Consider the following 70,975-nt stretch of genomic DNA (forward strand, 5'->3'; position numbering starts at 1 on the left):
CACCCGTGACATCACCACGTTCCACGCCCTGACGTCACACCGTCCCCAGAGCCGGGACGACCCCTCGCTCCCCTTCTCCTGACAGGAAGAAGACTGAAGGGCACAGAAAGCCAAGAAAAATACCCTGTGGTGCCACAGCACAAAACTGGGAGAGCTGGGAAATAACAGTAATAACCCATTATTTATGGCTGTGGATTTCTATACTCCAAAAACTGGCTCAATTAAAAAGGAGAAAAAAGGATCCGTTTCCAGATTTCTCCAGCCAAAATCGTAACAGGAAGACTACTAAGTAAGGCCAGAATTTTGTTAATGAAGTGGGAAATCTAATACCAAGAAAGACTCTTTATCCTTTTATTGGGAAAAAAAGCACAAGAACCAGCGTAGCAGTGACATCTCCTGGAAGCCAATACATCACAGTAGACAAAAATTCCAGCTTTTTAGCTCTATCTTTCTCATTAACAATCAGTTTGTCTCATTCACTTGAACACTGAGACTGTAAGAAATACCACCACTATTTAACTTGCCCCTCATGGCAGAAAAAAACCCAAACGCAAACAGCACACACACCCCCCCAGCCAGCTCTCCCAAACGTCTGGAGGAAAGTCTTTGCTCCCTGGCCAGCTGCTGAAGGGAAAAAACCCCATGGATTATGAAAGAGTAAGGAAGCAATGTTGATTGTTCTGAAAGTCTGAACTCATTAACCTTTCAACTTAAAGTAGATTTATGAATAGTTTCATGAAAGAATAAGAAAGGAAAAATCAGTCTTTAACAGTGTTTGCCACAGGCATTCCTGTTTTAAGAGCAGAGAATCATGGAACCTTCATATTTAACTCTTGCTTACGAGTTCTTCAGAACTGCTAGCCCATGTAGAAGTGCCCTAATGGTGCTGTCACCTGTGTCATTGAAAACTAAAATACAGAAGCGTGCAAGCAACTTTTTCCCCTCTATTACAGGAGATCTACAACCAGCCTCTCTCCCCAGAACCCATCCTATTTTGGAGGGAGCAGAATTCCAAGTGTGGTACTCTAGTTTGCTTCTGAAAACACTTAGCCACAGCTGAAAAGGAAGATCCACCACATTAGCATTCAGGATAACGGTTTCTTTTGAAGAAAAGCCAAAGGGCCAGAGGAAAATAATTTTATTATATCCACATTTAAAAGAGTAGGGGTGAACTTGCATGCAAAATTAGGTTGATTTGGGTGGGCTTTCTTTTTCTAGAACAAATTCTCATCTTTGTTCAGTACAGATGCTTTCAAAGTCATTCTATGAACTTTCTCACTGCCAGGGACCAAGCCAGGTATGTGCCAGTTTAATGAACCAGATAAACAATTGTGTCACCAATGTCCTTTGTCAGGCCATTCTCAGTAATGCGAACATGCTTCTCGCCCAGGTCGATGTGGAAGATGGCTTGCTCCAGAATAGGCGTTTTCTCCGCTTCTTCTTTGCCAAGGACGGGAACACGGCGTGGCCCAAGCACAGGATCATCAAACCTCATCAGCTTCACTTTAGAGAGATCTGCAGTAGAGAGACTGGCTGGTCAGGCTATGGGACCTACACACAAGCTATAGCATCAACTGAACTAATCAAAACAACACTTAATACTTGGTACTTTAAAATATCTACTCCAAGGAAATACATTCTCTCAGGAATACCATTCATGTTAAGATTTACACCCACTATAAAGATGTCATTCAGTGGTTACACAGCAAGCTACCAGCAGAAATGGGGATAAACGACACAGAAATACCAACTCTCGATACTACACTAAGCACTAAATTTGCCTTATCTGGTTTTGGGACACCTGTGAGTAACCAAACAGTTATGGTATCATTTTCTGAGGAAATGAATTTCAGAGACTAGGAGAAAGGGGAAGGCGAGACTTGTTTTAAATAGAATTCCCTGTTAAAATGCACACCAGTATAGACTGCTAAGCAGCCCAAGAAAAGTCTTTAGGAAGCCTGGGATCTTTGAGCCAAGCCTTTCTCCAAGTACAACCTTCCAGTCCTTGCGCACCAACAGCACAGTGACACCTTCTGGAAAAGGCCAAGTGAGGAGGAGTCACTGCTTCATCTCACTTGTTTTCAATTACTTCAAAATATCCACCTCGCAGAAGCGTAGCAGATGTGTGTGTGTATCTGCTATGCATACAGCGCATTTCCCTAAACTGTATTTTGCTACATTCTTCATCATACATCCCTCTCTGTGTGCTCCATCATCAGTGTGCAGTTGTCTTTGTTCTACAGATAAACATCGATATAAACACAAGCTGTTGAAAGATACAGAAAGAAGAAACAGCTTTGCTGTCATAAGCTTTTCGATGAGGTCCATTTTTCCTTTTATACCCAGCTCACAGTGCTTCCGATTTCTTTGATTCTTAATTACTGCATTCAAAAACACAGCTGCCGCTTCTTTAAGAAAGCTATTTTCTTTCATTACACTGGCCAGAAACTTAATGCTTGTTACAACAACGTCCAACATGAAATTTTATCATGCTATTCTGTGTTTTCCTAAAATATCTTTCCAAGCAGGTGGAGAAGTAAAGAATACTAAAATTATCAACAAGTAGGCTACAAAATTTGCTTATTTCCAAGAAAAACTGAGGAAAAGCACCCACTCTGAAATACTACTACGTACAAAGACCACCTTTAGGCTGTCAAGTGCATATCACCTTTAGAATTTACATGGCAGACTAATAGCCCTGCATAAAGTTACTAGGCAGAAAACTGTTCAGAAAGCAAAGCAAGAGGAAGCAAAGTAATTATGGGCAGCAATCCCAGGATTGTTGCCAAACAAAAGGAACCTCCACAGAGTTGGACTTTTTCCTATGATGGAATTCAGGTTCCTAAGCCACAGCACACCGGTCACTGCAGCGCACTCAACATGCTCTAAGGAAATATGCTGTAGCAAAAGCAGGTCCCCAGGCTCTGTCTGGAGACCTTTATCGGAGCCATGGCTGCACCACCGAGGCACCAGCTTCTGTCGGTGATGCTGTCAGACGCAGGGGCAAGGTCTGGCTCCCCGGCTGCTCTCGCGCGGGTCCCCGCTGCTGGAGCCAGCTAACACCAGGGCATGCAACAGGCAGCGCTACCACAGCTGAAATGCCACGTCAGGTTCAGGGGTGATGAAATGCTTTTGTCTTAATGCTTTCTGGATGGAATCTGCTATTGCCATGGACTGGGAGCTCTCAAAGAAACTCTTCCAGTACTTATTGTCTCTCTCACCACTGCAGGGTTCAACATTTAACAGACGAAATAAAGCATTAGTGCATAAAGAATACAAGAGTAGAGAAGGAATAAATAGCTCAGAGGATTCAACAGGAATATTAAACTAGTTCCTACAGAGGTTGCAAGTTTGAGTTTGGCATAAACAATGGTAATCCCAGTTTTAAGTGTTTTTCCACTTTTCCGCAAGTGTTTTCCATAGTATTTCCACTATGAACCAGGACAGAAATTATTAGGAGCCAACACAGCAACTGTTAAATTAATTCACCTTAGGCTAAATAGAAAAATAAATTTGATAATTTTTTTTTCAGCCCTGGGGTCCAAAACAGAAGGGACAGAAGCTGCCTATAACCGGTTTGGGACTAACTCTTTTTCTTGGAAATTCAAAGCACAAGGGGAAATAAAATCCATATTAATCTCTGGCTGAAACTATGTTTCGGTGTATCAGTGGCAGAACAAATGAGTAATGAGGAAAACCCATAAAAAAGCCTGCCTATTTGCAGGTTATCTCTTTCCTTGTTCACTTAAACGTAAAACTTCTCACTCCTTTCTAAGTATCCATGACAGCAGCACAAACTTCAGCAGCTTTGTTTCCACTTCTCTCCTGGAAACATTAATCTAATCAGCATGTGACAGCTGTAGGTCTGTGCCAGTATTTTACCTTTGATTCCTCTGTCCATCTTCATTAAGCGTCTGATCACTGTCTCTCTGTTGTCTCCTTGCCGGATTTCAATTTTTGTCGAGAAGTGGCCATTTGACGGTTGAGGGTTCACCAAAAATACAGACACACTGGGCTGTAAGAAAGTTAATACAAACATTAAAGGAGAACCTCTATTTGTGATCCAAGCCTCAGAGGAAACATGAAACTAAAACAAATAAACATCATCTATCAACAAATATTCTGGATGGATAAACGTCATTTGGAAACACTTACTGCCAGTGGCTGAATGCAAGCACTCCTCTTGCACAACTCTCCAACACATAAGCCACAGTATACACAAGTTTATAGGACATATTTAGTGAAATCAATCAAATTTTAACTTTTGAAAAGTATTAGAGCTAGAAATATTCATACATGATACCACTGTTGATGAGTTTCACTAATCTTACACATTACTCACTAATTCCTCCAAGAGCGCATGACAAAACTGTAAGAATACTTTTGAAAGGTTTTAGTTTTATGCAACTGAACGCCATTTATTAGCCCGACATAAACTAATGGAAAAACATAGAAAGTATTAAAAAACACTTTAGGATTCAGCAAACAAGTAATACGAAGTTTCACATGGAAATTTATAATACCTTAAAACAAGTATCATATGCAACACAACAACTGCTATATAACAGTGGTGAAGTGAGATCCAGCCATACTTGTGCAAGACCTTCTCAATTCTCTATTTGCGGCCTGTGTTTTAACTAGAATACAGAGTAGTATTGTACTACGGAGTGGTAGTTGAGGCGTACGCTGAGAGAAACAAATACAGAATATGCTTGTGCTGAAGTCACGTGTTTTTAACAGTCTTCAGGTCAAATCATTAAACTGTGCTGGCTCGAAGAGCCTTAAAGCTAAGGTGCAATCACAGTCACATTTAGGGCTCTGTACAGAGGGGAAAAAAAATAAAAATATAATTGCTTCAGGAGATGTTTCTTGTTTTGAACGGCTGATGGATCAAAGGCAAAAAAAATCCAATGTTCATGTCTGATTCAAGTTTTTAAATGACATATTTGCTTTTATTGTTGGTTTGGTTTTTTTAATTAAGTTTTCAGACCTCCAGTATCAGAATTTCTAATTTTACCTCAGTTCTGAATGTGGAAAATGGTTTTCCAGGACAGCAGTCTTCTTTTATTTTATCTTCTGCTTCAGACGCGAACTTCACTTCAATGTGATCCAGCTGTTAAAAAAAAAAAAAAAAGGGGAGGGGGACGGACAAAAAACCCAGGAGTTTAATTGCTTTGGAGGGAACACCAGGAGTTCCCAGGCTTATCAAACAATTGTTCACATAGTAAAGTGGAAAGTAAACATGCCTTGGCATAAGGCAACATTAGCACACCCAATATCACAACATATTGTTTGGGAAGGACCTCTGAAGGTCACCTTCTCCCTGCCCGAAGTCGGACTACTGCCCACACTGGACCAAGTCCGCCTCTGAGGATGGAGATGCCATGGCCTCCCCGGGCAGCCTGCTCCAATATTACCCGCCACCCGCGCAAACACCTCTCCTCATGTCCTGCCTCAGCCTCACAAGCTGCACCTCCAGCAGTAACTCCCAGTTACTGCCCCTTGTTTGACTCTCAGCCCACTGCCAAGAGAGAGGTTGACTTTATCGTCTTTGCGACCCTAAGCAGCAGCAGATTTCTCCGAGACCTTCCCTTGGCGATCCTCACCAAGCCCACCTCCTTCACCCTCAGCTGGAGGCCATGCACTCGAGGCTCCCCCAGCCATCTCGATGCTCCTCTGGTCAACAGCCCCAACCCCTCGAAGCCTCGTTAAACCGGGGCTGTGGAGAGGGGGAGGATGAGAGGGGCGCACAGCACTGACACACTCTGAATCGGGCTCAGCAGAGCTGAGGGGAGATGGATGACCTCCCTTGACTTGCCAAATCATGTCCTATACGGGTGACTCCTAATGCAGGTCAGCACGCAGCATGGCTCATCTGCGGTGACAGCACACTCACGTTAGTTTATATTAATCTTGACAAGGCCACAGTAACCCCAAAGTCCTTTGAGGCAGAGCTGATGGCCGGCCAGCTCCAGCTTGTAGAGAAATGTGGGGCAATTCTGCCCTGCTGCAGAACTTGACCATTCCTGTTAAGCTGCAGGAAATTTCATAGCCCAGATCTCAAGTTTCTCTAGATTCTCCCACATAAAAGATCCACTGTCATACTGTAGAGGTTACAAAATGAAGTTTTGCAATATATATGTATTTTCAGTTTATAGGGGTTTTGGTTTGGTTTGGTTGGGGGTGGTTGGGTCGGGTTTTTTTGTTTTGTGTTTGGGGGTTTTTTTGTTACATAAACCTGCCTGAGCTGTTCCCTCATTAACATATTGTCTATTGAACCAAATTCTGGTTAGCATAAGCAGCAGCATAACTGCTACTAGACTGGCATCCATTTTACTATATACCATAGTTTTTAAAAGCCCTGCCCAGACCTGCCCCTTGAAGAGGGCAGGGTAATCTGCTACGGTGAATATCGTCAGAGTCCAAGGACACAAGGCTAAGGACTCTGATCACTCTTACTGTCAATGCCTTGAAACATCTCCTCATTTCTTTAGCTGAAAAAATATAAGATACTGGTTGGCTCAGCGAAAAATGTCTCTTCAAAAGCGTCACTGGACTTCACTATCACAGAAACAACCAGTACTGCAGCAAAACCGACCTCTGTTTTGGGGGAACGTGTCTGTATACCACACACCTACCAGTGCCTCATGTCTGTATTTAACAGATTTATACACCTATATTTGACAAATTTAAACAGCAAGATCAAAATACAGAAAGCTGATAAAAAAAATCTATTACGTGAGCAACATACACCCAGCAGTTCATGTAAGCAGGCTTAGAGCCTTAGGAAAGGCTGGACCTCCAGCTATCCCAATAAGCACCAAGCAATGACTATGTCGAGTATACACAGACCTCCAAGGAATTTGTCAAATAGACAATATTCTCCATGAGCACTGCACGTTCATCAAATTCTAGTTCCAGATCAAGAACACGTGATCCATTCTTCTCCAGATTTTCCTGGCAAAGGAAAAAAAGAAAAAAAAAGGGTTAAACCCCTCTAAACACTGCAACTAAAATGATGCTTCAAAATGGCAAACTATCTACATTAGTCATGAAAAGAATAAGCTTTTAAATATGACAGCTCTCTGCTGGCACAACATGCTAACGTAGCAGCAATAATTTTCTTGTAACAGGGTTTCTTCTACAGGGAATTAGTGACACTGATGAGAGGAGTAAGAGCAATTAGAACACATTTTTAATATAGAATTGAAAAGGTGTTTGACATTCACAGTTATTTATAATCCCTACTTAATGCGCAGGTTGAGAATTCACAAAATAAGTCAGCACTTCAGTGGTATTTCACAGCAGGAAATTCAGTCTTATGACCTAGTTTAAAATAAAGGACGAGCAGAGAACAACTGGACATGTTCACAGCAGTTGTAAAACAAGTTCTCTGCAGGGAAATAACAACTACCTTTATATGTCAACATAAAAGTAACTTAATTAGTCCAGAAAGCCAACAGCAACAGTCACAAGAGACAAAGTATTACAAGCAATATAAAAACCATGTGAATTTTTTTTTTTTTTTTTTTACTAAAACAGAACTTCCACTTTGGAATTTAATCTGTCCCTTTCTCGCTTTCATATGCTGAGCCAGCTGTCTGCTTTGAAGCCCTGCTTTGTCAGACTCAGCACGGTTGTGGTTTCCTGCTTTCCTTGTCAGTTTAATGGGAAGGATTCCCTGCATTAACTCTGAATTGCTTCCCTTTGGAAATCACAAAAGTTTCTTCTACATTTAAGCTCTCCTTTGACGAACAGGAAGCACAAGCAGAAATGCTCCTTGTACAGTGGAATTGCCGAATAATTGGTTTCGGAGAAAAACATACTGATCTAGGAAGCCTGAACTCCGATGTTTCTATGTCTTTATGTGAAATTGCCAACTGCTCTTCAAAAGCGAAAGGATGGATGACTGGGTACGCCTCAGCACACTGACCCACCCCCTGCGTGGACCAGAAGCACTAACTGTTGCCAGACCGAGGACATCAAACACTAGGGCTGTTTCAGCCCTAACACACTCGCAGGACTGAAAGCTCGTCTGACCTTTTCCGACTCCGTCGGCTGATCTAACACATCACTACGGCTCTTTACACACCTCACTTATGCAGGAAGCGCCATAGCTGCTTTCTGCTCCCTGTTCCTCTGAAGGCTTCTGAGCTACCATGAAAAGGAACAATTAGAATAACCCTAGAGAGGCGGCAAAAGAGCACCTCCATTTATAAACATGAGTAGAAGTCAAAATACTTTTAAACCCTACTCCGCCCCCCCTTTTTTTTTATTTAAGATTTTGCTTATTCTTTGCTTCTTGAACATTCCTAGTTGATGTATTGAATTTTTATCTGCAACCACAAGCAAAAAAAAGTTTCTTAGAAAAAAATGCAAGCCAAGATTTTCACAGGCTTGCATGACTAAGAAAATAACAATGAAATATCGGAATATTAGTGACAAGAACATAAGAACGATGCAGAAAATTCTTAATTTCATTTAGGGCTAAGAAGAGTCCCTTTTTTCTTCCCTTAAATGTAGGATAATCAACTATCTCTAGCCTTGTTCTTAACTTTCTAAGCATTTTTATGTCTCCAAAGCAACACCTTATTCTCATGAAAAACTAGAAAAGTCAAATGCTATGCATAGAGAAATCCACTTGTATTTGAAGCACAGATTGTACAACCTGTGAAATACACAAATGACCAAGCCTCAATGAGACCATGAGTTCACTGGGCTAATTCACATAGAGACATTTTTATTGTATCTTTCTTCCAGAGGTGTCAAAGTTTATAAATAAAAACATTAAGATCAAGGAGCAAGATACAGACTCAAGTCAAAAGTTAGTAGGAGATCCAGGAACGAAACAAAGGAAACAATACCTGTGGCACAAAGTTACAGATTGTCATTGCCTTTGTCTGACATGTTTCAGTCGCAAAAGCTTTTTTTGTACAAGAACTGTCCCTCTGACACTTACCTTAACCATGGCAACAAAAGGCATAACCTTCTTCATATACTTCTTCAGCTCCGGCAGGGCGTTAAGCTCACTGGCAATTACTTTATTGTCTGGCAGGTGACCTCCACTGACCTAAACATTGGTGAACATCCATTAAAAAGTATAGGCATCAGTAAAAAACCTTGCCCTTTAATATCATATACCCTTCATGCTTTTCCATAAATACCAGCAAGGTTTGTCATCATCATCGATTCCACATATAGGAATGTGGAATATTCCATTTTCCCATCCCTGTGAAACATTTTAAAAGTCATATTTTAAGTCTTTGACAAAAAAAAAAACAACAGATAACTACCGCCATTCAGGCAACTCAGTATTATTCTGCTTTTTCTTTATTCTTTCCAGTGACTGTATACTAATATACTTAAATTTTCTACCAGAATGCATTTAAAAATCTACTTTTAAGCCTTATCACAAGCACATTTTTAAGCACTAGTTTCCTGAACTTCTGGTGTTTTACACCCAAAATTCAGATATTTGCAACAATCCTATTTAGTGCATCACACCAAACAGCAGATTTTAACACCAATGCAGAAAAAAGCCAATAGAATGCCCAAAGTTTAACACCCCAAAACCAAATTTCACATGAGGAAGGCTGGTTTATCTCAATGCCATAAGTCATGACTCTCTAATCTATCAGCTACAACATTGGTTTGTTCAAGCCAAGAAGGATGGTGCCTCAGGAGGCCAAAAGCCACTCTCCTCAGTTGCCCCATGTCCAAAGCACAGATTCTTCTGCTTTCAGAAAAGCTTATTTCTTCTACTTATGACTGACATATTCCATTCAACTTATTTCTTGTAACATCATTGAATAGTTTACACCTATTCGAGGACCAAAATAACGTTTCTGAGCCCACTTGCATAGTAAGGCAGAATTAATCTGTCAGTCAACAATGTTTCCTCAGAAATATACTTGCAAAGTGTATTTTAAAAGCTATCCACTTAAAAATGAAAAAAATAACAGGACATGGGTCGCTTTTTACTCAGATTGTCAACAAACAATGAAATCATACTGTCAAATCAATGACATTCCTTGGGACATTTTCATTAAGCACCAAAATTTACTGGACAGTTATAAAAGGATAAAGAAAAGTAAAACTATCTTGCTTTATATTTAAATAATTTGGTAACAAATTACTGCTTATAAGCTTTCTACAGACAGAAAAGAAGAGCCCACAAGAAAGCAGTTAAGCAGCCCAAAGAAACAGGACAGGATGACCACCTGGTAGTGCTTGCGCAGAAGCGATAAGGTGGTGTGCTGCCACGGCGGGTAGTTCTTTGCCACGTAGATGGTACAGTGAGAAGGCTTCTGGGCAGGTTCTTTACTAGTTTTCTAAGGAAGCGAAGAACAAGAGTTAGGAAGGAGTCCTAAGGCAATAGGGAATTATCAAGTACACACACTTAGAAAGATGACCCAGTACACTCCACCTTTCCTTTCACGGGTGCCATGTAGTTCTTGAGGCGGAGGCGGAGGTCATGAGCTGCTTCCATCAGGTACTGAGAGGAGCGAATTAACACCTCATCCACAGGACCCGCTGTCGGCCAAGAGGCACTCATGATGGAACCGGGCTTGGAAGAAAGGGAGAAGTGACATGCACTGAGAGGAAAACACATCACTATGTGGTGGTTTTTCTAGCCATTGTAGCTTGACTGGAAACTGGAGTTAAGACAGTCTGAACCCCAATGAGCACCCACTTACAGCCAGGTTGTAAAGGAATAACTATACAGCCAACAAGTATTTATTTGCAATGTGTTAAGGACTATGCATACAATTACACCTGTCATATAGCTACATAACTTCATCTACAAGCACAAGGCAATAAAAAAAAAAAACCCCAACAACTAAGTTTCATGCATAAGTGTAGAAATATTGCATTATTTGGGTTAATTTTAGATGACCTCTTTGTGAGTCCACAACCAAAGTGACTTGTATTAAAGTTTCATGTATCATCACATTAAGAGGCTCGCTCCGTATGTTTACTGTCCTACGGACAATCAGCTATTATGGCTCTTCATATTGTAAGACATACGTTTCTTCTACTTGCATATGAAAGACATCCATAAGCCTGATATGAGCCTTACTAAAAATCAGTAAAAGCTTAGATCCAAATCAAATGACAAGACTGAGACTTTAGTACCTTTCCCAGCAGTGACCAGATGTGCTCACATAAGTGGGGACAGATAGGAGCCAACAGCAGAGTCTGAACTTCAATAAACTGAAACACCAACTCTCTGTGCATTCCTTCTATCGCCAGCTCACGGTATTTGTCCTTTGCTGCCTGAAAGACAGCCAATGCTACCACCATTAACACACTCCAACTGCCAGGGAGAAACAATTAGAAGAACACACACACAATTCCTTGCTCTAATATGGCTTTAGAATTTAAGCAGCTTAGAAGTCAATAATGGATTATTACAAGAACTGTACTTTTCTGAAGCACCTGAGTGTGAATCTGGCTGTTGGCCATTTGATTTTTGCAATAATATGGTACTTTTAAAAAAGTGTTTATTGTCACAGACATAAAAGACAAAAATATCCACAACTGTGTATCAGGTACTATCATCGCAAATAGCTTGCATAAAGATACTAGCAAGTACTAAGAAAAAGACAATGAATATGATCTATCATTACACACATAATTCAGCCTACTCAATCATATTCCTGAATATCATAAAGGAGCCACATGAAGGAGTCTCTGTAATTCATTAAGTGAAGTGGCACGGTTCAGCAGACACTCTGGAGACACGGTTTATGGAACATAAGAAAAAGCACTCTGCTTCCAAACAATTTTGTTGATGTATTATCTGAATTTCCTATGAATAGTTCCTTATTACAAAGGGGCTAAAGAAAGGAAACACTCTGTTTAACAGTGTCTTTTTTTAAGCAGCTTTTTGCTCATATTAGACATCAGGACTATTTGCAGCATCACAGCTGTCTTCCTCTAGACCTTTGTAAAAATGACCCAAGCAGACCTGTATAATTTCAGATTTATTCCATTAAAGTACTCTTCTTTCTTGGCACAATTCTGAATCCAATTCAGCTGTATAATCAAGGATCAGAGACATCAGGATCAAAAGAAATCCACACAGTAACAAATACCTAAGAAGATTCCTCCTACCTGAAATTCAAAGAAGCCAGTTTTCAGAGCTTCCTTAAACATCATCTTCTCATAATTTTGGTCTGTCTTCATTATGCCTGCATTCATCTCACTAGGGAGGGAAGGGAAGTGGGAACATCAATATTGGAGTCTGCCCCGCACAATGACAGCACTGTGTAAAACACCATCATCAATGTCATCAGTGCGGCACAATCACATAACCTGTTCTGTAAAGTGTTTGTTTTACGGAATTAATTAATTCGCAGAAAAAAAATAACTACAGAGATGCTCCTTGCAAGAAAAAAAAAAAATGGACCATCTGTCTATTAGCCTTTGTACAGTACCTGGCAAAGACTCTGTCGTTGAAGGTGTTGGCAGGACCGCTTCTTAGACTGTCTCTGTTTGCAATCATCTCCTTTACCCACTCCACCCATGTGTAGAGACGAAGAATACCAGCATCTGCCATGGCTTCCACAAAGTTGGCATCTTCAACAGTGTCTCCAGCATCAGCCAAGGCTAAACGCATGCCTGCAAGAAACTGGACCAGCTAACATGGCCAGCATGCAATGTGCTGGTAGACAGAGATGCAGGAGGCATGGGACTCAAAGTGAATTTCAACTAGCTTTTCATTAGGAGTTACTAAAATGCAAAGTGAATTTACAAACTGCCTGGCCAGCTAGAGAGAGATGTCCCAAAGGATGCCCTTTACCCAGGAGAGGTGCACTACCCTCCTTGGGAAGCAAAGCAGACTAACACCAAGAACCAGGAGACCAGTACAATCACTGTCCAAAACACAAGAGTGTGCAAGAAGGAACCAGGGCATGCACGTACACACACAGTGGGCAGCCACAGTGCATGCCTTATGTTCTGATCTCTTCAGCGAACACAGAAGAATGAAACACGGACCCTCTAGGAGCTCTCAACACCAGGAGCAGTTCCTGGCTGAAACAGATGTTGTGCTAACATACATCCCAATTTTCTAAACAGAGTTCAGCTTTTCAAACAAGAGCAGGTGGTAAGTACTAGATTTAGTGCAATTCATTACTCCAATAAAACCACTGCTCCTTTGAGAGCAAAGCACTAATTTTAGTCATTTTGGCATAACTGAAAACCTCATGCAGGCCATAACACACTTACCATCTGCAGAAAACTTGTCAACAGCTTGAGTTAGGGTAAGAAAGTTGCCTGTGGATTTAGACATCTGAAAGAAATAGAGGAGTGTCTGTTTTCTCTCACATCCGTTTTGTCGTTGGATAAGCAAGACAGACGCAACAAGGGTTTGGGGCAAACCATTGTGAAAGTATTTTCTTATGAATTGTAGCAAAAGCAATTTGGTAAATCTGAACTGAATCACAGTAAAAGCAAACTAAACTTTGCAAGCGCTCAGCTAGCTCCTGAATATCGAGCTTGTCTTGAGACTTGCATGAGTTGTTATGACTAAGGTCACCACAGCTGCAGGGAAACGGTCACTGCCTTCTGCATCGTGTGGGTTCCGCACTAGACTTTGTCAGGCTTCGAAAAATGGGACAGCTGATACCAAAATTTAATTCCAGAAGTTACCTGAATTAAACTTAAGTACTACAAAATTGGAGTTTTCAGCTCATCCTGCATTGATTTTTCAAGGAGGACTCCGGTGGAGGTTTTTTTGCTTCATATTGAACAGTCTCCAAGGCCTAATTCCCAGGTTCAGGCACTTTTAAATCCAATTACATTCAATTTCAGAACTTGCATATATTAGCAAGTTGTTGGCACTAACCTCTTCTCCCTCACTGGACCTACTCCAATGCTTAACAAAGCTAAAATTTAGTAAAAAAAAATAATCATTCTACATTCTATATTACCCTAAAACTTCACAGAAATGCACTGAAATCTTTACTAAACTGGTGAAGCTATACAAGAGCTAACTTAAGAAAAGTGTAAGACAGAATTGGAGGAAAGGCAGGTCTTTACCTCTGATGAATGAAAAACTGGAGGGCACCAATGAAGAAACTAGAATTTTCACTATTTCCTCCTCTTAAATTCCAAGAAGGATTTTTCCAGTCTGGCTGGCAAGTGCCTGTTTTGACAACCACAAAAGCCATCTCATACACAAAACCTCACTGTACCTTTTCAGAATTAAGGAGGAGATGTCCATTCGCTCTCACAGCTACTGGCCATTTTTCTCTGTTTCAAGACAAGATACAAAGTATTTGACAAAGGAAGTACATTTTTCTCTTTTAAAAGAGAGAACAAACATTTTATGTTCCAGTTTGGGATGAACACCTTAAGTGGAATCTTCAAAAAAACACCTAAAGGGTGTCTTAAAAAAAAAATTAAGGAGCGTCTGAAGATGGAAAGAACTACAATATAAGGTCTAGGAATTATCACGGATGAAATGCAAAGCAGGGAGCGTTGCATCTACAATTATATTTCATTTACCCCACCTTCTATTCAGCTACATTTAAATTAAAGACCAGTGACTGGCACTGCCCAACAGCACTTGATAGAGCAAAGTCCCACCTATCTCTTCCAATGCAGGAAGCAGATATGAAATTCCCCACCACCATCTTTACTATATGTGTATAAATCTGTATATAGGAAAAGCCATTTTCTCAACTCTGACATGAAAGTTCAAGGGAATGCAAACACAGTATTGTAATGCACAGAACCATATCTGTCTAAAAGCACCACTGACCAGCAAAGATTCTCAACCTGTGCTGTGCAGTCCATGGGAATACGGACACACTGCTTTAGTGATCCTTGAGAAGTAAAAGAAAACTCCATGATAATAAAGTTACTTAAAATCCCATGCAGGAATACAATTCAATACTGGAAAATACATAGGAGGAGATACTTACCAAAGACATTTGACTTTTATAAAACAGGCCAATGAAAGCTAAAGTTAAAATTTGTTCTCTACCTTTACACATTTGCTTTTTTACATGGCTATCTAACTGAGCATTTCCTGCCTCCATAGACAGCTAACAGAAAGGAAAATTAGCATCAATCGTCCCAATACCAACTTCGGCTGCCTTTGGATTTAGCTCTAGGTGGTGCTACTCAGTAGTCTCTCCACTCCCAAAGGAGGGAAAAACCCTAAAGATACACCAGTGCGGATTCAGGATTCAATACATTTTTACACATATCCTCTAAAGAAGCACTAAGCCAAGGCACTGTTTAGTTAGGACATATAAATCCTTAGGTGTGCTCTGGAGCTGATGGAAACTGCCATGTCAATTACGCTACATGCTAAAATTCCAGTATTGAGAACAGACAGGGATTTCAGCAAGTCAACTAAAGTCATATCATGCAGTTAGATTTCAGTTTTGCTTTAAACAATGTTTTAGAATTTGTATGTAAGAATCTTGCATCTTAAAATCTTTAAAGGATTCTAGAAAAAACAGGGGAAATAATGGTAAAAAGCCTTCAATTTCAATAAATTCTATTATAGACAACTGTAACAAAGCTGCAATATGAAAGAATACATTTTCAACTTAATTCTGAATGTTGTACAGTCCAAAAAAGTCATTAGCAAATGTACCAGAACTATAAACTCTCCAGCTTTATCTCCTTTGCATTATCTCCAAACTTACCTTTGATCTGACCACATAGCCACATGATTATAGAGGTAGTATGACAGATGATTTGGAACAAGATCTTTGCCAGAAACTCTGAGATCCACAGGATACCAGAATTCAAACTCCTCCTTTAGCTTGTCCAACTTTTCTTTTGGAATCTCCGTTTTAGGAAATGGAGCTGACTTGAAGAAGATGTAATCCCAAACTTCCTTGCTCATTTGATGTGCCCTGCACAGAATAAGTCCCATATTGAGATGGCAGTAAAAGCTCCTCTTACACTCCACAGCATTTTGAGTAAGACAGCTTAAAACCATTGATTCACTCTCACAACATACTCCATTTGATAAGCAGAGCAAACACGGACAAAGAGTGCACAGGTCTTTGTCTAAAATCAGATGAGCGCATCCAATATAAGAAACAAAATATCCTTTCACTTTACCCCACAGAGTAAGTCTCGGTAAAAAGTGTTTGCTAACACTGTAAGAAAGATGTTATCTACCTGCATAAAAGTATGCTCTAATTCCATATAGTTAAATAGATCAAATCTATAATTCAGTTCTCAGGATGCTCACTTCAAAGTTTGTAACCAGACGTGACTGGTATGTAGGCAGCCTCTCTATAATTAGAGGGGTTTGAACCAAAATTAAAACCTTGACAAGACTTTTGCAACTATTTCCGTTTGTAAGAACCTTCACTTTGGAAATGGTTTTGAGATTAGTTACAGCATTGAATAAGGCGAGTTCCAGTTCCAATGTGTAAACCACTCGGGGAAAACAGTTCAAACACGCAGAATTAGAGCATAAGATTCAAGGCACGACTGGTAGTGGGCTTTTTCGATTCCAGATGAGTTGTACCCCCTCACCTCTCTGATCTCTGTCACTGGAAGTTCACCACCACTCCAACCAGGAGGCCACAGAGCAATCTTAGAAGGTATTCTGGTACAAATGCCCTCTCCCTCCTACTTTGAAGGTTTACAAATACGAGTTGTGGATAAAAGATGGTTCTAAGCTTCTAAGAGGGTTACCAACTTTTAATACAGTGACCAAAACTAAGCGGTAATCCTGCCCACTTTGTACACGGAAGCACACGATATTTTATAGTTGCAAAGCAGTCTCAATAAGCAGAGACACTTCGGCAGCCACTGAAACCAATCACTCAAAAACACCTGGCAAGGACCACTTTAAGGCAAGTCAAACAAGTATTAAAAAAGGTGATTTACTCTGCATACAGTTCCGCTTTGAGGGATATTCCTCCTCTCCCCCTGGCCTCCATACTCCTTTCTCTTTCCTTATTTCCCTTCTGCAGATTTGCTGTAACTTAGCTAACAGCAGGTTAAGTTTTAACAATGATGCTTTTATACACAAAAGCAAAGAATCAGCCTGCTTGGCAAGTCTTTGTCAAGAACAATTCAGGAGATAAGCACACCTAATTAAACAAGAAAACTTAATGATTCACTCTCCCTCACCTGATGCCCAGAGGAGATTCTCCTTGGCCCCGCAGGTTACCTCCCTGTAAGAGATGAGCCACTGTGTAATAGGCCATGTAGATGGTTGAGTCGGAGAGAGACTCTATCAGCCACTGCTCGTCCCAGGGTAACCGCGTACCTGGGAGAGATGGGAGCCAGGACTCAGGCACGGTCAGTATCATCCCTACACACGAGCGCCACACTCAAGCATACAAAAGCAGCTTATGACTTTCAGTGGAACATATACACACGCACACATATGCAAGTACTCATGTTTATGCTTTTAAAATTCCTTTTTTTAAAGCCACACTCAAGCATACAAAAGCAGCTTATGACTTTCAGTGGAACGTACACACACATGCAAGTACTCACGTTTATGCTTTTAAAATTCCTTTTTTTCAAGGCTCAACTTACGCACTTGAAGATTTTATTAAAGAGAAAGCACTTGCTATTTGTGTAGTCAGCTTCTTAACCCAACTGTCAAACAAACTGCAGCTCATGATGGCTTGCTGTGTATTATAACGCATTTATAACAGTTGTCCTATGTCACAGGCTATACGAGATGAAGGCTAGTCAGAATGTAAGGAGAACACCCAAGAAATGGTATTAGCTCTGTCTTCTGAGGTCCCTTCCAAATCAACGGCCCAGACAAAAAGCTACCTACAGAGATGCTGCATAGAATCACAGCAGTAACGCAAAAATAAAGTTACCCCTGGCCACATACGTTTTCAAGAAAGTGTGCCTTCTCCAGGATGCTGGATCAAGACATAGTGTTGGATAAATCCGTTCTACACTTAAATAAATAAATATTTTTTTGATTCTAGATAGCACTTAAGCCTTCAAATGAAATGATGAGTACCATCTTCATGAAACATTGAGTGAGAAAAGGAGTGTTTTGCCTACCTAAGCCATACGTCCTGGAGCACGCATGCTCTTGTAGCCAACCTAAAGTAGCTTCAAAATTTCTCCTAGTCTCTTCACAAAACCTGTAAGAAATAAGCTATTACTAATTACTCCTCTCAGCCCTCTTAGACCACCACTAGCAGCAGCAAGCCACCGCTCCCCTTCACATCCATGTTTATAACTTACGTCTCTAGATGCTTCAAGCACTCTGATGCCTGTTTCTTCCAGGTCACTTCCCCATAGTCTAAATACCTACAGTCAGGAAAAGTTTATTGTAATAAAGCAATCCACAAGTAGGATATAATTTGGCAGTAACTTTATAACCACAGCTTTACTTCACTTACCACTGGTCACAAAGGGCCACGACACATTCATCAGCAGACCTCGACATAACTTGTTTCTCAGGTTCCATATAAATCATGGCTTCATCCTAAGAGTTGAAAGGGCAATAAAAGCTAAGATTTAAGTACTTAGCAGAGTCTCAAAAACCCTCACATCTTACTAAAATACATCCTCTCCCTTCTAATCTGTTTTACAGCATTTATTGCATGGCTTTCACCACTGCGCAGCTCTGCCTCAGTATTCACTTTAGTAAAATGAGGACAACTCTTGACTATGTACTTCTCTGAGCTACCAGTTCATATAGTTTTGTATAGAATGTCTCCATGCATGACAAAAGGGAGGACAGAAGCACAAAATATTACTCATTGACTATGCCCCTACTGATTAAAACAGCTACCAAAAAAAAACGCGGTGGGGAGGGGGGGATGACATGACAGTGGGGGTAAAGAAGAATGTAATGGTGAACTTTAATGCTACCTTCACAAACCACATGCTCTGATGTGGGATCAAACAGGACAAAGCGTTATATTATAATCTGAACATAACTATGCTGCAACCACAAGGGAATACTGACTAAATAACTGAAGCCTCTCTCACTTCGAAAATCTTATTATAGAATAATGACACGATCATTGTTCATTTACTACTCTTCCTTCTCTGCAGGAGGAACCCCAGAAGTGAGGTGTCCGCATGTTATTGGCAGGCTTGGAAAAGACTGACAACTGGGATCTTACACTTCCAGTATCTTCCCAACTTTATCAAAGATTAAATCAAACCACCAAAAAATTTCCTAGACAAGGTGACAGGATGAAACGGGGAATAAGAGGTCTCAATTAAGCCATTCATCTCCCTTAGTCCAAGAACACAAGGTCCTTCTTTTATCAGTATTTCGTACTCTGTAGCTATCCAAAGCACCACTAAGAGGACTGCAGAACCGAAACAGAGAGCTTTCTTCAGCAACTTGGCTACTGTGAAAAAGAAAATGGATAATAATGTAAAAGCAGCTGTGTGCATACTATCACATACGTTATCCACCATCATCTTCTGAATAAGCTTCTTTACATCTTGAACTTTTTGTCCTTTGAATCCATCCACCAACATTACCTGCAACAGATGGGTCATAGAGTCGATTTATTTTTTTTTAATTAAGAAATAGGTGCAATAGCTCTTTAGATTAAAAGAAAGAAGTAGTAGTTACTGTAGTCTTTGACATGCAAAGAATAGGAATACAGGGATTGGTGGTTTGCTTTTTTTCATTAAACAGATGGTCATCTTTACCCAAAATGCATTTATATACATGTCAGCATGCACATAGGCAATCCAACACAGCTAGTCAGAAATAAAAATTGTTGTCGGCTTACAAGAAAACAGCTGAGGAATACATCATAGTAAGCCATTACACAAGTAAGAACAGGAGATTTTAAAAAACAACCTACATCACACAGCAACACATCGCTCTGTTCATTATCAGTTTCCAAATCAACACTTGTAACAAAACTGTTCAACTCCCCAGAACGTGACCACTTGCTAGAAACCCAGATTATAAATGTCAATTTGCAGTCATACTCCATTCTCCTTCTTCAGTTCTACCCAGCTCCTCCAACTGCAGAACTTAACTGCAGGAGAAGCCTAAGATAGAAGTGGTCTGGGGAAAAAGGAAAAAAAACCTCTCCTTCCTTGAAGTCTTTTTTTTAAATTCTTGATCTTTATACACCTTTTTTCTCCTCATCAAACTCAGCAAGAAAACACTTATAAAAATCTTTTATTACTTACTCCCTCATAAAATCCTTTCAGGTAGACTCTCTCCTTGGCTTCAGCAAGTTTCTCTCTGTCATTCTGGCTCTGGATTTTGAGCTCGTCACAGACTGATGGAGCACAAAGGTTGCCATAGCCTGGGATTTCAATGATGGGCACCTGGGAATTAACAAAACAGTCTCAGATATTCCGTTCAAATTATCTCAGTGTAATAAAATCTACACAAAGATTTGTTTCCTGGGTTTCACAAGCTTCACTAGAAGCGACACACTGAATGAGACAGACAAGTATATTTTGCTTGGTTTGCAGTCCCAGGGGTGACATGGGAGTCTGAACCAGAGGTTATGAAGGGGGGAAAAAAGGCAGTTATTACTTGTTACCTGAAAGTGTCGGTGCTGCATGGTATCTTGGCCAAAAGCAACATTAAAGAAAGAACCCTAATGGCAGCAGAAGCAGGTGTTAGGGCTAATGTTGAACTTGTACTGTCCTACTCTGCGTGTAAGTTGACGGCATCTATTACTAACCAAGTTACATAGGACTTGCAAAGTCTTAGTGCAATTCCACTCATCAAATCAAAAACTCCTGGCAGTCCCCAGTGTGACTCCCGATCTGCCCTCCCACAAGCAGTAACACCAGTCCCCAGCTGCACCAGTACTGAAGCTAGTGAGCAGAAGCAAGGGGAATGCAGAACACTGGGATGGCTTTACCTGTAACCTATGTTTTCTAATGAAAACGGATTCAGCCATGAGCCTGCAGCAATAGTAAGGGACTTGAGCTCTTTGCATAGAACAATAATGATCTGGCCATTAAGGCTGTAAGTTTTAACCAATCACCAGGCTATCAGTATAATGATGCAATCCATTCTTCAAAATAGTAATTCCCACAAAAATTAATACTTTCCTTTATCTCTGAAGTATAGCGTCGAATAACAAATCTTGGTTGCAACCCCTAACACACCAAATAGTACAACACTAGCAAAACACGAAAACCTTACTCTCAACTTTTCAGCTCTTTCAGCTGAGGACAACTTTAAATAGAAATTCTGGGAAAGGCAGGCACAGTTCTTGGCACATTTTTCATCAGTGAATACAAAGTCATGTGTACTGCAGATGGACACGTTTGGGTGTACTTACCGGTTCAAACGGCAGGACCATTTCATCTTTGATGCCATACTTCACCCTCAAAGCCTTCGAAAGTTAAAGGAAATACAATGCAATATGGTTAGAAGAAAAATCTTCTAGATTTTTTATCTACCCGTATGGTCTTTCTTGTACATAATTATTTGTTATAAAGCAGACAAAGCCACTTCCCTGCCTTCTCACCAGTTCTCACACCTGTGTTTAATCCCCGTCCCATTTCCAGGTGATAACTGCCCACATTTTAAAGAGAGAAAAACCTACTACTGCTCCACCCTGAAAACAAGTGGGACAAAACCTCAATAGTCAGGGATAGCTGTTTAGACACTGATGTTCTCTTGAACCTGTAACAGCAACAGCTACTTTAAGTCTCATCCGAAATTCATACAGAGGTCTTAATCTCACCTCTGGAAGTCATTTCCACAACAGGAATTTATTTTGATTTCACTGGTACTCTTGTATACCTTAACATGCAGCAGAAGTTGACTGATTCTTGACCAAAACTCTTGAACTTTGAGAATAAAAAAGCCATCGCAGCCCAGCTGGTCTTACCTTCATTTATTTTTAACTACTTTGATTTAAAGTTAGAGATGGCAAAACTACAACTAAAGGGAGTTTCATTTTACCCGTCAGACATCTACTTTTGACCCTCCACACTATGGAAAGGAAACAGAAACACGAACAATTCAGTTACCAGACTGACCTGCTTTTTTTTCAAATCTCTCAGGGCTGCAATGTCATCCGGAGAATCAGAGGGAACACTTGTTACCACTCCAGTTCCTTGACAAAGAAAGAGATACAACAGATAAAAAGATTAGTCAACACACATTGAATGCATGGTACACATCAAACAGGCTTTGGCAAGACACTACTGCAAGGTTACCTTTATCTTCCTTAATCGTGAGCATGGGAAGAGCGTATATAACTTTGTAGGTGGTGAGAGGTGCTGAAAGCGCAGCGCCAAGAATCTCCTATGCAGGACAAAGGAATATCATTACAATAAGTAGCACTTTTTCAGCCTAGCCAAATAAGCTCTCCTGGCTGATAGTCTTCAAATTTCCTGGCATTCCTTACATATTACGAACAAATAAATTAAAAGAAAAATTATATCTATAGTTAGAGAAGGAGAAAGTACATATGAAAAAGCATGTATGTACCATTTGAGACAGTGTATGGACTATTTACTGGTAGAAAAGTCAAATCCCAGATAATATAGACAAAGTAATTCAGAGAAAGCAAAACTACTGAAGTGTGGAGCTGGAAAAAGATAGTAAGCAGGAGAACAGTTTGCCTCCAAATATCTGAAACACATCAGCATCAAGACAGGAATGAACTAGGAAGCCAGTGTCAAGAGCTGGATTAAAAAAGGCAGGAAAAGCACATTGTCAAGAGCATTTATGCACTGACAGGGAGTAGTCTATTTGTTGTGGTTGTCTTCTACCTCTCTAATTTGCTTGAATTCACATCATGTCTACTAACAAAGAAACAAAAGCTGTATTTTCTACTTTGTCCTTCAAAGCAGAATCGAGAAAGATGGTGTCAAGTTTTAGTGAACAGAGATCAAGTGATGTAAACAGATTGTATTAAAATGAACAAATGCCACTAACTACAATTATTCAAAGCACAGAAGTTAAGGATAGTAAATAGCAACCCACTGACATTCAAGTACCAAGCTAGGAAAGCTCAATTCAAAGATGTACTGGAAATTCCAGCATCAACAAAAAGCCTTTTTCACATAACCCTTTCTAGCTATTACTTTTTCCCGTCCCTTTCCATTGCTCATAGAGGAGTCATCACTCTCGCAGACAAACGTTACTTAAAATCATTCATTCGTCATGCAACACTAAGGCACTAGTAACGCATCTGTCCACACATAAGTGCATCAGGTTAATCTCCCAGAAGTAGCTGTAGCCCAGCTGCCAAGAAAGCTGACTTCTGCTTGCTTTTTTAGTCACTAAACACTCCAAAATTTTTGTAATAGTTCCTGTATTTTCTTTATAAGTAGAATTCTACCATCACCTTTGTAAGCATAAGCTTCACAGGAAGAGAGAAGCCTGACCAGCAAGCTGCAAGATGCTTACTTCTCCCATCAGCTCCTTGACAACAGGTACGACTCCGTTATCTTTTGTAAAGCCCTGGTAGGACATGTTCCTGGCAGCTCTTTGGGTACAGATAAAAATATCCCCGTTCACAGTTTCAAAGCCGATGTACTTCATATCTGGGCGAACCCAGCAGTTAGTCTGTCCAAACATGGTCTCTGGTCTGAGCGTGGCAGCCACCAAGAAGATATTTTTTCCTCTTAGGCCACTGGGGAGAAAAAAAAGTATTTTATAAGTCACCAAAATAAAAACATTCAGGGCAATGCAGAACATGCTTTTAAGCTAATATGAACTTTTAAGTAACATTTCCTAAGTGACGGAAGTGGGTCATTAGGGTCTTTGTGGCTTTTTATTTTCTTTCTTTTTTATTTTAAACTCCAATTTGAGTTTCACAGACTAGTGAATATAGGAGCTCAAAACAGAGACCAAGTCTTTGAAGTGACAGAAATAACAGGGTGGAATTATATTCTGCATTAGGCAAAACAGACTGTCTAATGTAATGGTCACTTCTGGCCATAAGATAGAACCTATTTGCCATTATGAATTCAACACCTACCTTAATTTTGTGGGATAAGGATCTAACACCTTCATTTTTATCAGTGTATATTCTTGAGGCCCGACACCCTGCAATTCACATAATGCAGCAATCAATATATGACACTGACTCAAGCAGTAAAGAAAATAAATCCTATTGCGCAGTAACCTAACCTAAATGCTATTTAAGGTACCGATGCTTTCTTCAAAGTAAATCATATTTCCATCGAAACAGATGCCTGTTTACTAAAACACAGACTGGAGAGAAAGGTTATGCTTTATTCCTATGTCCTGAAACGTACTCATCACAGCTATGATCACAGCAACATCTAAGTTAAAAACAGCTTGTTTTGTTTCAATAGATTGATAATGGTATGATGTAGCGATGCTGCTGGCACAAATTGCCAAATAATCACAGAAAACAGCTACAATGGGAAATACTATGCATAGCTCAAGGCAAATATTCTCAATAGAGGAGTTCATTCAATTTTCACATGCACTGACAACTGAGAACCCACTCCATTTTGTACCTACAAAATCCACTTTGCTCCAAGATACAAATCTTTTTTCCGTTCAGTTTTTAAGATAATAAGCAATACATAAAAATGTCAATTTAAAACATTACCTCTCCTGTCTGCCTGTCATGATCCATGCAAGGCTGTCCATCTTTTGGAGAATAAATTGTGTATCTAGATAAAGCGTATATTCTCATTTAGTAGCAAATAAAATAACGTGTAGAAAAAGAGAAAAACCTCACTTGATGAAAAAGAGACCTCTTATTGGTATTTTCAAATTTTGTATAAATCTATTTCTACCGATGTTAACGTTCAGTTTTTGCAAGAACTTTCAGTATTGGCCCTGTTTTGCTTTGAGTTGGTATCCATGGAAAAAACTGAAACAGAACACAATCTCCCACACCTTGCTAGCACAAGAAAGACAGCACTTTACTGTGTCTGGTAGAGTATTTGAAATGAAAGGATTTTAGTTTAATGCGAATTATAAGCATGTTCTAGAGACATGTCATAGGGTTCTGTCTTTGGTAAAACTGAGCTTATCCATATTCACAATAAACTCAAAGTTGAGTGGCAGGCTTACCGTTTCCCAAACTTAATTTTATTTCTTTCCTTTAATGTAAGAAATTGCCATCGTACAAAGGAATCGTAGTAAGGATTAACATCTGTAGTAATGAAAGAACGCCTCCAATCCACCTGGAAACGCATAACAGTCTCTGGTAATTAAATACAGTAAGAAATTCAAGGAACTTCACAGTAGCAAAACCATTATTTTAAAAATAAAAAGAAGTTCCTCTCCAAAAAGATAATGCAAGTACCTATCACACAAAGGGTGCATGCTTAAACACGGAACTACACAGTGTGTATGTGCATGGTCCTTCAGAGCTGAGATGCCAGACTCAAGGCCCTGTCTGCTGACTGAGAATTGTAGCTATTCTGTAGTACTTTTATTCAATTGATCCAGCTAAATTTCAGCACTACTGTTTTTCATAATCTCTACCTGTGTTCATTTTTAAAAATCTGTTGTCAGCAGCACAAATATCTTTATTTAATATCATTACTCTTCCTAAAACTACTGTCAATACTGAAAATAGAACAGTTATCTAATACGGAAATAAGAAGCAAAAGTCGTAATTCTTTTATTCGTTTCTTGTTTCCAGTTGCGATCATTGCATAGAATATAAGCTCTATATAAAAAAGCACATAATACCCAAAAGGTTAAATGAATAATTCCAAAAATACCAGAAACAGTTCTAGAATAATGTTGGTATTATGCAGAAAATCTTCTCCAAGGAGAAGCGGCATATTCATAAACACAATGACAATACAAGTATGGCTGCTTGCATAACTGTATTTCAGATTTCTCCAGTTACCTTCAGTCCCATGCTTTTCAGATCCTGGACAGCAAGAGGAGGGAAATAATCCAGCCAATGCTCAGCTTCAGAAAAACTGACTACTTCTTCATCAGACAGACCCAAAGACTTCATGATTCCCCACTGGTACTTGGACGAGCCAGTCTTGGCAGCAGCCTTACTCTGAAAGGACAATTGAGGTTAGGAAAAAGTGATGTTGTTCTATTCACAACAGCTTTATATGCTCAAGAGCACTTTTTTCTATTAATGTTACACTTTCCATTTCCAGGTATACAAGCTAACACAAATACTTTAGCATCCCTTCTCTAGCAGTGAAGATTAATTATCAGAATTTCTAATTATCAGAGTTTCTGATCTGCTCTATTTCCCAGCTTCTATTCAACTGTACAGACATTGACCCCCCTCCTTTTAACTGTCACATGCTTACAGCTACCCGATACATCCGCAGAAAGGGTGAGGCAGGACAAACTGGCAAGACACAACCAGTTCACTGAGGTCCTGGTCAAACAAATGGGTGTTTTTACCATGAAAAGGTGGAACAGTCCTGCACGATATCCTTGTATCAAATACCTTTTCTGCTCTTACTTTGCTCATATCACTTATTCCAGCATTTTATGTCTGTACCCAACAGCAACTTACTACCTGCAAGAGCAGACAAGGTCACACCTTCTGTTGATGTAGTGCAGACAGAATGACAAATCTAATGCTTCCAGTGTGACAATCTCTTTCGCATACACCAACAATACATCTAAGAACATCTCTAGATTTTTCCTAGACTTGATTCTTTTCCTTGATAAGCCAAAATAGTTTGGAGGATTTTACTTAGCCTATCTAGCCAGAATAGGCCAGGTACCATTTTCAAGGGAATAATCAGGATAGTAGGCATACATGTAACCCCTTCCCCTGAGAAAGCAGCGTTTGTGAATGCTTTGTGCGGGGGGGGGGGGGGGGAAAAATCAGCATATTACTCTGGATGATCTCATTTTTCTCAGGAAACTATTAAACAGCGCACCAGCTCACCATTAAGATTTCATGCATTAAAATGGTATCACTGGAACCATGCAGTTAATGCATTTTTTTCCAAGTCTACCTTAAAAGTACCCAGCTGTCTTGGAAAAAACAATCTAAATATTTGTATCACAGGTTTCTCTGAAGAATGTCAAGAAGGAAAAACTCATAATGCTTACTTTGAAGCTTTGAGAGCACAGCTACCACTCCAGAAAAATTTTCTTTAAAGTTTACCTTTTTGCCTTTTGCTTTGTCTTTGATGATAATTTCTTCTTCTTTTTTAGCAGAATTTTCTTCCTCTTCTTCCTCCTCATCAGGAAATTCAGGTGGGCAGCCATATAATTCCATTTCTCTTTTTAGCTTATCCGCACAAGCCTAAATAGAGTTATTGGTAGTCTATCAGCACTTTTCTGTGGCAACTGCTTCAATCATAGCTAAGGAGTGGTTTTTACTGATAACATTTTGCATTCTACTACAAAGCTTTAAACTTTTCCTGGACATTCCATTAACTTCTAGGAGATCTTGCAACTTCAAGAATGCCTGCCGTGGAAGGAAGAGCTTTACAGTGAGGATTTTCTTCCAAATGAGAAAATACAATCAGTAAACTTAATTTTAAAGCATTTTATTTTCTAGACAGTCATAACGTATAGTTCAAATACAACACATCTTTATGATAAATTCAAGTTCCAAATCACACTATCTTGATAAATTTTTGATTAAATTAACATCATGTTACGGATGGACAGTAAGCAATGCCTTAAGTAGTCTTAAGTATAAAAAACATTGGAAAGAGTCCTCAGCAACTCAGACCATCCTACCTTTATAGGCATCCCAGTGCAGTGCAGACCGAACGGAAACAAGCAGCTCTTTCCCTTTAGCCTCTGGTACCCAATCGCGAACTACACAAAGTGCAAAAATGAAACAGATGAAACAAGAATGGCATAAGGCTAAATTAGCACCCTTCTCAAAAAATAAGTGCAATGCCTTCTTTAACATGAAACTACTGAAAGATAGACGAATGCAATCAGCAGCATCTAGGAAGCTAATCAAAGGAAAAGGCAGCAAAACTCAATTTTGTTATTGGGTCTGCCACTGCTTGGCTGTGCAAGTACAAGCTCTCCTAATTTTCAGGTGGCTGTTTTTGAATAGAGAAAAATGGGTGCAAAGAGATGGATTTTGTGGAATCCTATCCGCTAGTATCTAAAGCCTGTTAATGTACAGGTAACAGAGCACACTGTTCACAAAGAAGAGACAGTACAGTTTCTTGCAAAGTTTGCGCCATTTAGCAGCTAGACAAATGGTAAGCAGCAACATCTCCTAAAAATCTCAGCAACTCTAGAAGAATGAGCAGTGGAAAACACCTGCAGTCTAGTCTCCTAGAATTAAAAAAAGCTATCAGTGGCATCTCTCTTCAACCAGCAATATTACCTCTGAAAATATGGGAAAAAAGGAAAGTTTGAATTAAATCATTATTGGCTCTATGAAGTAATTAACCAGGCATTCTGTTAGCTCAAAATTTAACTACAAAATTAGCATTTGTTCTAGAGAAGTATTTAAAGGTATTAGCAAAGAAAAATTTTTACCTCACATTTAGACAATGAAAATGTGTGTCCCAGGTGAAGGCGGCCATTCATGTAGGGATAAGGAAAGGTAACAAAGTACTTTCCTTTGCTGAGAAGAAATTCAAAGAATTAAAAGATGTAATTAGCTTTTAAAATGACCACCAGAAGATGCACAAGTAAAACAGTTAACAGTTAATATTACCAGCACACAATGACATCAAAGTACTATTTTCCTTGCCAATAACACAAGTTTTTGATTTTAAAGAACTGATATACTAACAGGTTTCACATCTTTTAAAAGAAGTGCAAAAGAAGAAACCCACATAGGACTGACATCACAGAGAAACTTCAAAATAAATATAACATCTGCCCAAAGGTGACAAATTCTAATCCTACTTCTGTAAATTAATTACCAAAAAGGCTTGAAGTTATTTAATTAATCTCCCACTGTCAGACTTCAGGTCTTCTAGTGGCACACTGTAAATAACTACTCATTTCACAGAGATACATTGTTGCACAGTATTTTGAATGTATATTATATTGTTGTAACCTGCTCTCAGAGCAACTACCATAATTTCCAGATCTTTAGGACATGGTAAATTTCCACCTGCACCTTTGTACTCTACTCTTCTCCTTTCAGACACTACCACTGATGTACAAACATGCATAAATAAAGGCCAAGTCATTTGTTTGCTTGCAAAAGATTACAATTTAAGAAGCTGCCACCTGTTACACCGCTTCAGTCATTATCTGTGTTTAGCTTGACTTCCCCACATAACCAATAACTAACCTCATCTTGCCGAGGTCACAGCTTTTTCAGCCAGACCTACCCAAAGGACTAACGCTGCTCCCCACGGAAGCCGCCCTCGACACCGTACAAAGCAGGGATCCATTGCTGCGAGAGGAGCTGTGCTCCCAAGCACGCCAAGCACCTCCTGAGGTTCTGTCCAAAACAACTGTCTCAGGGCTACTCTGGGGCAGAAATTAAACCACGAGCCAAAGGGTGGCTCCACCCCACCACACGCTCCCTTCACCTCTGAAACACATTGGCTCTGCTCCATCCCCTCCTTGCCAGGCACTGCCACCCTTGGGTCCTGAGCCGAGGCCAGCAGGGCTCCTCGCCGCAGTGGCCCCCCAGCCATGGCAGCAGCACCCACCCATCCCAGGAGCCCTGGGGCGCAGGGAAAGGGACGGAGTGAAGGCTGAAGCGCAGCAGCTGCTCGGGTACCAAAGCAGATCTCATCTGCACATCAACAGCATCCAAAGCAGCGCCACACATGCCCGCCGATTTAGAGGAACCCACTTCAGAAAGCTGAGGACAACTGTGAAACTAAGCAGGTGGCAGAAAACCTAAACAAAGAAACAAGCACCTTCTATGATCAACAGGCAGCAGTTTGGGAATTTTTTACCACAAGACCAGAAAGCCATTATCAAAGCAAAATATCATGTTGACCAAAACCAGCACAGTTTAAAAGTAAAACGCTCTATAAGAAAAAATAAATCCTTAACTAACAAATGAGAAAAACAAGGTAAAATTCACAGCAGTTCAAATGAATTAGAAGCAGCAAATACCAAAAAGGAAAGGAAAAAGACCTAAATAAACCTCAGTACAGATTCACGCACAGAGATATGTCAACAAGAGGATTTCTTCTTTTATTTTAACACAATAAAAGAACAAAGGTCATCCTACCAATAGCATTACTACATGGAAACAGCAGAAAACAAGAGATGGTTCAGACACAGTCCCTCAAGAAACACAATGAAATTATATTAGCAGAGGAAGCTTCAAGCAAAGAAGGAGAAATACAACAAATGCAGTGACTGGAACTGAAGTTAAAGAACTTGATAAAAAACTTTAGATAATAACGAAAAAATAAACTGGGAACATTGTTAGCCATTAAAAGAACTTGAGAAGATCTGTGGTGGAATTCCATTCTTGTTAGATAAGGGTTAGATTTTTTCCTAGGAAATCTCCTCTAGTTCACACAGGAATCATATCAAAGAATTTATTAAATCTGAGTTTTGGAAAAGGCCAACTGCATTAAGTCATCTCTCCTGGACCATTGTCTTTGAATAATATTGATATAGCTATTCTTGCTATCACTTCCTAGGACTGAGTTTTGCATGAGCAGCAACAGATCTCTTACAGCAGTTCCATCTACATCACGGTAGAGCTTCACCAGCTCAATGCAAGAAAAAACATAGAATCATAGACCCTTCATGGTTGGAAAGGACCTTTGAGATCATCGAGTCCAACCATACACACGCACAAAAAAACCGCAACCTACAATCTCTGCCACTAGAGCATGCCCTGAAGTGCCAAATCTAGACGTTTCTTAAATACCTCTAGGGATGGTGACTCAACCACCTCCCTGGGCAGGCTGTTCCAGTGCCTGACCACTCTTTCAGTAAAGTAATTCTTCCTAATATCTAATCTAAACCTCCCCTGCCGCAACTTCAGACCATTTCCTCTGGTCCTGTCATTATACACCTGGGAGAAGAGGCCAACACCCACCTCTCTACACCCTCCTTTCAGGGAGTTGTAGAGGGCAATGTGGTCTCCCCTCAGCCCCCTCTTCTCCAAGCTAAACATGCCCAGCTCCCTCAGCCTCTCCTCAAATGACCTGGCCTCCAGACCCCTCACCAGCCTGGTAGCTCTCCTCTGGACACGCTCCAGCACTTCAATGTCCCTCTTGTACAGAGGGGCCCAGAACTGAACACAGTACTCGAGGTGAGGCCTCACCAGTGCCGAGTACAGAGGCACGATCGCTTCCCTGCTCCTGCTGGCCACGCTATTCCTGATACAAGCCAGAAGCTGCTGGCCTTCTTGGCCACCTGGGCACACTGCTGGCTCACATTAAGCTGGCAGGTTCTTTTCTGCTGGGCAGCTTTCCAGCCACTCTTCCCCAAGCCTGTAGCGTTGCTTGGGATTGTTGTGACCGAAATGCAGGACCCAGCACTTGGCCTTATTAAACCTCATACAGTTGGCCTTACATTGTAAGTAAAGCCTTTTCCTGGCATGGGACGAAATCGCACTTTGACTACGTAAGGACTGACTGCAGAAATGTTCGCGCCAGCATTGTCTCTCTCTCCTCTAGCATAGCTTCTAGTAGTATCAGCTATTTTATAAAAATAGATAGATGTTTAAGACAAAATCCTGAAATAAATACATGGCATTTTAACTCGAAGAGTAAGAACATTAGTTTAGCAAAGCAGCAAAGGTTACCTGTTACCATAACAAACACTGAAATTTCATACTGTAATACCCCATATTGTAAAACCGACCTACTACTACCGTTTTTAATCAGAAACTAATTATTAATTCCAGCCTTAAATTTCAACCTGTAAGACAGTGAACACTTAAAAGTACCAACTGCATTTAAGTAAAAAAAAGGGAAAAAAATAGTTCTAAAGTGTAAGCAACACACACCCCCACACAACAGTTTTTATTACACCTCCTAATTTAGCATTCAAATCTTCTAACTGTTTTGGGTTCTTCACTATTTACTCAGCCCTGGGACTAACCCTGCAGCAGTTCCAGCTCACAACAGAAGACATGTACACTGAAGCTCTATGACTGACAAGGCAGTGGGACAAACGGCTGCAACAGTTCACGTACTGGGAGAAGTCATAGCACTTCAGCAGGGGAACAGAAATGATCACACGCCTGGCCTTCATCCACTTCCACACAAAGCAAAACAGGCTGGCCTACACCAGGACCCAAGATAGTTGTTTAACAATTTTCTTTTCTCAGCGAAGCGGAGCAAGTACACACATTCCTTCAAAGAAAGGAGTGGTCCTTTCTAACTGGGATAGCAAAAGCCCTCCCACTAGTAAGGGTTCAGGCATCACGTTGAGAAGCCTCCTCCATGTCAAAATGTAAAAGACAACAGAGAATCCGTTTTTAAAATCTCAGAGGGTATGGACACTACAGAGGAATGAGGAGAAGGCTTTTTACATCCTACTAGAACTTAGCCAACACATGTACACCACTGCTTTATGTTGTCAGCTACAGAAATGCCAGCTTAATGCATAACTAAGTACCTCCAGATGATCCAAGAACACTATTCATTCAAGAGAAGCCACTTTTTAACCCCCTGGGTTTTGAAGGAAAATGTTCCCTTGAAAAGACATTTCAAACAGTTAAAGATAGAGTCTAAAAACCAAATAATACTGTAATGATACCTCTTTTGGTTCTGCCTATCCGAAGCATTAACCTCAAAGACTTGCTCATCATCCCACTTTTGCTGGATCTCTTTTTCAATTTTCTTCAGGAAATCAACTTTTGCTGTCCCTTTACGTTCCTGTTAAACAGAAAGATGAAATAAAATCTGGCTGAATGAGTTAATAAATATAGAATTGTAATATATTACAGACTACTCCTAAACTCCTTTCGTTACTGGCGAGCATTTCTCTGGACTCCATAACACTGAAGCATAATCTCACAACAGAGCATCACTAACATGATCAACAATCAGACCACGTAAATCTGTATCTTTGAGACTCAGCATTCTGAAACAAGACGAAAAATCTGTAAGGAAAGTGTTAACAACCTTTTTCCAAGGCAAAGGACTCTACAGCAGCCAACAAAACACACAAAATGCCTAATTCAAAGCTGTCTGAACTGGGGAGATAGGAGTGGGTATAAATCATCCTTGAAAAAACCCATGGAATTCTGATTTTGCTCTAGACTCTTCATAAACCCCATGTAATGTTTCTCCATCTTGCTACACATGAAGGGGGAACAGCACTTCATATGCTGGGAGAAGAGTCTGGCATACAAATCTACTATAATTGCAGTTCAGAAGGACAGTTCTTAAGGTAAAGTATTTTAAATTATTTTAAATTCCATCAGTGTTTAAACACCACCATTAAGTGTTAAGTACTCGCTCTCCTTATTCTTTTACCATACAACATATTTCAAGTGTTAAAGGATACACGCGCTACAGATACTGCAGTCATAAAGCTCGACACACACAAAGGTTGAGGGTTTGGTTTTTTTCCCCCCAAGATCAAGGCACTATTAAGACAGCTGGGGCAGAAGTTGCGCCTGTGTTTACTCATATAAGCAAACAGAAACCTGATTAACAATAAAAGTACTACAGCAAGCCTCAAAATACCTTTAAAAGATACTATGACAACTTAATGAAAGGTTCTAACTCACGCTCCTGAATCATCCACCTTAGCGCGACTCTACCATTTTACTAGTTATTACCTCACCTATAAGTAACGCGAGGCGAGCTGCAGAAAGCCCTTCGGCTTTCAGAGGGTTTATCAGCCGCGTACGCTGCCCAGAAATGCCGCCCACCGACCCCGGCAGCCGGGCCGGCTCAGGGACACCGGCTGAGGGACACCTCAGGACGCCGCGGGGGAGCCCGCCCCCGGGACCGTTCTCCTACTGCTCCACACGCAGCAGAGCCGCGCGGTGGGGCGGGAGTGCCGCGCTGGCGCTGAGGGGAGCGCGCCGGGCCCGAGCCCCGGCCCGGCCCCCGCCGGCCCCGCGCGGAGCCGCGGCCCCGGAGCGGGGAGGGCCCCGTCGGCCGGGCCGGGCCGGGCCGGGCCCGCAGCACCCGCCGGACCGCGCCCTGCCCGCACTCACCGCCATGCTGCCGGGCCGCCGCGCCTGACGGGACACCACGCGCCGCCACGCCCCCCACGCGAGGCCGGGCCTCCGCTCCCGCCAGCGGCCGGGCCGTACCAAGGCAGGGGCGTGGGGGGGGGGCCGGGCCGGGCCGTACCAAGACAGCGGGGCTGGGCCGTACCAAGGCGGTGGGGCCGGGCCGGGCCGTACCAAGGCGGCGGGTGGGGGGGAGGCAGCGGCCCGGGAGGGCGCTGCGAGGGCAACAGCGGAGCCCAGCGGGGGCGCGGCGCTGCGGCCGGGTTTGCCAACACAAAAGCCGTCGGGGCTACCCCCGCGGAAACTTCGGAAAAGGGGAAAATAAAAGGAATCCGCCCGCCCCGCCCAGCTCCCGCCGGGTCGCTGGGGGGCGCCAGCTCGGCGGGCTAGCCGGGCGCGAGGCGCGCGGCCCCTTTAAGAGCACCCCCAAAGATGTCGCACCCGAGTTCATGTGCTCGCTCGACCTAGCCTGCTGGTTCTCCACTGACCTTCGCCATGGGCTCTTTGCGGCTGCTATTGGCTCGTGGAGTGCGAGCTCCGCCATCTGATTGGTGAGCGGCGCCCTGGTCCCGCCCCGGCTATGCCCAGCAGGGTGCGTTGTGGGCTGGCGGCTAGTTCCTGTAGTAGGCCTCAGCGGGGAAGGGGCCGGGGCGAGTGGCTGCAGCGGGGCGATGGCGGCCGTGTAGAGCGGAGCCGGGCGGTGCAGCGGGGTCACCATGATCATAGAGAACGTGGACGCTCTCAAGTCGTGGCTGGCTAAGTTGCTGGAGCCGATGTGAGTGCGGGCAGGGCCGGCCGGTGGTGCGGCAGCGGCGCAGGGGCCGGGCCGGGCCGTGAGGGGGTGGGCACCCGCGGGCGGGCCCGGCCCCGCCGAACGGGGCTGGCTGCGGGGCTGCGGCGGTGACGGGCCTGTCCCCCCTTGGCCTGAGCTCGGCACGGCGTGTCCCCAGGCCCCGACGGGTGACAGGGCCCGGCCCGCAGCCAGCGCTGCGAGCGGCCGCTGGGGTTACGGGAGGCTCCTGTCGAAAGGACTCGGGCCGAGATTGGGGTTTACCGCGGCCTGGCCTTTTGTGCCAAAACCTGCGTACCGGCCTCGGGCCGTGTCTGCCCCGGCGGAGCCCGCCTGCCCCGCCGCGGAGCCCGCTTGCCCGGCCCCGGAGCGCTCCCCCGCGGTGTCCGAGGGCGATGTGTAACGGCGGGTGTAGGCAGTCCTGAGCGCAGGACTGTGAACCGGCTGACGAGCATCGCCGGAACAACCGAGCACACGGGCGGCAGTGCCCGCGGGAGGCTGCCGGGGTCGGTGGGGCCTCGGCGGAGGAGTTGGAGGGGGTGGGAGGGGTGGCGGTTCTGGGTTCATGAGTCGGGGCAGAGGGTTGGTTCGAGGGGTTTTGCCCTAGTGAAAACTGCCGTGTCTCTGACAAGCACCCGGCGCACCAAGGGGTGTTTGTGCTGTAGATATGGCGAGGTGTTGGCGGAGTTTCGGCTGTAGCAAGGGGCTTCAAAAGGACGCAGACTTGCCGGTAACACACTGGCTTTACAGTTCCCACAGAGTAAAACTAAGACCTGTTTGAAGTTGCAGGACTTATATTTACAATGTGTAGTTAGCTGATAGTTCTACAGATATTTTTCTATTTTGGTATTGTAAATAGGCCTTAGAACTAGTCAGTTGTAGACATTAAGTAGCAGGCATTTGGAAATTCTTCGTTGTTTTCCTTTTTTAAGATGATGGTTGTCTCTGATATTTGGTCAAATCCTTCTGACACCTGTCTGGACGGGAGCGTAACTCCTGCTCCTACACTTTCACTGCCAGTTCCAGTTGACCTTCTGCCTTGCTGCCCAGCGCTCCTTCAGTATCTGAGCTGCGCTATAGGGACGGGAGTTGGAGATGAGGGTTCATGCAGACAGTCATAGAGTTTGGTGGTGGGTCCTGACAATTGAGAATTCAAGAGTGAAAATACAAAGTGGTTAACCTGGAGAAGCAGACACACCTTATGCATGCTCCCGTAATGCTAATGTAATGCCTAAGAGAAACTAATATATGGAGAAAGGAATGGGAATGGTTACAAAGTGATGGATCATCTCCTTTATTTTGAATTGAAGGTTTATAGTCAGTTGTATGTAGGCACTAGCACCAAATACATTACATACAGTTTATTTCTTTTTGTGAGTGTGTGTAAGAATTGTAAAATCTGTAAATTTGTGGTTTCTTTGTTGTTAATTGCTACATTTAACATGGCTTTCATTGGATGTTGGAAACAGTGAGCAAATTAATTTGGAGTAGAGCTGCTTGACTGGCTGCTCGTTGAGGATTTTTATTTTCTCTAACCAGTTGTCACCTGCTTGGCTTTTTGCGTTTTGTTTGTTTGTTTGTGGTTAGGATTATTTTTTTTTTACTTGCAATTACTTTGAGGTCTATACACTTCATACTATTTCCATATTTATTATTTTAGAAAATATACAATCCCCTCTCTAGAAGTTAATCTTAAAAAAAAGAAAAAAATCTTTAAATCATCAAACTGTTATAGGTTCCTACCTGCCATCTGATAACTTGCATCTGCATCTTTTCAGAGAGGCAAAATGAGGAGCTGTTGCTTAATCATTTAAGGCTGTTAATCTAATTCATACTTTGAGTGTTTTTCTAGTAGCTGAATGATGGAATCTAAAGTAATATCCAATTTAAAGACTAGCGGCAGAGTATTGCTACACAAAATCGGCTTTCTTTGGCCTTCATGAAGCTAGATAAGGATTTAGGTAGTGTGGATAGAGAATCTGTATTAATAATTGCACCCGTTTAAATGTTTTACTAGTGTTAAAAGATTGTTGTAAAATTTGTAGGCGTTGCTATAATCCTTGGGGAAGGAAACCCCCACTATGTTAGGCATGGTAACTTAAGCTGTACGTAATGTATCTGTGTGCATATTTAAAATGTGCTTTTGCGATATATTTCTGAACTACTTTTCATGGTAATAATATTTTAATACTTTAAAAACACTTTGATACTTTACAATAATTGCGCTGTGACTTTCCTGGTACTTGCTCTGCTATTCCTGTAGAATCATACTTGGTGGTGGTTGCTGTGCTTAGAGAAAGTTAGGAAACGATGGCGTCTGCTCAGTTGCCCTAGAATTGGATCTTTCCATAAAAAAAAAAAAAAAAGAAAGGTGCTTCTTCCAAAGCAAAGCTCAGGAAGGAGCAAAAGCATGGGAGCACTGTCAGGTTGGGGGGTGGGCATAAGGCAACTGCAATATTGTGCTGTAACTGAAAAACCGCTTTGCTGGCTCAGTTCTTGCGGTGCAGCTGTGTTGGTGTCAGAAAAGCATCCTGGTGTGTTGCCAGGTTTCCTTCGATGGCTCTTCTGGGACAGCGACTATCCAACACGGGGGTTTGGGCACAATTGAGCAGAATCAAGAATGGTTATTTCTCTCAATAGATGCGACGCAGACCCCTCAGCCTTAGCCAACTATGTTGTGGCGTTAGTCAAGAAGGACAAACCAGAGAAAGAGCTGAAAGCTTTCTGTGCTGATCAGCTGGATGTCTTTCTGCAGAAAGGTACTGTGCTCTCCGCCACTTCATCCGTTCGGTGGCTTTCATTTCATTGCAGGGAGGAGGAAGGATGATGCATCATTGTTGCCTTCAAAATACTTGTTGTCCGTGAATTGAATATTTCTTACAGTGTGCGAAGGAATAAAGATCTTGTGATTAAAATAAAAAAAAATAAATCTTAGGATGAAGTTGTGTAGCTTGGTCTTGTTCATGATGGGTGGGAGGAAGTCCTCTGAAGTAAGTTAGCAATTTCATTTGAAAGTATCAGTTGTGCTGCCAGAAGTTTCTCTGACAGATATTTGATACCTTTTGAAAACCTGGTCCATATTAATCTTTTGGGCTTCTGTGAGCGTCTCATAGCAATTTGGTTCAAATTCAAAGTTTTAAACACTTGAAATTCTGATACTCATGGGGGAAGTTATTGTGCATTTTCTTGTGATCTGATGTTAAACTGATGATTAGTCTTCTCTGAATGATTTACTCTCATAAAAATTGCCATAAAGAGGCTGCTAACTGCAGCTAATGGAATAACTGTGGATTATTCCTTGATCATAAGTTTCGATCATGCGTGCCTCCTTAGGACATTTCAAAGTTGTAAATGGGATTGAAGGGAAAGTCTCTGTTTCTGCCTCTGATATACCTGATTAATTTCTTTATCTAAATAAACAATCTCAAGTTCCACAAATGTAATTCCAGCTCCTTGAATGGAACTGATATTCGTTAATCTAAGATGCTGCTGTGAGCAGTCCACCTGGATGATTTTTCCCAGGGATTTCTCTGGTAAATCTAACAGTGCTCTTAAATCAATATGTAACCGTGTTTTCTTGTGTTCTGTATCCACAGAAACTTCGGGTTTTGTAGATAAACTTTTTGAAAGTCTGTACACAAAGAGTTATCTTCCTTCTCTTGAACCCACTAAAGTAGAAGCAAAGCCTGCAGGTCAGGAAAAAGAAGTCGTCAAGGAGGAGGTAACATTGTTTTTTGTGTCTGCCTGCCTCTAATTTTCAAATTAGCTGTCCCGTACATTTGTGAGAGAAAAATTCACTTTATTTTGACTGTTGACTTTTGCAATCTCTGTGCATTTGAAGAAAAATGCAAGATGACCATTCAGAGAAAACATTTTACATTCCCTTTGTAGAGTCTACCTTTGATCTAGATTAATAGCATTCGGAAATCCTATTCAGACGTCCCTGGCAATACAAGCTGATAATGATGTGGAAGGGCTTAAGAGAGGGCGAAGAAGGAAAAATGTTCCCAAATTTCCCCTTTCCAATTTTGTGTATTCTGTGAGAACAGAAATTATTTTAAATGTTTTCTGTAATACTTAAAATCGCCTGTATATTAAGGGATAATTACTTTTAGAAGTGAGGTAGCATTCATTTGCCAACAGTTCTTTCTTTTATCTTGTTTTTAAGTTTCATTGACAAAATTGACAACAATTGAGTTTTCGAGGGAAAAAAAAAAAAGCAATATTTCCATAGTTGTCTAAATTTCTTTATATATTGTATAATCCTGTGCTATCACTCGTCTAAGATGGATGTTTTTTTCTTCTGAGTTGGTGATTTTCCAAGGGAAGAGACCACTCCTCTGTGCTTGTAGCATCCTAATGTACCAGCTTTGGGAGAGAGTTGGGGAAAAAATGCTATAGAAGTAAATGTTCTTTATTTCTGTATACTCTCTGATCACAGTTTGCAAAGATACTTTAGACTGAATATGTGTTTTAATTAGTATAGGAAAGATGCAAGTAAGGTCAGGGCCTTTCCCTTACTCCAAGGATGCTTATGTCATGCAGTGTTAAAAGCTGCTGTCTTTATAAATGGACCATAGGTAGCGCTTTTTTCTGACAAGTACTCTAAATGGGTATTCAGATTTGTGCTTTTGTCTGAGAGCCTAAAATAATGTGAAGGAAAGACCTGGCTGGAGTTAGTTGTTCTGTCCACAGAGTTAAAACTGGCTGATGGGCATGAAGGGGACAATTGCAGATCAAACTCTGTCAGTCGACCAAAACAAAATCGTATTATATCGTATTTCAGAATGCAGATCCTTATTTGACAGAACCCAATTCATCAGTTGATGTAAATTAAAGTTGCTATTTAGTTTTTTCTCCCCTTTCTGGTATGCTTTTTTTTATCTGAGGATGAGACCCAGAATTATGACGCTTTATGGCAGTAGCTTTGGTGATGGAAGTTCGTAATTTGCAACTGTACGAGACTTCCTCTTTAACTGTTTTCCTATCATTTCTCAAAGTACTTGTCATAATTTATAAAAATTGTTTTAGGACTACCTTCAGTTAACTTAACCAGTGCTGTGAGCAGGGGGGAAAGGGGAGGTTCTGGGGGCTTGGGGCGGGGCGAGCAGGGATGAGGTAAAAGAAGATATCTAGGACAGCGTTATGGGACAACTTTACAGGATCAGGACACTAAGTAGCTATTTCCACATCAGTAGGGCCTTGATGATTTGTTATACAGCTCAGTGTATTACATGATTCCTGCAAGTGGAGAACAAAACCAGTGTAGAATCATGGGAAGTCCAGGTTGGAAGGGACTCCAATATCACGTGGTACAACTCGTGTTGAAAGCAGAGGGCCTTAGGTTGAGCTATCCAGAGCCCTGTCAAGCCAAGTCTTGAGTATTTCTACCGATTCTCCCTAAATAATCCTAAACAAGGATGCAGGAAGCGTCCCTTTTTGTTTTATTCTAATTGGAAAAGATCTTTTAAAGATTATTGCATGTAATCTTTGGACACCAAAATTTACAGTAGCTTCTAAGCAGTGTAAAATGGCAGCCAAGGCAGCAATGGTACGAAAGGGGTTCAAAGTGATTTACAGTAGATCTATAGCTGTCAGACTTCTAAACCTGCCCTTGTTGAGGCCAGCAAGAAATGTGACTAGTTCAACCATGTGAACAGTTTGCTTTAACTCATTTGTTTCAAAGTGTAAACCAATAACGTATCTACTTGGAGAAGTAACTCTCCTTAGTTGTGTTCCAGTTAAGAGATTCAGAAAATACCTCATTAGTAGAATTGATTACTCTAATGAACGAGATAGAGAACTTGCCTTTTATGAATCCTGTTTAAAAACAAAATATCAAAGTAGTTTTGTTCTGGGGCATTTCCTCTGCAGAAAAACCTGAAAGATTTGAAACAACCTCTAGCACTCAATCACATGTAGTGCCTAAGTGTTCTGGGCAAGTAATACTTAAATATTATTTTTATACGGGATGCTAGCTGTAACTTGAACTAAATTTTGGTCTTATTTTCTTCACTAAAAAAAATTGGTAGTTGCCTCATAAACAGAATTTTCAAGAGTCAGTTGAAGAAGAGCGGGATAGCAGGAAAAAGAAGTATTCCAGTCCACAGAGAAGCCGTGCAGATTCCAGTGAACAAAGGTTAGTTTTGAGCCAAAATATTAATATATTCTTCTGTATTTGCTGTCAGTCTTTAAGTGTCTCGTAGGTAGTGATTTTTCACAAAAACAGTGATTTCCTCCTTACTTTTCTCTGTCTGCAATGTATTATCTGTGTGCTGGTCACGTGCATGAGAACCCTTCACTAGAAGTTGGTCCCTTACAAAAAAATGACAGTATCTTTCAAATGTTAATACCTAGGAATGTCATCAATTCCGTTCTTTCCCTGGTTATATAAATTAAAAGCACTGTTGGAGGGTTCTCCAGGGGTTGACGGAGTTGATCACACAGTGTCAACATCACTTTTAAAATATGTTCTGCTTCGGTCATGTAACTTCTTCACTTTTCCGATTCTTCTTAGTCCTCCCCTTGCTGGTTTCTACCAATTAGTGCGTCAACTTTGAGATTCTGTACTTTACTATGTAATTTGGGAAATTCTGACTCGAATGTTTTGCTGCCCAAATGAGATGGGAAGGATGAGTAGTGTCTTGTTGCAAGCTTGTTTTTTTAATTTGGTTTCTCTTTTCGTAAATGTGATCTACATTTTTTTCTTTTTTTTCTAGAACCAGAGAGAAAAAGAGAGATGATGGAAAATGGAGGGACTACGACAGATACTATGACAGGAGTGACTTGTACAGAGAGAAATCTAGCTGGCGACGTGGCAGGAGTAAAAGTCGTAGTAAAAGCAGAGGGTTAAGTCGAAGTCGTAGCCGCAGCAGGGGTAGAAGCAAAGACCGGGATGCAACCAGAAGTGTTGGTGAGTACCCGAGATCCTGCTCCAGAACATCTCATGTCAGTGGCCTGTGGTGGCTCCTACGTACTGTACAGTCTCCGAGGCTGGAGATGTCCCTTGAGCAGTTTGAGCAAATTTTGAGAACTTTGTGTTCCTGAAATTATTAATTAAGGTGCTGTTCTTCAGAGTAGAATAATTAACAGGATTGTTTTCTTCTTTGCTAACCTCTTAATTTATCCACAGGTGTATACCGGTGGATATCGGTAGCTGATATTTTTGTGCTGTGTGTGTTGACAGAAGCTGTTGATTTTTATTTTTTTTTTCCCCAAAGATCTGTCTTTTTGCAAAATAGCGTTACCCTCTTTTTCACTTTGTTGCTGTATATTTTTTAGAGAAGGTTTCTTTGTAATTGAAGGTGGTTACCATGTGGTTCATTGTTCTTTTAGGGCTAATTCAAGTCGGTTGGGAAAATAAGAGGCGCAGATTACAATGGATTTCAACGCATGTTGAGACCATGTTAGTTAAGGGCAGGTGGAGGTTTGTTGTTTCAGGCTTTCTCCCCTTCCCTCCCACACTTTCTACTTTTAAAAAAAGCTGTAATTCAGAATGGGATAAGGAATAGAGGAATGAGCAAAGAGAACATTTAGATTTCTGAAGTTAAAATCCTATTTGTATTATATTTAGTTCTTATTCCATTGGTAAGACTAAGTTCCTTCAAGAACAGTTTAATCTGCAAAACACTGAGTATTTAAGGAAATGTTTATACTGTTGTGTATATTTTTTTCAAGGCTCTGATATACAGAACAGAGTGTGAAGACTTTACCTAACTCTTTTTCTTTTTAAACAGAGCACCGAGAGAGATCAAAATTCAAGAGTGAAAGAAATGATGTTGAAGGCTCATATAATCCAGTTTCTGTGTCTCCTGGTAAATCTACTGAACAGTATTCCTCTGCCCAGTCTATTCCCAGTGCTGTTACTGTAATTGCACCTGCGCACCATCTTGAAAGCACAACGGAGAGCTGGTCAAATTACTATAACAATCACAGCAATCCCAGTTCATTTGGCAGAAACCCTCCTCCTAAAAGAAGATGTCGAGATTACGATGGTAAACTGTCTGTTTCTTAGTTTTCAGTTTTATACTTTGTTTCAATTATTCTGTCACCTTTTTTTAGGTATTCACTAAATGTAGGCAGCAAGTCAAAATGCAGTAGCATGTGTATTATACCTTGTATGTAAAAGATGCATATGTGACCTATATTTTACTGAGGACTAACTGGTCTTACTGGAAGCAGTTTACTTATAATATGACAGTTGCTGGATAAGAACATAGGGAGTTTGTTCACAATTCTGTTTACACTCGGCAAATATTTCAGCCACTGGCAGTTGTGATAAAGATTGCAGTGTAAATGTTTAATGTAAAACAGGTGGTACTTTGACTTTTTATTTCCACAGCTTTTATGATGGATGCGTGTATGTTTTTGTATGCTTTTATGGAAGATTATTCTAATTTGAATTATTTTGTAACTTCACCTGATAACGTAATGTTGGATCAGTGATTGCATGTTTTCTTTAGTAAGAAATTCCAGCAAAAACTGAGATGCTACATATCGCTGACAACTAATAATTATTTTTTTTCTAAAAAGTTTAACTGTCCTGTTTTGCAGAGCGAGGATTTTGTGTACTTGGTGATCTTTGCCAGTTTGATCATGGAAATGATCCTTTAGTAGTAGATGAAGTTTCCTTGCCAAGTATGATTCCTTTTCCTCCACCACCACCGGGAATTCCGCCTCCTCCTGGTATGCTTCTGCCCCCTTTGCCAGGTCCAGCTCGGAATTTGAGGTTGCCAGTTCCACAAGCTCATCCACAGGCACCACCTCCTGTTGTGCTTCCCGTACCACGTAAGTAAAAACATTGTTCCGCATTTCTTTATGTCAACAAGTTAAAACGACGGCTTTTTCTGGAAGATCTATGTGTATTTGAAGTAATGAGTTCAAGTTCCTTTGCTAGCCACGTGCTATTCAGAACATTGCCAAATTAATTCTGAAAAATCAGCTTGTAAAATAGAATGTTGTAAGCACTCCAGATTGAATTAGATGAATTGGGCAGGGAAGCAGGTGTCTTCCAGATTATCTCATAACCCTGGTGTTGTTTGGATTGATCACTGACAATTGCATTACTAGCTTTTTTTTTTCCTGTGTTTGTGCTATATTATGTATTGCTTTTTAGTGGCAGATAATTGATACATCTAAGATGTATTTTAGCTGAACAGTGATCTCCGAGACTGTTTAGCCTCTTATGTTATCTTACTGCATCTTATCGTGTCAATTCTGTGAAGCAGTAGAATATTAGCTGTGTGGTTACTCTGTTTCAGTACTCTCTATTCCAGTAACACAGTACATGCTGCGATAATTGTATCAAATTGCAGCAGCCATGGGATGAGAAGTCATTTTATACAGGATTAACCCTTAAACTTTGCACGAGCCTTTTAGTGAGTAGAATTAGCTTGCTATGGAGTGAACCAAGAGCAATCTGTAGTTGTGCCTTGATAGGTTGTGTAGTGAAACTCATGGTTCTTTTTTGGCCATCTGGTAAGTAGGAATGTATGTATCGTATCCATATACACTTTGTTTGCAAACAAAGCAAAAATAGCTAGACAAATTCCTTGTCTGTGAATGCCTTTTGCCCTGTAGTTCTTGTTTTAGAACTGTAATCTAAGTGTGGTTTATTATGATCTCTTGCTCTGCACAAGCCTTGATTCTCCATGGCAGAGCTGAGGGAGGAGCTGCTGTAGGTAATGCAAGCTCTGACAATAATGAACCGCTGGGGAAGAAAAGAAAAGACATGTTTTGTTTTGTGTTGTGCTTAAAGCTTTGTCCTTTCTGGCAAAGAGAAGAGGTGTTGGAATCAGAGTAACTTACCTGAGTGGGGCTTCTCCATTTACTTTTACTGTAGTGGGATTGTAAATATTTACAAAATTGGCCTTGCTCAAAGCAAGGCATAAACAAATGAAATTGAATTGTTTGCACATTTTATCTGTGGAATTACAAGTTTTAGTGATCTATTCTATGGTGTCATTGTAGGACCACCTTTAACACAGTCAAGTTTGATAAATAATCGTGACCAGCCTGGGACAAGTGCAGTGCCCAGTCTTGCACCCGTAGGAGCAAGACTACCTCCTCCTTTACCCCAGAACCTACTGTACACAGTATCCGAACGTAAGCAAATTCCTTTTTTTAAAATCTGCTTGAGATACAAATTCTAAAATTCCTCTGTTGATGTGTGATTAGAAATTATTACCCGTCTTCCTCCAGTACATACAAATCTAAAAAGAAGTCTGATGGCTTTCCCTGTGGTCAGTGCATCGTCTGCTGTTGCTGTGTGAAATCACAATAGTGTTCTGTCACCGTCTGAGGAAAGATCACTCATGGGGAGCTTACTCTGGGTTTCATGTACTCAAAGCAATAAGATTGTTGCATAAGAGAGGGATCCTTTCATCTTCAAGCTGTTTAGCAGAACATCAGTAGGCAAAGATGGGTCTGCAAACCTGTAATTAGTGTTTAACTCGGTCTTCATTCCTATCCGGTTTTGGCTAGTACAGATGAGAGAGATTTTATTTATTTATTTTCAATCTGTGTATCACAATAGTCTCTACAGTCTTCATATACATTAGTACTTTCTTTCTCTCTTTTTTTTTTTTTTTCCAGAATCAACTTAGTTCTAGCTTTCAAAGTTAAAAAACAGAGCTCAAATTTTTAAAAAGTGGATTTTTGTGAGGGGAAATAGCAAAATACCTGGAGAGCCCTAGATTGCTCTATTTAAATCCAACAAAGCTCGTATTTCTTTGATAACGAAACGAGTAATGGCATTTGCATGTTTTACATGAGCAAAATAAAATAATTAAATCTCAGTGTCTTATAATGTTCCTGTCCGGGTTTTTTTACATAAATATTCTGAATTTTATTCAAAGGAGGGCTCTAGTTCATGATCCATGTAGTTTCCTTTGAATTCCATGCTTTTCAGAACTTCAGTCACTCAAATATCTTGTTAGATAATCTGTTCACTTATCTCCAAATGCGGTCAGGCATTTAGATGTTACCATCCGATTCTTTCAGCTTCAGAACTTCTTCTAACGGGCGATTCTGTCTGTCTTAGCTCGCAGGGCGTCACTTGACTTCAGTTGCACTGCATAAATCTGTTCCCCAGAACATCTGTGGAGGTTCCCATGTCCTGGTCTTGGACTGTTACGGTAACAACTGCTGGTTGCCCTTTTGCGATCAGTTGTGTGCCAAACCCTGGAGAAGGGTCTGGTGGTTCAGCTCGTGCGAGGTTAATGGAGGTTCTTGGCAGAGTCAGAAACTAAACTAAACCATCAGTTTTGAAATTCTGGGGCATCTGTTTTAGATTGTAGAGTCTTCATTGTTGCTGTGGAATGAGGAGCTGACATTTAGAGTGCATCACATCTGTTGAGTCCCCTTGTATAGGCATTCATTTCTGTTCCAGGGTGTACTGTGGTTCTGTGGAGGCTTTTCATAGACTTTATTCGTTCTAGTTCTTGTATAGTTTTTCCTCTTTATGGTTGGAAAAAGGCATCATCCTTGATTTGGGCCTTGGGGTGGAGGAACAATATGAGGCAATTCTGTCATCTTGTGTTCTTATGGTCACCGCTTTTAATGAAAATAATCATTAGTACCTTACTGGAGGTATGCAGCTGATCTCACTCTTACATAAATCGAAGAGAATTTAATAGGTAAGTATTGGTCAAATTACCTGATTTCTCAGCTTTCTTTGATCAGAATCATTTAAGTACATTCTTCCAGAAAAATCCTTTTCTGAAGTAAACTAGACAGTTGGGCAGCAAAGACTGAAAACTCTTTGCATCTTAGGCCCTACAGAACAAACGCTCAAACTACATCTTTTGTTGCTCCCCTTGAAACGCTGTCAGACATTGTGAAGGTTGTCATACAGACACCTCTTTCCTTTTTCAGGCAGCTCATCAGCAATACTCAATTACTGTGACTTACACGCTTTGGACAAACAGTAACAATCAAATTAAAAAAATATGCCCAAATAGACTTGGGCGTAAAGTTCAGTTGAGGGTTTTAAATGGTTACACACATTTGCTGTATGACCACTTTTCTCTTCTCTTCATCCAAAACAACTTCTGATTCTTGGACATCCATGCGTTTCCTTAAAGGAAAATTAAACCTGAGTCTTAAACTCATTTGAAAAATTCTTTCATTTCTCTCCTTTTTTTATAGATACATATGAGCCAGATGGCTATAACCCCGAAGCTCCTAGTATTACCAGTGCTGGTAGATCTCAGTATCGACAGTTCTTTACAAGAGCACAAACGCAGCGTCCAAATCTAATTGGCCTAACATCTGGGGAGATGGATACAAATCCAAGAGGTAGGAAGGGTTTCTAGTCATTGCTGTTGCTATTATGGTCCAAGATCGTCAACACTTATTTTCCCCTTTTTCAGGCTGAACGCAGTAGTCTTTCTCACTGATCTAGTATTTCAGAGCAATTTTGGGACATCTCTACCTTTTTTAAACTGCTAATATGACCATATTAAAGTCACAGCAGCCTTGTTGATTAAAAATAACCACTTGCTTTGGAATGTTACTAGTGTTTTTTGGTTGATTGGTGGGGTTTTATTCCTCTTTAGCCTGTGAAGGCACTTTTCAGGTGCTGGGTGCTTCTAGAAGAACAGTGGTTCAGAACGCTGGCTTTGAGCAGTGTAGTCTGAAGACTGCTTTTGGTTTGCCCAGGGCGTGATTAGGCCCTGGGGCACAGAGGTGACAATCTCCAGTACTTTCCTCCACTGTTGTGGTGGTAGTGAAGAGGGGAACTATCATGGCATGGTTCTGTACTTGGTGCTCTGAGTGTCAGCTGGTTGTTCTCTCTAAAACGAACATTGCAGGTGGCATTCTAATTCTCCTAGCCCATGGAAATCCCAGTCTGCATTTAAGTAACTCTGAATCTGTAACTGGATGAATGTGGTTGTACCACTCTTAGTGTTAACACGTACAAAATCTCTTTTAGGGGAGAGAACAAGGCATGGCTCTCTCTAAGAAATTTTTGTTCTGTTAGCATACCTTTCTTTTTCCCTCCTGCTTTCCCCACACTGATCTTTAAAAGAAAAGTTGTTAAATTTCAGCATTTACTGTTACGCTTCACTGTTTCTTATTCAGTAGTAAGAAAGATATTTTTTTTTTTCAATATTTCCTTCTAGTGACTCATCCTGTAAAGAATATGCTTAAATATTATTGCAGAAATTGCTGTTGCTGTTTTCATCTTAATGAACATCATAAAGGCAGGGCTGGGGCTTTATTGCTGGCCCTCAGATTCTCTCTAAGAACCCATTCCGTTGTAAGGCGTGGGTGAGTGTTCAGCAGCGGTGCTTCAGACCATTTGTTTTACTGTCTTTGTCAGGAGCGTGAAAGGCTTACTCTAAAACCATCCTCCAAAGTAAGACTGAAACTGTACGCCTGAAAATGCCCAGTCTTTGTTCTCACCAGTGTAATCAGCAGAGCTCTGGCATATATAAAACCATAGAAAATTCACTTAACTCAGACTTCTTTTTAGGAGTTGAATATTTGGCATACACAGGAGACGAAGAGCAATAGCATAATCTTAAAAAGGTTGTAAAAGAAACTTGGCACATTGTGATCTAGTTCTTCAGCTTTGTGTTTGTAGAAGTTGCTTCAAACCTTAAATGTAATGTCTCTGAGAGTATAATTTCATGCCATAGTTGTGCTTAATTAACAGTTTGTTACTGAAAACGGGATGGAGGGATGACAAGGGGACGGAAGTGGGAGGAATGGGTTCTTGGTTGCTTTTTCACTGTCGAGGGTTAATACAGGGAAAGTTGGTTATTTAGTCAGCCCATGCCACATTGCAGAACTCTAACCTGAGGCTGGGAACCTACCCTTCTTTCCTTTCCTCCTCAATATTTTATTACTTTTTTTCCCTGCAGAATCTGAATTTTCAGTACCTGAAAGATGAAGTTTTAGCTTTGTTTCTTCAAGCTAATACTAATCTTAAAGGTCAAAATCTTATCCCTGCTGGCTGGACTAAATGTTTAGCTTCCTCAAATTGTTTAGTTAGGCTAGCAAATGACCTTTGAAATAACTTCATAAACAAAACTGACCAACTTGATAAAGTCTTCCTAATTTTTATGGTTTTAAACTCAATCCTATTTTGCCGTTTAAGTGAAAGCTTTTCTGATGTTTCTGTTGATCTATGGTAAATAACGCAGGCCTCTTTCTGTTCCTCCAGCTGCCAATATTATCATCCAGACTGAACCTCCTATTCCCATTGCAAATAACAGCAATGTAACTAGAGTTGTCCTTGAACCGGACAGCAGGAAGAGATCTCCAAGTAGCATGGAATGTCCACCATTAAAGAAACCGTGGCTGGGAAAGTAAGAATTAACAACTGCAGTTGATGAATTGGAGTGTGCTTTATTGCTGTTGGTGCTGTGAATATAGCTATTCACTGGTCCCCTCTAATGGAGACTAAATCTTTGGTGGTGGGAGGAGCTCCTTTTTGTTAATGTTTAGAGTGGATACTTTTCATGAGAAATGCAAAAGTTAAATGTGCATTAACGTTTGCCGCTGTATACGCGTGGCTATCTAAATTACTGTCTTGCTGTCATTTTCTCTAGGCAAGCAAATAACAACCAGAGTAAGCCAGGATTTTTGAAAAAGAATCAATATACTAATACAAAATTAGAAGTTCGAAAAATTCCATCAGAATTGAACAATATTACACAACTCAATGAACATTTCAGCAAATTTGGAACGATTGTAAACATTCAGGTAAAAAACAAAGTTCAGTTTTATGCCTGTATATGGGTATTCTATTTTCCTTGACGCCTTCTTGAATGTTGCAGCTGAACTACATTCCTTGAGAAATCTTAATGGAGGTTAAGCGGGAGAGTAGGTAATCAAATTCAAAGAAACCTTTTCTTCACCCACTCAATTGTATTATTATCTTAATTTTGTAAGAGTTTGTTGGCTTCTGCCTTCATGAGGTCTTATTAAATTTGAAAGGCTTGAAGGTTTAACTGTCCAAACCAACTCAGGTTTTTGAGCAACTTGTACAATTTTTGAAAGAGATCTTCTAACAATTTCTGTCTTATACGATAGTCCTATAGTATTTCATAGCCAGGATTGTGATAAAGGTGCTACAGGAGAGTCTTTATATGCATTGGTTTATTACCACTTTGCATCCTAGAACTGGCTCCAGTTCAGTGGTGTTCCTTGCACTGTAAGAAGGGGAAAAGCACTACATAAGCAAGACACAGGTGGTTACATGATTAAAATAGCATTTAATTTCCATTTATTTTTATAGACAAAACAGGTGCCTCTTAAGTCCTTGGTTAGACGTCTAAATAAAAGACAGATTACCTGGGAAGCCTCTGTATTTTTTGAGTTGATAATTTTATTCTGCACCTTGATAATGAATTAAGGCATTTAAAACATGCTATCTCATTAATTTTTAGAGAAAAATAGCCTTGCTCAAGAGTGTTAAAAATTCTTCTTTGGGAATGTGGCTAGCCTTTCCATTGTACATCCGAAGACAGCAGTCGTCTTTCAGGAGCTTTGGAGTCAGCGCTAGCGTCTCTTCAGTAATAGCCAAGGGCAATTCACAGTGCTCTGAATATATGATGCTATCTGGTGAAAGAGTCTTTTTTTTTTTTACTTTTCTTTTACTTTACTGTATATAGGCTTTGCTGTAAGTATGTGTAATACTTGCCAAAAGGTACTTGCATTTAATTACATAGAATGTTTTACCTTTATTTTGAGATGCTAATGTCATGGGATGTCCCACTCACTAATGAGGGTTATTTGTAGATTGGTTTACTACTGATTGAGATGTTTTCTTCCTTGAAAAGTAATGCTTTCTAATAAACTTTTATTTAGGTTGCTTTCCAGAATGACCCTGAAGCTGCTCTAATTCAGTACCTGACTAACGACGAGGCTAGGAAGGCAATTTCCAGCACAGAGGCAGTTCTGAACAATAGGTTTATAAGGGTGCTGTGGCACAGGGAGAGCGAGCAGCAGTCCCCGCTGCTGCAGCAGCAACAGCAGCAGACCCCCCCACAGGCTCTGCATCACCAACTCCACCTGCAGCAGCAAGCCCTGACCGCAGCTCCGGCTGTAACGATGCACAGCAACCTGTCAAAGGTATGGTGCTGTCATAAATTAGGGGTTGAGCCATGAAGGTTATCAGCATTCCTAAATGACTGCTACTTTAAAAAAGCAAAGTATATAATCATTCATTATTTTAATATCTGTTGATGCACAGGTGATGAATAAACCACCGGCATCTGGTGCCTATGTCCTTAATAAAGTCCCAGTGAAACGTCGCCTTGGAGCAGCGGGTGTAAACCAGCCTGACATAAACCAGTCTGGAGCTGTGGTAGAGGATTCCCAGGTACGTTGATGAAGGCTGACCATCTTCATGCTTTCAGTTAAAGCTTTGCCCCATTAGCTGAGCAGGAGCTGGCAGGTAGAACTTGTGCATTGTGCCTGCTTGGTTTTTGTTCCTTATCACTCATGTTTCATGTAACCATGGTCAGTCACTTCTTCCTAGTTTCATTTGCTGTTTATGTAAAATAAGGACAATGACTTCAGAAACAAAGTATCAGTATTTTAAGTAGCATAAAATATTTTCGGCAGTGCTTCATAGTAAACAAATTTGACAGCCTATATGTGATGTCAGCTTTTTGTTGGCAAATCTAATTGCTTTCCCGGTGATTTTTGAGCTTATGCTATGCTTTCACAGTAGTGCTAGACGCTTATAGAATACCTCTGCATAGAGTTCAAGCTGATACAGTTTAATTCGCACTGATATCATAGTGCAGCGTGTGCTGTTGGCCACAGAGAAGTCCTTCTTTGCAGAAAGGCAGTGTGCAGGTGACTGTTGCTGCCTTATTTGATCAGAAAGTGTGATGTTAGACTATTACTGCAAAGGTGAATGTAATGCAGATGCAGAAGATCAACTTCAGTGATCTTTCTAGTGGATATAAAGATACAGAGGGAATTTTGGATGAAGAAGGAAAGAAAGCATCTTTTGCAGAAATCCTTTTAACAAGCATTTGAGCTGATTGCTTCCAATCAAGTTGACTGTTAGACCAATGCCTTTATGTGTGTGGTTTAATTGCCTTGATCTTTTTGTTTCATTGCACAAATCTGGAAGTTTGTGTTCACGTTTCACTGAATGCATTCCTCTAAAATTCATTGATGGTATATCACATTTGTTTTCAGCTGTTAGATATTTTTCTGTGTGTGTGTTTGCTATTTCAGACATTCCCTACGTCTACAAGCCACTCAAAAATGGTTTACAGTTCTTCAAACTTAAAGACATCTATGAAGCCTGGTGCAGGGTCTAAACCTCATGATGTGCAAGAAGCCCTTAAAAAAAAACAGGTACTTTCCTATTCACTGGCCGACTGACAGTTTATCAATCAAAGTGCTTTATAAAGAAAGATTGATAGGCAACTTGAACCTCAAATATTGCTGTATAGCTTTCTACGTTAGTGTGGGGTTTGTCATCATTATCTATCTCACAAATGCACATTGAGGTTAATCGTGGGGAAGGGAGTATTCCTTTTGGGATGTCTTACATGACGCACTTGATCGTGTAGTTTTTCTGGGTTTTCTTGAGGCATTTCTCTGATTCTAATCTCTGCAGGTATGAGACACTTAAATGATGTAGGATATCTTTCTTAAGAGGTGTACAAAGGGAGCAAAAATTTAGTATAAATTTAGTATAGTACTTCACAGCAGTTAGTTAGCAACTTTTTTTATTTTTATCTTTTTCCTGGATCAGATACACTTCATACTTGTGCATTTTGCAGACCATTAGTTTTCATGCTAGCCTTCACTTCTATAGCTTGAAGAAGGCAATATGATGTAGATGAGTACGTATAATGCTAAACTGCTTTTTACTGATTGAAAGAATTTTCTCCTCGTATAGGAGGCAATGAAACTCCAACAAGACATGAGGAAAAAGAAGCAGGAGATGTTAGAAAAACAGATAGAATGCCAGAAGGTAAGTGTGGAATATCTTCTACTTACATATGTTCTGTAGATAACTAACTGTTCAGTGTTGGTTTTTTCCGGTAACTTTATATTCCTGCTCTTCTATTACTACATAGATGTTGATATCTAAGCTGGAGAAAAATAAGGCCATGAAACCAGAAGAAAGAGCAGAAATAATGAAGACCTTAAAAGAACTAGCAGGAAAAATATCTCATTTGAAGGATGAACTGAAAACTTCATCTACAACCTCTACACCATCAAAAGTAAAGTCCAAGACAGAGGTACTTATTGTGCAAGACACTTGCCTGCCTGTCTCTTGTAACTATTTCTAATGTGTTGTCCTAAAAATGCAGCAACATTAGATCTAAACACTTCCAAGCTGTAGTTTGAGAGTGATAACTATGGACAAGCAAGCTGTGGTTCTGAGGAACTCGGATGACCTACTTTTGCATGGAGCTCATTCAGGCTTGTTCCAATTCTGAAGCAGAGAATTCTGGGTCTTCCAAAAAATGGGCTGGGGGAGGGGCATGGAGGCAACTAAAACAATCTGAATTTAGAGGGAAGTATGGATATTGTATACTGATCTGTCCATATCATTTACGTGAATGTGTTGCTGAAGAAGTGGAACAAAACGTTAACTGCACGCATTACAGTTCTGCTTTTCCCTTCCACTTTCTCTTTCTGCACCTTTTTCTCTAAGGCACAAAAGGAACTTTTAGATGCAGAACTGGACTTTCATAAGAGACTCTCTTCTGGAGAAGACACAACTGAATTGCGAAAAAAACTAAATCAGTTACAAGTAGAGGTGAGTTTGTCTGGATTGGTGCTTTTAATATATTTATGATATGTAAAGGTTTTAAATCCTTTCAAACTGAGGGTGGCTTTGTACGTTATTTGCCTTTGAACAGGCTGCCCGTTTAGGCATTCTGCCTGTTGGTCGAGGAAAGACAGTGCCAACCCAAGGAAGAGGACGAGGACGGGGTCGTGGGGGAAGAGGAAGGGGCATGTTGAATCATATGGTGGTGGATCATCGTCCCAAAGCACTGACAGTTGGAGGCTTTGTTGAAGAGGAAAAAGATGAATTGTTACAGCACTTCTCTGTAAGTATGACGTCACATTAAAAAAAGAAAATCTGAAGAGGAGAATTGTGGCCTAACTGTAAATCTGAGATTAAGTAGTTAATCCCCTGGATCGGGGTTTACTTGCAAAGAGGGGCATGCTAAGAGCTCTGTAAATAACTGGGGTTTTCCAGATTCTTGAACATGTGAGTCTTTTTGTTTCCGTTAGTGCAGACAAATCATTGACTCATCCTGAAATCATGGAACAGGCTATGGATAAGCAAACGGTTTCAAGAGTTAACAAGGGTGTAAATGTAATGTCTTTTATAGCTGCCCAATGCATTCCTTTAATGGGAAAAACTAAATAGCTTGTTCATATTAATTCTGCGTTAAAACAGTTTAGAACAGATGTTAGAAGGCAGAAAAATGCCTATCAGCCTCTCTCTGTTTACAAATTATTTTTCAGATTAGCAATTCATACCATTTATCTTGTTTCTTTCTAGCTCAAGAAGCAAAGCACTGTTTTGCTAAACAGGACATCAGTTTCAAAGAGGTTAAATTTGTTTGCTAACTCATGGTAGTGCAAGCAGCTTGCTAGTTTGCAAGCTAACCTAACGGACGTGTTGGCATCACAACTAAGTGAACATAATAAAGGAAAAACTGATTTTACATTTCCCTCCGTTATTTTAACCAGAATGAAATGTTGTGGTGTGCAAAGCTGGTAAACTTCTCAGAGAGATCATGTAATGCTTCACAAATAGACCCAGCGTGAAACCTAAGCTCGATCAAGTCCGTTGGGTATTTCTGGATGCTCCTTGCATAGCAAGTGACAGATATGGAAAACTAATTTTGTAGAATCCTGCCCTTTAGAGCTGCATACAGGAAAGCGGTAGAGCTCTTGAGGAAACTGGTAACCTGAAAGCGTGTTTGTTTCTGGTTTGAGTAGGACCAGAGAACTTTCCAGTTCTTCATACGGTGGGGTAAGCTTTGCTCTTTGGGGAACTGCTACCCTCTGCTTTGGCCTCGTGGCTTGTCAGAAGGCTAGAGGCCACAGCTGCTGCTTTGATTAGGTAAATTCAGTGACAAATATTGTGCGGTTTGATCAAAAAACCCAACCTGCTTTGTGATATGACAGTGCCATGACCCCTGGGAAAAGTCTGAAGGGGGGACCAGAGTATTTTTCTTCCTTTTTTAAATAAAAAATAATAAAAAAAATCTTTCCTTTAATTCTGTTTCTGGCGGATTTCATGCCTTTGAAATTTGGCTTTGAAAGTTTGAGCCGTCCTTAGCTGCTAAAACCAGTAAAAGTTTTTACAAACAACTAGTGCTGTTACTCAAGGTATTATCTTACTGGCTTTTAAACTGCTTTTCTTCTGCTATTCTGCTATAGTGGTGAGCCCCTGGCCCGGGTTCCCCAGAGAAGCTGTGGCTGCCCCATCCCTGGAGGTGTTCAAGGCCAGGTTGGACGGGGCTTGGAGCAACCTGGTCTAGTGGGAGGTGTCCCTGCCCAGGGCAGGGGGTTGGAACTGGATGAGCTTTAAGGTCCTTTCTAACCTGATCCATTCTATGATATTAAATCTGAAGTTCACTACAGTTTTCTTTTGTGCTGCTTGTACTCCATGCATAAATCCTCTTTTTTGTTTGTTTGTTTGGGGTGTTTTTGTTTTACTATTTAACTATCATTGCCACGGTCATTCCAATTTTCACCATTATGCAGTCTATAAATTCTAAAAATGAAAACTTCTTGTTAATCTAGCCGTACTAGATTATATTTTTTCCTCCTCCCAGTAGTGTACTTACAGAACGTATTCAGGAGCTCTATAGCAAAGATTGATTCCTATTCCTGAAATCTCTTTTGCAAATTAATGAGCTCTAAAGGACTTGCTTAACAGGTTTAAAGAAGTAGAACAATGAAGGGCAGAAGAGAGTAAAGGAAATAGTGAATTCAAAGAATTCACTTCTTAACTAAAATTAACACACATATTTCCTTTCCTCCTGCAAAACTAAGATCCCCTTATTAGAATAACAATAAATAGGAGCTTTTGCCCAGAAATACAGGTACAAATGCTGCAATATTGCTGGATGATGCAGCTGAGATTTCTCTGGCTCTCACCTTTCCGTCCAAAAATGGTTTCAGTGGCGCTTCAGTACATTGCAATTGTAGCACATGATGGTCATGGCTTTGGAGGAGAATATTACTACTGTTCCTAATCGACTTTTCTCTCCTAGAAATTTGGAGATATTGAAGACCTTCAAGAAGAGGATTCTCCATTAAGTGTTGTTCTAACTTTTAAATCTCGCTCAGAAGCTGAGAATGTAAGTAGAATAACGCATATATTTTTTCATTTTAAACTTCTTGTGTCTGCCTCTGTATTTTAAAGTGCAGCAGGCTTTGGTCCTTCTAGTTGGAGCTAGATAGCGTGGGCATCTGTGGCTACTGCATACAGTGTCACTGAAGGGGGAAATGCCTCCCCTTTCCCTTAGTAGTAACCTCGGCCTTTTGCTGATAAAGGTGCAATGGCCCAGTCAATTCAGAGCTCCGTTAATCTTTTCAGATTGCTGGTAGATAAGTGTTATTTAGCAGATTCAGGTGTCAGTGAAGTTGCCCTCAGAAGGCTGAAGTGGATGATTGTGGCTTATGAGATCTTCAAATGTGCGTCTGCACGATGTTCTCTGGGGCTAGCTCGTTGCCTGCAGTCTTAAATGTTCTTTACTTGATCCTCTTTTTGAAAATATGTTCATTTAAAATACAATCTAGGCTGCTAACCAGGGATCCCGGTTCAAAGACCGAAGGCTACAGATCTCATGGTACAAACCTAAGGTACCCTCTGTGTCCACAGAAATCGAGGAAGAGGAGTCCAAGGAAGAGGTATGAAAATATATTAAAAACCTAATTGGTCTTGTAGGAATCCAATAGCTAAGAGCTCTTTTAGGATACAGTTTTCTGTTTATTGAAGAGATTTTATAAAAGGTGGTTTTGCAAGCCAGAAACTTAACTGGTTTTGAATAGTCAGGTACGTTTTCCACGCTTTTAAGAAAGGGGAAAAAATACACTTTCTGGATGGGATGTTGATTTGTCACTATGAAAATAATTTTTTATCTGCAGGCTGCTGATCTTTTTACTTCACAGTATTAATGCTCCACTGTAGGATAAGTTACAGATATTCTTTCCTATAATTATGAACACATGAAGCTTCTAAAGGTTTTTCCGTTGAGGCATTTCGAAGTATTGTTTCAGAGAGAGTGGGTGGGTGTTTATTCCTGCTTCCTTTGAAGTTTGGCTTTCTTTTCCTTTCTTGACGTGTGAGGCTGCTGCTCTTCCCATAGAACTTGTTGAATTGTGTGTGTTTCGGTGAGTCATACAGTAAACAACAACCTGATATAAAGTACAACCGACGCTGTGTTGCGTGACGTGTTTCCTAGGGTACAGCATGGAACAGCATGTTTAAAAGTACGTTTTTTCTTCATCTAGGAGACTGAAACCTCAGATTTATTTTTGCACGAAGATGATGATGACGACGACGAAGATGAGGATGAATCCCGTTCTTGGAGAAGATGAAACTTGATGTTGGAAATGTATAATTTTAGGAATATAGTTCAAGCTACATCTTTTAAACGTTTATTTAAGGAAGTTGATGAGCCAAAAAAAAGTTTTACTTTCTTTTCAAACCACAAGATTTAGAGTGAGCAAAGATTGTTATCAAAACATTTCGGATCTAGCGCTGTGATACTAAGCTAGCCAAAGGCCCAGTACCATTTTACGTAATTATCAAGCTCACCAGGGTGGTGAATTTTTCTATTTAAGAAGGATAAAAAAGAGAGGGGGGGAAGAAATATTAGTATTTTCTTGTCCTCTTTTTGTGTCACCTGTATTACCTTGTTTTGGGTTTTTTATAATGTGATTGTTTTGTTAGTTTATAAATGAAAAGATATTACAGGTTTTATTTAGCAATATTATGGGGTTGGGGGAAAGACGCGAACTTACATTAAATGTTATGAAAGAAAAAATTGCCTCATTTGCTAATTGAAAAAGGGTAGCATTTTATTTCATGTGGAGTCACTTATTGTAGGAATTCTTTGTGGCTAGGTTCATAAATGATTGATTTCAATATGTTTGAAAGCCACGTGGTTTCTATGTTCTTCTTTTTGTGAGAGGAGATGGAAGAAGCAATTTAACAGGGTATTATTATAATATTGTCCAGTTCACTCCGTTTCTTCAAATTCTGCTTCGCAGAAAACTGTGAGCAATGACACATATTTGAGTGAATTTTCACTCACTGTTGATTTTCTTCTGTAGTTTCAGTGTAAGGTTTGTTCAGTATTTGTGAGCATGAGTGTAATGACTTTCTTACTTCCCCAAAAAGAAAGCCAACCTGGCCACCGCCTGCCAGCCAGCGGAAACTCTTCCTCCTCTCCCTGCTACCAGCTGCGTATTTATGTTCAAACCAGATCGGTGAAGCGTTCAGAGCAAAAGGCTTTTTAGCCGACAGACGGCAGCGTCCTGCTCATAGGCTTGGTTAAACCATGCTTTAAGTGGCGAGTCCTCAGAGGAGTGTTCAGAGACGGGTTTGGAAGGTTATGAATTTATCTTCAAGTATAGTTGTGTTCAGACCCACTTAAGACGAACGAACACGGTACATTCTCAGTTGCCTTATTGTTGTACCATTTTAAAAGCAGCCCCGCAGAAACGGGTGTATTTCGAGAGAAAGGGGGATAACGAGAGCAGATCCTCGAGCCCAGTGTTGTGACTGTTGGTGGCTCCTGCAGTTCACCAGCGTGGTGTCCAGTGAGCATTTGCCTTGACTCCGTCCGTACACTGCTCAGTACATTTGATGTACGTTTCTATACAAAATAAACAGAATGTCGGTGCAAAAATGCTCTCCTCTTTTGAATAATTAGTTTATCAGTATATTTGCCAGCAAGTTCCCAACTGAAGAAAATACACATCAGAACCTGTAACTGAGGGTGGCTCTGACCTTGGCTGGTGACCCGTAGCAGAGCTTGCCTCTGGGCTAGCCATTCCCCTGCCCTTGTTAGCCCTCTGCCCTGGTGGTGCAGCAAAAGTCAAAACAGTGTCATTCTCTATTTCCTTCTCAGTTGAAGGGAGTATGTTTTTCAGTATTCTGTCTCTTCCCATTGAAACCTCGCCTCTTTATATATAAATTAGGACTTTCCTGCTAATACTGAGGCTAAATTACAGACATGAAGAAACGAGGGGAAACCAACCCTACATACTTAGAAGAATGTCTTGCTTTTCTCCCATCATCTCTAATGGGTTGTTTTAGTGTGGCTCAGTCAGTGTATATTTTGAAAAATCCATTGCAACAAACATATTAAGTCCTGACAGTTTAAAAAAAATGATAGAGGGAACAAAAGGATTTATATATTTTTTTGTACAGAGTTTTTTCTTAAACTGTATAATTTTGTAAATATTTTGCTTTTTTGTGTACTAAAACTACCAGCGTATAGATTTCAATAAGAATTGTTGTATTTTTGTATTTGGAAAATGAAAATTACAGTGAATGAATGAAGCTGTAAGAAAAATTGCAGTAGCCTTTGAGACACGTAGAATGGGATTCCTTTTCATATGGTTTTAGCTCTGAAGTGACACCGGAGTGGCACACCGTGTTCAGGGACACTTGCCCTTGCCCGGACATGCTGGGGCTGTTCCAGTGGGGCGCGAGAGGAGGGAAGCGAATGCGGTAAATTTAATGTTGGGGTTTTTTTTTTTTTTGAGAGCTTCATATGGTTTTGGTTTTTTTTTAATCCCCCGTCGCAGCACCTGTTGGCAGGCGTACATAAATCCCGCAGTGACATCCCGAAGGTGATCGCTGAGCGCTGTGCCCGAGCACAGCCTGTGCGCGGGAGCCTCGCTGCTGCCGTACGGGGAGCTGAAACCGTGGGCCGGGGGCGGTTTCTGACTCCCGGCGGTTGAGGAGGAGGAAAGAGGTTTGAAAGTGACCTTCGTTTGGCCAAAGCTTTCGATCTCCCTGGATTTTCGGGCATCCTAGGCTGTAGTAAAGTGCTTGGGGGGCGGGGAGGGTTTGGTTTTGTTGGTTTGTTTGAAGAGGTAGTATGGCAGTACAGCTTACTTTGTGGCAACGCTTTGTTGTGAAATTCACGGGTATTTTCAGAGAGTACCTTAGGCAGTTTCTAATCGACAAGGTAACTTGTGCGCAGCAGCCAGGGTGTAATTAGACGGTACCGGTCTGAGACTGGGGTATAAACGTGGAAGGGATGTGTGGTAAGAAAAGAAAGTCACTGTTAGCAAGAATAATCTCCCTTTTGTTGTTGAATTAACCTAAGCAAAAAAAAAATCAAGACCAACTCAAGAGTTAAAAAGATACATCTGAAAACAGTTGCCTGCTTATTGTGAAAACAACACTTTTATTTTTAACAAAATCATGTGAAAAGGAATAGAGTTCCTCTTGGTGTATAGTAAACTTGTACTATAGTTTTTACAAATTGTGAACTTGTGTAATAGTATAATAGGAGATATTGTTGAATTTCTAACTGTTTATACATTTAAATTCATATATGTAATGTTTGTTTTATTGATTACAATCTGAATTTCTAAGATGCATGTTGACTTTTTTGCAATAAAGATATACTACGGAATGGTTCAAGATTTAGAAAAGACAAAGAAAATTCTAACTTAAATAAATTGGACAGTAGAACCATTCAAAAAAAATTACAACTATCACAAAAAGAGTGTTATCACTTTTTTGGGGTGGAAGTTATTTGTGTGAAGAGGGCATTTATTTGAATGGAATGTGTGTGCAAGTTTGTTTTGCTTAATAACTTGGAGAAAAACCTTCAAGTGTGGAATAGTACTGATTAAGACAGCTAAATGGGTGGGAGGAGGGTACGGAGGGGGTGGGAGGGATTCCGGTAAAGGCTGTTTTACATTTTGGGGAAGGTTCAAAGTTTAACAGAAAATGAAAAATGTTTTAGACATTTTACAGATTTGGAGTATCGCTGGGTTATTGAGAAACAGTGCGTACGAAACATGAGAATATATACATGCAAATTTTAGCCCCTTTGCAATTTGGTCTGAAAACTAATTTATGCTATTATAAACTTTATTCTTGGTCTTTGCTTCTTTCACTGGTTCCCCTTACTCCCTTCTCTTTCCTCTGTTGCTTTCAGGAATGTAAATGTTTGTGATCCACGTTTTTTAACAGCCCTTTCCCTTCCCTTTCCTTGCCTGGAGAGTCGGTGTGCTGGGGTGCAATCACACATCCCCCCATACAGTCGGTGTGCCGGGGTGCACGCACACACACATACCGCTCACAGTCGGTGTGCTGGGGTGCAATCACACATCCCCCTGCACAGTCGGTGTGCTGGGGTGCACACACACACATCCCCCTGCACAGTCGGTGTGCTGGGATGCACGCGCACACACACAGACACACACACACACCGCACAGTCGGTGTGCTGGGGTACACACCCCCCGCACAGTTGGTGTGCTGGAGTACACACACACACACACCTCACAGTCGGTGTGCTGGGGTAGGTACACACATGCTGCACAGTCGGTGTGCTGGGGTACACACACACACACACGGCACAGTCGGTGTGCTGGGGTACACGCACACACACACACCCCCCCCACGCAGTCGGTGTGCTGGGGTACACACACACACACACACCCCCCCACGCAGTCAGTGTGCTGGGGTACACTAAACCGGGTGTTTCACAAGGGGGGGGATTTCTCCGTTTTCCTCCCTGCCCGGCGCTGGTGTTGTGGGGAACGGGGGCAGGCGAGGGGGGAACTCCCCGGTCTGTGCAGTGCCCTCCGCCCCCTCCCTCCACAGCCCTGCCGTGCAAACGTTTTACAGCAGGAGCCAGCCTTTCTGTGCCGTTGCAGAGGCTCCTCATGATAAACCTGTGGCTTTTGGACCTTTCCTCAGGCAGTGATCGAACTTCTTTAGAATCTTTCCAGCGTCCAATTCCCTGTGTGTAAATGCTCAGCAGCCACCAGCTAGTCCTCCCTGCCTTCTGCAAACGCGGTAAAGTCCTCTAAAGAGATGGAGCCCTGCCGCTGAGTAGGAAATGTTTCACATTCAGTTCAAAATACTTGTTTCTCCCTACACGATCAAAATTAATTTTAGCGGCAGAAGGGAAAAAAAGAAGGCAGGGAACTAGCATTTTTCTCTCTGTGTGTGGCTTTGGATTATTTTTGTTTCCCCAGCTTTTTCAAATATCATCTATATGTTCCCCTGCTGAGACAGTACTTCTAGCAGGGTGTGGCTGCTCTTCCCGCAGCGGCGGATCGGAATCTCGCTGGAAGCCTTTAGAAGGAAGCAAGATGCGGTGAGTAACTATTGTAACTGAGCGAATGCGTGGAGGTAAATTGCTGCTGTACTTGTTAGGCCAAGAATCTCTTTAGTAGCTACGGTCATAGCGGCATGAAGTGCAGTAACTGCACATGGCGAAGTTTCCCAAAGATGAGATACGATTTAACTCGTCTCTGGAGCCACGGGACGCAGCAGCGCAGGCTGTGTAGGGTTTAGCTGGGTCCTCGCTGACGGGATCGCCGACACCGGCGCCTGCCTGAGAGCGGAAAAGTCTGGCTGACGTCTCCCCCGTGCGTTCGTGTGCACCTCCACAGCTTTTATCCGTGAGGCATCTACCGTTGTGGTGATCAAAATGTAAATGGATTAACTAGAGCTTTTTCTCTCTCCCCAGGATGGTTCCACAGACAAGTTCCAGTCGCTGCTGGTGTGGGTTCGGGCAGGTTGATCTGTGCGAGATGTGGGCCTTGGAGCCGACGTGAGAACCGCTGGAAGGCCGGCAGGAAGGGGGGGTACGGGGTTGTGTGTAATTACCCGGTGCTGGCCAAGCGCCGAGGTACAGCTGCTCCAGGGCGTGCTGTGCTGTGGGGATGGCGCAGGTAACGGGAGCGGTGGCCGGTCTGGAAGGACAAAACAAGCCCATAAAGGGCGCTTGAACTGCCACGGGGAGGGCCTTCTGCTCCCTTTTAGGAGCTAAGTACAAGAACAGGTGAAGTGTAGGCTGGAGAAACTAATTCGGTGTTTTAAAGGCTGGCTGCCTTTAGAGCGCAGAAGGATGCAGGGATCCTTCCTGAGCCGGGATCTCCGCATCCCTGCTCCTTGGGGCATCGGCCTTGCGCCAGCATCTCCCGGGTTTTCTCGCCATTTGGAGACAGGTTTAATTAAAAGGTAAAAGCATCAGAAGCAAACAGTTATCTAAACTCTTTTATTTATTTGAAATCTGCATCTTTAGGCATCTGAATGTTTTCTGAGCTGTCTTAGCTCAGTGGCGATTTCCACGTCGCTCGGTTCAAAGGCAGAGTGTGGGCTGAGGTGACCAGAATGTCGCCCTCTGTCCCTCAAAGCGCTGCCGGAGGAGGGTGTGCGCCATGCGCCGCTCGGCTCCTCACACCTGCTTTATTTGAGGTGAGGATGGTTTTGCTCCGCAACAGGATATGCAGCCCAGGAATTATTTTTAATAAACCTGTGGGCATCTTAAGTGGACATTGGGTGACTGGAGCTCAGGGCTTTGCACTTCTGTCACTGACGAGCGGAAGGACGCTGATGTGTTTCCCAGCTCACTGCTCCCGACCGGGCATTTTCCGGAGGGCTCGGAGCAGCCACCCCACAGACGGGGCACCCCCGGGCTGCCCCCTTGGCCGGTGTCTGCCCGCGGGAAAACACCGAGCTGCCTCTGGGGGGAATCAGTGGAAGCTTAATTGATGGGGAGAAGCAGCGGTAACTGCGTGGGTTGCACATACAAACCCGACGTGTGGGATTATTTTCTCTGCAATAATAATTTTTCATCACGAGGGGTCGTAACAGGGCACTGCAGAGATTAGTGTGGCATCGCCAGGGTGGGCAAGAGCAGGAACGGGGCTCTCCTGGGGCGTGCAGGGCTCGGGAACAAGCCGGGGCTCGGTGCCGGCGTGGGGCTCGGTGCCAGCAGCCTCGGCAGGGAGGGCGGCATCGCCAGCAAGCAAAGACCTGCAGAAAAGTTTATTGGAAACCGTGTAGAACAGGATTTATGTTCATCTCCAGATAAATATATTTTAAAGCAATATTTTCTGTGACCTTAGCAGAGTTCATCCTGGAAATCTAATGCATTTTACTGTGACTTGTCTGCTTGTTTTATTTTTAATTTGATCTTAAGTGTGCTTTCACGATGGTAAACTCTGTTATGATACAGACTTTTATATACTGCTCCTGTGCTTTTTTAATATTTTCTGCTTGCTGGCTTGTTTTAACCCTAGTATAAATTGAAAGTTTATAAACTTATTCAGCTCTGTTCTCACAGCTTTTGTATGACCTGAAAGTTGTATAAATAGTAAAAAGCTGATGCCATGTGTTTTAAACTTGTGATGCATGAATATTGCATGCGTGAGGCAGGATTGCTCTGTCACTCCGCAAGGAACGATCATTTCCACTCTGGCCACGTCTCAAAAGCGGCAGCCACTTACGGTGCTTGGTCCCTTGCGTGGGGACGGGGACGTCTGTGTTCACCTCGGTTCAGTAATGCCTTTGCCATAAGAGATATTCCAGGTGTGTGACAGTTCCGCATATTCCATATTCCATGTTCCATATTCCAGGTGCAGTGAGTTCCATGCTGGTGATTGGCCTGGGGGTGACGGTGACGCCAGGCCGTGCCACGCTGCGCCGTGTCACTCAGTGCTACGTGTGTGTGTGTGTGTGTGTGTGTCTGTGTGACACGGGCAGTGCCAAAGCAGAGCTTTACTGCTCCTGCTCCGTGTGCCACCTACCCCAGCCGTGGGGTTTTGCTATGAAATGCAGTGGCTGAAGGACAGAAATTCTTCCGGTGACCCGCAAGGGTGCAGTGAGGGCAGGTTTTTCCACCCACGGCCCCCAAACCACCGTCACTTCCCGGGCGTTTGGCCCTGGTCCAGGCGGGCTGCAGCACCGGCATGGCTCCGGTGTCCCTCTGTCCCGCCAGGCCCCAGGGACCTGCCCGTCGTCCTCGCGGGCAGCGCAGCACCCTCCCGTCCCGGAGCCCCTGCGCCATCATGGTCGGCAGCGCTGGCACTCAGCCGGGGACTGGGGGCACGGGGGCTCCTGGGGACGGTGTGTGGGTGCGGGGACAGGCCGGGGCCCGCCGTCGGAGCTGGGGCACGGCGGGATTTCCTTGTCCCTGTCCTGTTCCCCAGCAGAGCGGGGGGCAGGATGGCTCCCACCCCCAGGTGTCCCGCTCCACCTGCCTCTGCCCCCCTCTGCCCACAAAAGAGGAGATTTTTGCTACTTTATGGCATCTGACAAATACACTTTTTGTCGGAAACAGCTTTTATGTTTGAACTTCAAAAAACATTTTATCCGGTCAATAGGCCCCAGCCCAAACGAAGGCTGTAACAGAGTTGGTGTCACCGCTCTCGGTGCATCCAGCTGCGGGGGAGGCAAGTCACAAAGGTCGGCGGGGAAAACCCCGGCAGAGGGCAGTGGCAATGACCATGACCCCCAGCAGTGATGGTGGTGACCCCGTGCCACCCCAGGTGACCCAGGCCGCGTGCATTGGCCGAGGCCACGGTTCCTCCGGGAGAGGTGGATCCATTGGCACCGGAGCGGCTCTTGTGGCCGGGCAGCTTGCTGTGACTGTGAGTGCTTGGAGGGACAGACGCGTGTCCCAGACCCAGGGGAAAAGCCCTGCCAGTGGCAGGGGGGGACCAGCCCAGCCCCAGTGTCACCCCCAGCTTGGGGGTTTGGCTGCTGGGGTGTCGTTCGCCTTATTTTTTAGGAGTTGAACCCCTTTGGCACTTCGTCTTGCTGTGCCTTGATGGTGTCAGTGCGGCACCGCTGAGAGCCTGCACTGAGTGACATTTCTGAGTTAATTATAGCCTGGTCTGCGCATCTCACACCAATAACCTTAAAGCACTTCTGCTCTGTGATTTATTCAAATGCTAATAAATTATACATTTCTGGCACTTTAGTAGTTCATGTGAAAATTATTTGGAGTCAACTCAACGTAATGTACCTCTGTGTGCTCTCTGGTGGCTAAAGATATGTCAGACAACGATTTCATCCACTCCTCCTTTTCCCTTTTTAACGTGCCTTTGGGTTATCTGTGGGTCAATGAAGAGTGAGGAAGACTTCCTGAAAAAGCCCACTTCCAACTGCTGATGTCTCTGTTACGAAAGAGGGAGTTAAGTCTAAATCAGGGTAAAAGTATACGCGACTGTAAACGTATGTAGGCCTACAAGAAAGTATTTTCAGGTTGTGCTGAAGTACGCTCAAGTGGAAGCGTTAATATCAGCATGTGGAAATTGATGTGACAGGGAGAAAAGTAATGAGACTTGTTAATTTAACTACAAAATACGTTAATGTCTGAGGTTTGCCTGTGGTGGAAGGGATGGATTCTTACAGATTTATGCTGCCCCAACACTGTTTGATTGTTCTTTTGCGGAAAAGCCTAATAAAGGGCTGCAAAACTTGATGCCATGAGGTTTAGGGCGCGGTGATTCCCCAAACCAGGGGAGGAAAGACTCTGCCCTCCCTCTGCCGGGCGATGCTCCTGCCGCAACCCCTCACGAAGGGACGCAGTGTTTCCCAGCTCCTCTCGCAGCCGCAGAGCGGTGGGTGGGACAGAGCCCCCGCTGCCCTGGGGAAAGACCTGGTGCCAGGCGTCAGAAGCATCAGCCACAGAGCATCGCTCTGACCGGTGCCAAACGGTGTCATCTTCAACCCTCTTCCTGAGCAAGCCTAATTTCATCACAAATTCCTGTGTAGCTGTTGATGTGGCACTTTTCGGGACGCTGTCAGGAGCAGGGACCTGCAGCCCCCTCAGGGGGGTGGCTGGGGCAGCAGGCGGGCGATGCTGCTGCGGTGCCTACTCTCAGATGGGGCGCAAGCCCCAGGCCCTGCCTGCACCGCGACGCGGCTGCGTATTGCCCGAGGCTCGCTCCTCGCGCTGCTGCGGCTCCAGGACTCACTCTACACAGTCCCCCCCGTTGTCTGACTCTCCCTGGCTTTGGGAGCAGCCAACACCTTCCCATCAATATCTCCACTCCAGAGGCAACCCGTCCCTGGCAAAGCCATCCCTCAGCGTCTGTTTTGTGCAGGCAGCAGGAACCTCTCACAGCAGGCGGCACGGCTGGGTTGGGTTGATGGTTGGACTCGGTGATCTGAAAGGTCCCTTCCAATCCAGGCAATTCTATGATTCTATTAAATATTTCTTGGCCTATAGAGATTTCTAGCTGGGGTGTTTGTGTCTAAATGTAAAGCAGGTTAGGAACTTGAGATTTTCTTCTCCTCATCACAGCGGAGCGTCTTGCTGTGCCTGATAGGTGCAAAGCTGTGGAAGACGCAGGGAGGTGTCACACCGACGCCACGCTGAGCTGCTGTAACACGGTGTAACGCACGCAGCCAGCAGCATCTGCCGCAGCAAAGGGCCGGCACTGCTCCTCGGCCCTGCAGCCGCTTCGATGGAACACGCTGGGACGCAGCGGCCGGTGTGACTGCTTCTGTTAAACCCCAAGAAATGTGGCTGTGGAAGGGATGAGTTTAACGTCCGGTGACAGGGCTTCTCCCCACCCCCTTTACATTTTAATTTCAAATTTTAATGAAGATTTCAGGGAGCATTAATGTAACGGGGATGTGAAGGCAGCACAAATCTGAATGATTTTACAGAGCACGGCAGCACCCACCGGCTCCACGGGGGGGTCCCGGCAGCGCTCGGCCCAGGGGGCTGCAGACCCCCCCGGAACCAGCCCCGAACACCACCTCCCAGGGTGCCTCATTGAACTGGAGCAAACTCAAAATGAATCCCAGGGCAGATGCGATGGAAAATTGTTTGTTAGAGCACCTGGAGCGGGAAAATTCTGGGTTTGGTTGTTAAACGGTTATTCAGCTTGTTTGGGCACCCGAGGAGGGAAGGGCTTTGTCTGTTATGAGACAGCTCCAGGATTTAAGCAGCTTGAGCTTCTTCTTGGACTAGTTTTAAGATGCAGAGGCTCTAATGGAATTTTGAAATTTGGAAATGGAAAGGAGAGATTTTGTGCTATGGGCGAGTCTTAAAATCCCTTCGATTTGGAAAATTTTTTTGGAATTTTTTTTTTTTTTCCATTTTGAAAGGGGAAAAACACATACATTTGCTCTTACTGGTTTATAGACGATGACCAAAACGTGGTCAATATGAGACAAACCGCTGTGTTGGGGGCAATGTGTGAGGATGCTGAACTGCTTTCTCTGGCACAGTTTACCTGAGTTCTCTTAGTGCTGAGTTTTGCCGGGCAGCGCGCGGGGCCGTGGCTGTCTCTGCTCCACACACGCTGCGGCTCCTCTGGCTGGATGTGGAGGCGACCGCCCCGTGCTGGAGTACATGGAGGATGGTTAAGAGTCTCTGCTTAAATGCGCGCTGAACGGCACTCGCTCTGCTCCTGTTCAAGAAATCAACAATTTCACAGCAGCTGAAAAAATAGCTTTGGGGCACTGAATCTTGGCAAAGCAAGAGGATTCTAAGTCCTTTTTTGGCTATGTATGCCCCTTTGAAGGAAATATATTTTTAATTTTGTTCAACATTTTTATGTCTTGTTTGAAAGCAACTTGTTCTCTAATTATGTCCCGATTTTTTTAAAATATTGTTTCTCTAAACAAAGCCATTAATTTTTAAGTCTGTTCTGTTAGGCAAATGTCTAAACAGCAACATTTTTGCAGGTTCAATTCATTACGTTCACCCAGATAAAGGCCCAGCGTGAAAAGTCAGCCCTAAACCTGCGCACAGTTCCCGCGTGCCGGGTGTCCCAGGACCCAGCACTGAGCCCACCGACCCCCAGCCAGGCGCAAGGGACCAGAAGGGCCAAATGCAGGTTTTGTTCAAATATTCGGTCTCTGTTTCAGGCTTGAGCAGCTGAGTCCTGGTTCTTCCTTTTTCCTGTGGCTGGACTTTTGGTTTCCTTTCCTCGTTCCCTTAATTTTCCCTATGAAGGGCTGACCCCGAGCCAGCCCGGGGCTCCCTGTAGCTTCTCACCAGCGTTTGCTCCTGCCGGCGGCTGATGCTAAGCTGGGGAGTCTCTGGGTTCCTCTTTGTGACAAGGGATGGCGTTAAAACGCAGCAGCGACCCTGGATTCCCAACGGAGAAACGTGCGAACCGAGGGCAAGACTGTGGGGACAGCGGGTAAAACACATCAATGTTGTTCTTTCTCCATCCTCCCCAAGATTGCCCTGACAAAGATACAGCTGTTTGACTTGTTGATTAGCAAAAACATTAGCAGGCCTACTGTTTCAGGACATGAATAATTAATGTTTGTTCCTCATTAATTTCTTGTGGAACAGAGTCCTGTTAGACTGCATTTAGATGTATTTCTAGAATTAGGAGCAAATATAACAAGAAAGAGATGCCTGACAGATAAGTGCTCTGTTCCCCACCCCCCCGAAAATATTGTCATGTTGCTCCTATTATCTCCATCAGGAGCAGATCGGGTTTATTTTTAACAAGCAGCAATGTGTCCTTTGTTACAATTTTAATTTCAGGGAATGATACAAGAAACAAGTTCTATAATTCATGCACATTACAAACGAGTACAAGGCAGACCTCCTGGTTAGCGTGAACTGTCTGGCATCTTGCATTCCTGGGACCTCAAATCAAAACCTTGTTTACTGAAAAATTCAAAAATAAGATTGCATCAGCTTTCCGAACGCTACTGCTGGAAGACAGGCCGTTTGTTCCGCCTCCATTAAACGAGCATTTCAACGCTGCAGCGGAGCTTTGGCACTTATTTTCTAATATGGCCAGGAAGCTTTTCTAATACTAAAGGCTTTTTTAGTGTTGATCGAGGATTAATACTGGCAAATATCGGCTCAGCCTTCTGGAGCGGCCGTGCCCAGTAACGTGCCCGAGACTTCGGTCCCTGAGAGCTGCTCTGCATGCAGCCAGCAAGGCTTCCTTCTGGTTTTTAATTGCGGAAGACGAGAGCGAGCACGTATAATTCAATCTGAACCGACGCACAGACCCCAGGTCCTTCCCCTTGCCCCTCCTGGGAAGGTGGTCCAGTGGTCCAGCAGTGGGGCTAGCTGCCTGTTCATCGGGAGCCTGGGCTGGTGGGCCGGCACAAGGGACCTCCAGCCAAGCGGCCCCACGGGTGTCCCCCACCCCCGGAGGGATCCCGTCCTGTCCTTGCTGAGACGAAAAGCTGCAAGGGAAGGAGTGCCTGGAGGGAAACCGCTGCTGCTTCCAGTGCCACGAGCGACAGGACCCGCGTGTGGCCATTCTGCTTCCCACCATCCTTCCCACACCCTCCCTGGCTACTCGACCCCAAGTTCCCAGCGCTCGGCCATGCCAGCGGGCACAAGGCAGGGACAGCACAAGGCAAATCATGGAAGAGAATAATACCTGAGAGAAGCATGTGTTGCAAAATCTGCTCGTTGAGTCGGATGAGTGGCGTGTGCCGTTGTGAACGGCTTGGCACCAAGATCCGCAACCAGAACGGAAACTGAGCGGTCACCAGCAGGGACTTGTGGGGAGGTCCAGCACGTCCAGGGGACACTGGACAGAGCCAGGGCACAGAGCAACAACCCCCGGCCGGCCGGGAAAGCCCGTGCTTGGAGCAGCGTGTGCAGAGCCATTTGGGTGATAGTGGCGGAGCTGCACGACTCAGGAATGCCCGCGACCCGCATGGGGCGGTGACGTCGGTGAGACAAGTACCTACTGGAACCTTGTGTTGCTCTTGCCTCAATGAAATGCCGTGCCTTTATTGCTCTCTCAAGTCCCTGTAAGGAGGAGTAATCGGCAGACACAGAATGGTTGAGAGATGGTGTCTGCCCCCATGCAACTATGTACAGTGCAGTTTTCTGACCTTAATTTGTTGCCATTATTCTCTTCCAGGCTGTGGCAATTTTGGGGGTAAGCAGCCTGCCAGTGAAAGCTATGTGTCCTACTGGGTTTGTGTCACTTCACTGAAGGGCCTTGTCCCTGGCTGGGTGCCCGGAGTCTGCTGTGGCGACCTCCGAACCCGCTCTGCCGGGGGCAGAGACCCCGCTGTGCCCTGCCCTGTGCGCACCGCATGCTCCAGCGCTGGGGGGAGCACAGGCACCCACCCTCCCTCGCCACCCCGCTCCTCATGGTCAGCGCAGCTCCCCAGAGCTGCAGCCCCACGTCTGCGTCTGCTTCTCTGAAAGCAAAACGCCGGCACCGGCGGGGACCTGTGTTTGCCTGGGCTGTGCCGGGTTGCTCAGACCAACCCCTGGGCTGTGTCTGACACTCGCCGTGGATTTTTGGCTGTAGATA

At 42.5% G+C, this 70,975-nt stretch overlaps 2 protein-coding genes across 10 annotated transcripts; one reads left to right on the top strand and one right to left on the bottom strand.

Annotated features, from left to right (window-relative positions):
- Positions 1–348: 348 nt before the first annotated feature.
- On the bottom strand, positions 349–34,082 carry LARS1 (leucyl-tRNA synthetase 1). Of its 3 annotated transcripts, none has more exons than XM_054216909.1 (32): positions 33,942–34,082; positions 32,528–32,646; positions 28,364–28,451; positions 27,599–27,679; positions 27,015–27,155; positions 25,773–25,934; positions 24,983–25,095; positions 24,513–24,576; positions 23,910–23,977; positions 23,336–23,561; positions 22,138–22,225; positions 21,958–22,034; positions 21,252–21,305; positions 20,137–20,277; positions 19,390–19,467; positions 18,366–18,451; positions 18,208–18,273; positions 18,022–18,104; positions 17,119–17,257; positions 15,669–15,881; positions 14,202–14,259; positions 13,234–13,297; positions 12,441–12,624; positions 12,118–12,208; positions 11,137–11,277; positions 10,427–10,567; positions 10,221–10,331; positions 8,960–9,070; positions 6,853–6,957; positions 5,018–5,113; positions 3,883–4,015; positions 350–1,515 (listed from the first exon to the last, which is right to left on the bottom strand). In XM_054216909.1, the coding sequence occupies exons 1-32, from the start codon at positions 33,945–33,947 to the stop codon at positions 1,310–1,312; spliced, it is 3,534 nt and encodes a 1,177-aa protein (XP_054072884.1). In that variant the 5' UTR covers positions 33,948–34,082; the 3' UTR covers positions 350–1,309. The 3 variants fall into 3 exon arrangements, with proteins under 3 accessions (XP_054072886.1, XP_054072884.1, XP_054072885.1); XM_054216910.1 differs by lacking the exon at positions 33,942–34,082 and adding an exon at positions 33,563–33,713; XM_054216911.1 differs by lacking the exons at positions 27,599–27,679; positions 28,364–28,451; positions 32,528–32,646; positions 33,942–34,082 and adding an exon at positions 26,343–26,414 and having other exon boundaries at positions 349–1,515; positions 27,015–27,144.
- A 475-nt stretch (positions 34,083–34,557) lies between these two features.
- Positions 34,558–59,700, top strand: RBM27 (RNA binding motif protein 27). Of its 7 annotated transcripts, XM_054216913.1 has the most exons (21): positions 34,558–34,734; positions 37,390–37,508; positions 38,346–38,470; positions 40,782–40,888; positions 41,469–41,662; positions 42,486–42,743; positions 43,303–43,536; positions 44,719–44,853; positions 46,897–47,046; positions 48,920–49,064; positions 49,308–49,461; positions 50,569–50,832; positions 50,954–51,082; positions 51,955–52,077; positions 52,628–52,702; positions 52,809–52,973; positions 53,393–53,497; positions 53,601–53,792; positions 55,980–56,066; positions 56,509–56,619; positions 57,223–59,700. In XM_054216913.1, exons 1-21 carry the CDS (start codon positions 34,676–34,678, stop codon positions 57,307–57,309), a joined length of 3,018 nt encoding a protein of 1,005 aa, XP_054072888.1. In that variant the 5' UTR covers positions 34,558–34,675; the 3' UTR covers positions 57,310–59,700. The 7 variants fall into 7 exon arrangements, with proteins under 7 accessions (XP_054072888.1, XP_054072891.1, XP_054072890.1 ...); XM_054216916.1 differs by lacking the exon at positions 46,897–47,046; XM_054216915.1 differs by lacking the exon at positions 44,719–44,853.
- Positions 59,701–70,975: the final 11,275 nt, after the last annotated feature.

Source organism: Rissa tridactyla, chromosome 11 (assembly GCF_028500815.1).
Source record: "Rissa tridactyla isolate bRisTri1 chromosome 11, bRisTri1.patW.cur.20221130, whole genome shotgun sequence".
Lineage (NCBI taxonomy): Eukaryota > Metazoa > Chordata > Aves > Charadriiformes > Laridae > Rissa > Rissa tridactyla.

Bases quoted from the DNA above. Each gene is read 5' to 3' on its own strand.
- LARS1 (XM_054216909.1), bottom strand. The intron at 19,468-20,136 runs GTAAGTAATAAA...CATCTGTTGCAG, and splicing joins TGAAAGGATTTTATGAGGGA to GTAATGTTGGTGGATGGATT. The intron at 10,332-10,426 runs GTGGAGTGTACT...TCGCTTCCTTAG, and splicing joins TGGCACCCGTGAAAGGAAAG to AAAACTAGTAAAGAACCTGC.
- RBM27 (XM_054216913.1), top strand. From the start codon at position 34,676: ATGATCATAGAGAACGTGGACGCTCTCAAGTCGTGGCTGGCTAAGTTG. The intron at 42,744-43,302 runs GTAAACTGTCTG...CCTGTTTTGCAG, and splicing joins AAGATGTCGAGATTACGATG to AGCGAGGATTTTGTGTACTT. The intron at 52,703-52,808 runs GTAAGTGTGGAA...ATTACTACATAG, and splicing joins AACAGATAGAATGCCAGAAG to ATGTTGATATCTAAGCTGGA.